At 57.0% G+C, this 70,224-nt stretch overlaps 1 long non-coding RNA gene, 1 other non-coding gene and 1 pseudogene across 3 annotated transcripts; 2 read left to right on the top strand and 1 right to left on the bottom strand.

The window, feature by feature from the left end:
* The first annotated feature begins 17,118 nt into the window (after positions 1-17,118).
* LOC123378762 lies at positions 17,119-37,569 on the top strand. Of its 2 annotated transcripts, XR_006582723.1 has the most exons (4): positions 17,119-17,323; positions 24,386-24,476; positions 32,904-33,018; positions 37,524-37,569. It is a non-coding gene; the product is annotated as an uncharacterized LOC123378762 (long non-coding RNA). The 2 variants fall into 2 exon arrangements; XR_006582722.1 differs by lacking the exon at positions 37,524-37,569 and having other exon boundaries at positions 32,904-33,051.
* LOC123378761 lies at positions 22,134-27,640 on the bottom strand (annotated as a pseudogene).
* On the top strand, positions 33,685-33,766 carry TRNAL-CAA. The gene has a single exon. It is a non-coding gene; the product is annotated as a tRNA-Leu (tRNA).
* Positions 37,570-70,224: the final 32,655 nt, after the last annotated feature.

Genomic DNA, 70,224 nt, shown 5'->3' with positions numbered 1-70,224 from the left:
CACAGTAGAAGGGATTTAATCAAATCTTTATAGAAAGAATTTATTAAAAGAAAAACAAGAAAATACAGAATCTCTATGAGTCCAAGCTGGACACTCATAGGGTATAACCTTGCTACGTTCTGGAGAGAATCCTCTCTCTTTCTCAGTACAACCAGTAGAAGCAGAATTAAGAATAATCAACAACAATCACACAGAATTGCAAACATAGGATTATTAGATAAGGACACAAAGTATCTTTCTAATACTCACTACCTTGACTAGAAGAAATTAGTTCAGAAAGGTGGAAGCTGGTAGACTTGATTAAAACATCAGGACTCTTGTAATTCCAAACGGCCAAAGACCCCCCCCAAACAAAGGGAAAAGTTCCCTCCTAGGAGTTTCAAATTCTCTTCCCTGATTGGTCCTCAGGTCACGTGCCCACCAGGTACTATACTTTAACCCTTTACTAACTATTCATGACAGCTCCCCTCCGCCAGCCACCCTGCTATCCGCTCCTCTCCATCTGCCAGTCTGCTATCCGCTCCTGTGTCAGCCAATCTACTATCCGCTCCTCTCCGTCAGCCAATCTGCTATCAGCCCCTCTTTGCCAGCCACCCTGGTATCCTCTCCTCTTTGTCAGCCAATCTGCTATCCGCTCCTGCGTCAGTCAATCTGCTATCCGCTCCTCTCCGCCAGCCAATCTGCTATCAGCTCCTCTCTGCCAGCCAATCTGCCATCCGCTCCTGCTTTTGTCAATCTGCTATCCCCTCCTCTCCGCCAGTCAATCTGCTATCCGCTCCTCTCCGACAGCCACCCTGCTATACGCTCCTCTCCGCCAGCCACCCTGCTATCCGCTCCTCTCCGTCAGCCAATCTGCTATCCGCTCTTCTCTGCCTGCCACCCTGCTATCCGCTCCTCTCCGTCAGCCAATCTGCTATCCGCTCCCCTCCGCCAGCCACCCTGCTATCCGCTCTTCTCCGTCAGCCACCCTGCTATCCGCTCCTCTCCGTCAGCCACCCTGCTATCCGCTCCTGTGTCATCCAATCTGCTATCCGCTCCTGTGTCAACCAATCTGATATACGCTCCTCTCCACCAGCCACCCTGTTATCCGCTCCTCTCCGTCAGCCAATCTGCTATCCGATACTCTCCATCAGCCAATGTGCTATGCGCTCCTGTGTCAGCCAATCTGCTATCCACTCCTCTTTGCCAGACAAACTGCTGTCCCCTCCTATTTGCCAGCCAATCTGCTATCTGCTCCGGTGTCAGCCAATCTGCTATCCGCTCCTCTCCGTCAGCCAATCTGCTATCCGCTCCTCTCCATGAGTTACCCTGCTATCCACTCTTCTCCATCAGCCAATCTGCTATCCGCTCCTGCGTCAGTCAATCTGCTATCCGCTCCTCTCCGCCAACCACCCTGCTATCCGCTCCTCTCAGCCAGCCAATCTGCTATCCGCTCCTGTGTCAGCCAATCTGCTATCCGCTCCTCTGTCACCCAATCTGCTATCTGCTCCTCTCCGTCTGCCAATGTGCTATCCGCTCCTTTCCGTCAGGCACCGTACTATCCGATCCTCTCCGTCAGGCAATCTGCTATCCGCTCCTTTCCGTCAGGCACCGTACTATCCGATCCTCTCCGTCAGGCAATCTGCTATCCGCTCCTGTGTCAGCCAATCTGCTATCCGCTCCTCTCCGACAACCACCCTACTATCCGCTCCTCTCCGCTAGCCACCCTGCTATCCCCTCCTCTGTGCCAGCCACCTTGCTATCCGCTCCTGATAGCAGATTGGCTGACACAGGAGAGGATAGCAGGGTGGCTGGCGGAGAGGATCGGATATCAAGGTGGTTGGCGGAGAGGAGCGGATAGCAGGGTGGTTGTCGGACAGGACCGGATAGCGGCGGGGCTGGCGGACAGGAGCGGATAGCAGATTGGTTGGCGGAGAGGAGCGGATAGGAGATTGGCTGCCGGAGAGGAGCGGATAGCAGGGTGGTTGGGGGAGAGGAGGGGATAGCAGGGTGGATGGAGGAGAGGAGCGGATAGCAGGGTGGATGGAGGAGAGGAGGAGATAGCAGGGTGGAGGGAGGAGAGGAGCAGATGGCAGATTGGCTGGCGGACAGGAGCGGATAGCAGATTGGCTGGCGGAGAGGAGCGGATACCAGGGTGGTTGGCGGAGAGGCGCGGATAGCCGGGTGGCTGGCGGAGAGGAGCAGATAGCAGATTCACTGGCGGAGAGGAGCGGATAGCAGGGTGGCTAGCGGAGAGGAGCGGATAGCAGGGTGGCTAGCGAAGGGGAGCGGATAGCAGGGTGGTTGGCGGAGAGGAGCGAATAGCAGGGTGGGTGGCGGAGAGGAGCGGATAGCAGATCGGCTGGCGGACAGGGGCGGATACCAGGGTGGTTTTCGGAGAGGAGCGGATAGCAGATTGGCTGGCGGAGAGGAGCGGATAGGAGATTGGCTGACTGAGAGGAGCGGATAGCAAATTGGCTTGCGGAGAGGAGCGGATAGCAGATTGGCTGGCGGAGAGGAGCGGATAGCAGATTGGCTGACACAGGAGCGGATAGCAGATTGACTGACACAGGAGCGGATAGCAGATTGCCTGAGGAGAGGATCAGAGAGCATGGTGGCTGGCAGGGGAGCGTATAGCAGGGTGGCTGGCGGAGAGGAGCGGATAGCAGGGTGGCTGGCAGAGAGGAGCGGATAGCAGATTGACTGACACAGGAGCGTATAGCAGATTGGCTGGTGGAGAGGAGCGTATAGCAGGGTGGATGGTGCACAGGAGCGGATAGCAGGGTGTTGGCAGACAGGAGCGGATAGAAGGGTGGTTGGCGGAGAGGAGCGGATAGCAGTGTGGCTGGCGGAGAGGAGCGGATAGCAGATTGGATGGCAAAGAGGAGCGGATAGCAGATTGGGTGACACAGGAGCGGATAGCAGATTGGCTGACACAGGAGGGGATAGCAGATTGGCTGAAACAGTAGCGGATAGCAGATTGGCTGACACAGGAGGGGATAGCAGATTAGCTGACACAGGAGCTGATAGCAGGGTGGCTGGCGGAGAGGAGCGGATAGGAGGGTGGTTGGAGGAGGGAGAGGAGCGGATAGCAGATTGGCTGACACAGGAGCGGATAGCACATTGGCTGGCGGAGACGAGCGGATAGCAGGGTTACTGACACAGGAGTGGATAGCAGATTGGCTGGCGGAGAGGAGACGATAGCAGATTGGCTGACACCGGAGAGGATAGCAGGGTGATTGACAGAGAGGAGCTGATAGCAGACTGGCTGGCAAAGAGGAGCGGATAGCAGATTGGCTGACACACGAGCGGATAGCAGGATGGCTGGTGGAGAGGAGCGGATTGGCTGCCTTAGAGGAACGGATAGCAGATTGGCTGACACAGGATCGGATAGCAGATTGACTGTCACAGGAGCGGATAGCAGATTGGCTGGCGTACACGAGCGGATAGCAGATTGGCTGGCGGAGACGAACAGATAGCAGATTGGCTGGCGGAGAGGAGCGGATAGCAGGGAGGCTGACACAGGAGCGATTAGCAGAATGACTGGTGGAGAGGAGCGGATAGCAGGGTGGCTGGTGGAGAGGAGCGGATAGCAGGGTGGTTGGCACAGTGGAACGGATAGCAGTGTGGCTGATGGAGAGGAGCGGATAGCAGACTGGCTGGCAAAGAGGAGCGGATAGCAGGGTGGCTGGCAGAGAGGAGCGGATATTGGATTGGCTGGCAAAGAGTAGCGGATAGCGGATTGGCTGACACACTAGCGGATAGCAGATTGGCTGGCGGAGAGGAGCGGATATCAGATTGGCTGACGAAGAGGAGAGGATAGCAGATTGGCGGGCGGAGAGGAGCGGATAGCATATTGGCTGGCGGAGAGGAGCGGATAGCAGGGTGGCTGACACAGGAGCGGATAGCAGGGTGGCTGACTGAGAGGAGCGGATAGCAGGATGGTTGGCGGAGAGGTTCGGATAGCAGGTTGGCTGGTGGAGAGGAGCGGATAGCAGATTGGCTGGCAGAGAGGTACGGATAGCAGGTTGGCTGGCGGAGAGGAGCGGATTGCAGGGTGGCTGGCGGAGAGGAGCGGATAGCAGATTGCCTGACTGAGAGGAGCGGATGGGAAATTGGGTGGCGGAGAGGAGCGGATAGCAGGGTGGCTGGCGAAGATTAGCGGATAGCAGGGTGGCTGGCGGAGAGGAGCGGATAGCAGATTGGGTGACACAGGAGCGGATAACAGGTTGGCTGGCGGAGAGAAGCGGATAGCAGATTGGCTAGCGGAGAGAAGAGGATAGCAGGGTGGCTGACACACGAGTGGATAGCAGATTGGCTGACAAAGGAGCGGATAGCAGATTGGCTGGCGGAGAGGAGAGGATAGCAGGTTAGTTGGAGGAGAGGAGCGGATAGCAGATTGCCTGGCGGAGAGGAGCGGATAGCAGGTTGGTTGGAGGAGAGGAGCGGATAGCAGATTGGCTGGCGGAGAGGAGCGGATAGCAGATTGGCTCGCGGAGAGGAGAGGAAAGAAAATTGGCTGGCAAAGAGGAGCGGATAGCAGATTGGCTGGCGGAGAGGAGCGGATAGCAGTGTGGCTGGCGGAGAGGAGCGGATAGCAGATTGGATGGCAAAGAGGAGCGGATAGCAGATTGGGTGACACAGGAGCGGATAGCAGATTGGCTGACACAGGAGGGGATAGCAGATTGGCTGAAACAGTAGCGGATAGCAGATTGGCTGACACAGGAGGGGATAGCAGATTAGCTGACACAGGAGCTGATAGCAGGGTGGCTGGCGGAGAGGAGCGGATAGGAGGGTGGTTGGAGGAGGGAGAGGAGCGGATAGCAGGGTTACTGACACAGGAGTGGATAGCAGATTGGCTGGCGGAGAGGAGACGATAGCAGATTGGCTGACACCGGAGAGGATAGCAGGGTGATTGACAGAGAGGAGCTGATAGCAGACTGGCTGGCAAAGAGGAGCGGATAGCAGATTGGCTGACACACGAGCGGATAGCAGGATGGCTGGTGGAGAGGAGCGGATTGGCTGCCTTAGAGGAACGGATAGCAGATTGGCTGACACAGGATCGGATAGCAGATTGACTGTCACAGGAGCGGATAGCAGATTGGCTGGCGTACACGAGCGGATAGCAGATTGGCTGGCGGAGACGAACAGATAGCAGATTGGCTGGCGGAGAGCAGCGGATAGCAGGGAGGCTGACACAGGAGCGATTAGCAGAATGACTGGTGGAGAGGAGCGGATAGCAGGGTGGCTGGTGGAGAGGAGCGGATAGCAGGGTGGTTGGCACAGTGGAACGGATAGCAGTGTGGCTGATGGAGAGGAGCGGATAGCAGACTGGCTGGCAAAGAGGAGCGGATAGCAGGGTGGCTGGCAGAGAGGAGCGGATATTGGATTGGCTGGCAAAGAGTAGCGGATAGCGGATTGGCTGACACACTAGCGGATAGCAGATTGGCTGGCGGAGAGGAGCGGATATCAGATTGGCTGACGAAGAGGAGAGGATAGCAGATTGGCGGGCGGAGAGGAGCGGATAGCATATTGGCTGGCGGAGAGGAGCGGATAGCAGGGTGGCTGACACAGGAGCGGATAGCAGGGTGGCTGACTGAGAGGAGCGGATAGCAGGATGGTTGGCGGAGAGGTTCGGATAGCAGGTTGGCTGGTGGAGAGGAGCGGATAGCAGATTGGCTGGCAGAGAGGTACGGATAGCAGGTTGGCTGGCGGAGAGGAGCGGATTGCAGGGTGGCTGGCGGAGAGGAGCGGATAGCAGATTGCCTGACTGAGAGGAGCGGATGGGAAATTGGGTGGCGGAGAGGAGCGGATAGCAGGGTGGCTGGCGAAGATTAGCGGATAGCAGGGTGGCTGGCGGAGAGGAGCGGATAGCAGATTGGGTGACACAGGAGCGGATAACAGGTTGGCTGGCGGAGAGAAGCGGATAGCAGATTGGCTAGCGGAGAGAAGAGGATAGCAGGGTGGCTGACACACGAGTGGATAGCAGATTGGCTGACAAAGGAGCGGATAGCAGATTGGCTGGCGGAGAGGAGAGGATAGCAGGTTAGTTGGAGGAGAGGAGCGGATAGCAGATTGCCTGGCGGAGAGGAGCGGATAGCAGGTTGGTTGGAGGAGAGGAGCGGATAGCAGATTGGCTGGCGGAGAGGAGCGGATAGCAGATTGGCTCGCGGAGAGGAGAGGAAAGAAAATTGGCTGGCAAAGAGGAGCGGATAGCAGATTGGCTGGCGGAGAGGAGCGGATAGCAGTGTGGCTGGCGGAGAGGAGCGGATAGCAGATTGGATGGCAAAGAGGAGCGGATAGCAGATTGGGTGACACAGGAGCGGATAGCAGATTGGCTGACACAGGAGGGGATAGCAGATTGGCTGAAACAGTAGCGGATAGCAGATTGGCTGACACAGGAGGGGATAGCAGATTAGCTGACACAGGAGCTGATAGCAGGGTGGCTGGCGGAGAGGAGCGGATAGGAGGGTGGTTGGAGGAGGGAGAGGAGCGGATAGCAGATTGGCTGACACAGGAGCGGATAGCACATTGGCTGGCGGAGACGAGCGGATAGCAGGGTTACTGACACAGGAGTGGATAGCAGATTGGCTGGCGGAGAGGAGACGATAGCAGATTGGCTGACACCGGAGAGGATAGCAGGGTGATTGACAGAGAGGAGCTGATAGCAGACTGGCTGGCAAAGAGGAGCGGATAGCAGATTGGCTGACACACAAGCGGATAGCAGGATGGCTGGTGGAGAGGAGCGGATTGGCTGCCTTAGAGGAACGGATAGCAGATTGGCTGACACAGGATCGGATAGCAGATTGACTGTCACAGGAGCGGATAGCAGATTGGCTGGCGTACACGAGCGGATAGCAGATTGGCTGGCGGAGACGAACAGATAGCAGATTGGCTGGCGGAGAGGAGCGGATAGCAGGGAGGCTGACACAGGAGCGATTAGCAGAATGACTGGTGGAGAGGAGCGGATAGCAGGGTGGCTGGTGGAGAGGAGCGGATAGCAGGGTGGTTGGCACAGTGGAACGGATAGCAGTGTGGCTGATGGAGAGGAGCGGATAGCAGACTGGCTGGCAAAGAGGAGCGGATAGCAGGGTGGCTGGCAGAGAGGAGCGGATATTGGATTGGCTGGCAAAGAGTAGCGGATAGCGGATTGGCTGACACACTAGCGGATAGCAGATTGGCTGGCGGAGAGGAGCGGATATCAGATTGGCTGACGAAGAGGAGAGGATAGCAGATTGGCGGGCGGAGAGGAGCGGATAGCATATTGGCTGGCGGAGAGGAGCGGATAGCAGGGTGGCTGACACAGGAGCGGATAGCAGGGTGGCTGACTGAGAGGAGCGGATAGCAGGATGGTTGGCGGAGAGGTTCGGATAGCAGGTTGGCTGGTGGAGAGGAGCGGATAGCAGATTGGCTGGCAGAGAGGTACGGATAGCAGGTTGGCTGGCGGAGAGGAGCGGATTGCAGGGTGGCTGGCGGAGAGGAGCGGATAGCAGATTGCCTGACTGAGAGGAACGGATGGGAAATTGGGTGGCGGAGAGGAGCGGATAGCAGGGTGGCTGGCGAAGATTAGCGGATAGCAGGGTGGCTGGCGGAGAGGAGCGGATAGCAGATTGGGTGACACAGGAGCGGATAACAGGTTGGCTGGCGGAGAGAAGCGGATAGCAGATTGGCTAGCGGAGAGAAGAGGATAGCAGGGTGGCTGACACACGAGTGGATAGCAGATTGGCTGACAAAGGAGCGGATAGCAGATTGGCTGGCGGAGAGGAGAGGATAGCAGGTTAGTTGGAGGAGAGGAGCGGATAGCAGATTGCCTGGCGGAGAGGAGCGGATAGCAGGTTGGTTGGAGGAGAGGAGCGGATAGCAGATTGGCTGGCGGAGAGGAGCGGATAGCAGATTGGCTCGCGGAGAGGAGAGGAAAGAAAATTGGCTGGCAAAGAGGAGCGGATAGCAGATTGGCTGGCGGAGAGGAGCGGATAGCAGGGTGGCTGGCGGAGAGGAGCGGATAGCAGGGTGGTTGGCGGAGAGGAGCGGATAGCAGGGTGGCTGGCGGAGAGGAGCGGATTGCAGGGTGGCTGGCGGAGAGGAGCGGATAGCAAATTGGGTGACGGAGAGGAGCGGATAGAAAATTGGGTGGCGGAGAGGAGCGGATAGCAGATTTTCTGACACAGGAGCGGATAGCAGATTGGCTGGCGGAAAGGAAAGGATAGCAGGGTGGCTGGCGGAAAGGAAAGGATAGCAGGGTGGCTGGCGGAGAGGAGCGGCTAGCAGGGTGGCTGGCGGAGAGGAGCGGATAGCAGATTGGCTGGCGAAGGGGAGCGGATAGCAGGGTGGCTGACACAGGAGCGGATAGCAGATTGGCTGGCAAAGAGGAGAGAATAGCAGGTTGGTTTGCGGAGAGGAGCTGATAGCAGGGTGGCTGACACAGGAGCGGATAGCAGGGTGGCTGACACAGGAGCGGATAGCAAGGTGGCTGGCGGAGACGAGCGGATAGCAGGGTGGTTGGCGGAGAGAAGCGGATAGCGGATTGGCTGACACAGGAGCGGATAGCAGATTGGCTGGCGGAGAGGAGCGGATAGCAGGGTGGCTGGCGGAGAGGAGCGGATAGCAGGTTGGCTGGTGGAGAGGAGCGGATAGCAGGGTGGCTGGTGGAGAGGAACGGATAGCAGGGTGTTGGCAGACAGGATCGGATAGCAGGTGGTTGGCGGAGAGGAGCGGATAGCAGGGCGGCTGGCGGAGAGGAGAGGATAGCAGATTGGCTGACGGAGAGGAGGGGATAGAAGATTGGTTGGCGGAGAGGAGCGGATAGCAGGGTGGCTGGCGGAGAGGAGCGGATAGCAGGGTGGCTGGCGGACAGGAGCGGATAGCAGATTGGATGGCAAAGAGGAGCGGATAGCAGGTTGGCTGACAGAGAGGAGCGGATAGCAGATTGGCTGACGGAGAGGAGCGGATAGCAGGTTGGCTGACGGAGAGGAGCGGATAGCAGATTGGCTGGCGGAGAGGAGCGGATAACAGGGTGGCTGGCGGAGAGGAGTGGATAGCAGATTGGCTGACACAGTAGCGGATAGCAGATTGGCTGACACAGGAGCGGATAGCAGGTTGGCTGACGGAGAGGAGCGGATAGAAGATTGTCTGACGGAGAGGAATAGCAGGCTGGCTGAGGGAGAGGAGCGGATAGCAGGGTGGCTGGCGGAGACGAGCGGACAGCAGGGTGGCTGGCGGAGTGGAGCGGATAGCAGATTGACTGACGCAGGAGCGAATAGCACATTGGCTGACGGAAAGGAGCGGATAGCAGATTGGCTGGCGGAGAGGAGCAGGGTGGCTGGCGGAGAGGAGCGGATAGCAAGGAGGCTGGCAAAGAGGAGAGGATAGCAGATTGTCTGGCAAAGAGGGGCGGATAGAAGGGTGGCTGGCAAAGAGGAGCGGACAGCAATTTGGCTGACGGAGAGGAGCGGATAGCAGATTGGCTGACGGAGAGGAGCAGATAGCAGATTGGCTGTCAGAGAGGAGCGGATAGCAGGGTGGCTGACGGAGAGGAGCGGATAGCAGATTGGCTGACACAGGAGCGGATAGCAGATTGGCTGGCAAAGAGGAGCGGATAGCAGATTGGCTGGCGGAGAGGAGCGGATTGCAGATTCGCTGGCAAAGAGGAGCGGATAGCAGTTGGCTGACATAGGAGCTGATAGCAGATTGGCTGACACAGGAGCGGATAGCAGGGTGGCTGACGGAGAGGAGCAGATAGGCTGACGGAGAGGAAAGGATAGCAGGGTGTATGATGGAGAGGAGCGGATAGCATATTGTCTGGTGGAGAGGAGCGGATAGCAGGGTGGCTGGCGGAGAGGAGCGGATAACAGGGTGGCTGACGGAGAGGAGCGGATGGCAGATTGGCTGGCAAAGAGGAGCGGATGGCAGATTGGCTGGCAAAGAGGAGCGGATCGCAGATTGGCTGGCAAAGAGGAGCGGATAGCAGATTGGTTGGCGGAGAGGAGCGGATAGCAGAGTGGCTGACGGAGAGGAGCGGATAGCAGGGTGGCTGACACAGGAGCGCATAGCAGATTGGCTGACGGAGAGGAGCGGATAGCAGATTGGCTGACAAGGGGGGAAAGCAAGGTGGCAGACGGAGAGGAGCGGATAGCAGGGTGGCTGTCAGAGAGGAGGGTATAGCAATTTGGCTGACGGAGAGGAGCGGATAGCAGATTGGCTGACACAGGAGCGGATATCAGGGTGGCTGACAGAGAGGAGCGGATAGCAGATTGGCTGACACAGGAGCGGATAGCAGGGTGGCTGACGGAAAGGAGCGGATAGCAGATTGGCTGTCGCAGGAGCGGATAGCAGATTGGCTGACGGAAAGGAGCGGATAGCAGATTGGCTGCCGGAGAGGAGCGGATAGCAAGGTGGCTGGCAAAGAGGAGCGGATAGCAGATTGGCTGGCGGAGAGGAGCGGATAGCAGGGTGGCTGACGGAGAGGAGTGGATAGCAGGGTGGCTGGCTGAGAGGAGCGGTTAGCAGATTGGCTGACACAGGAGCGGATAGCAGTGTGGCAGGCGGAGAGGAGCGGATAGCAGATTGGCTGGCGGAGAGGAGCGGATAGCAGGGTTGCTGACGGAGAGGAGCGGATAGCAGGGTGGCTGACACAGGAGCGCATAGCAGATTGGCTGACGGAGAGGAGCGGATAGCAGATTGGCTGACAAGGGGGGAAAGCAAGGTGGCAGACGGAGAGGAGCGGATAGCAGGGTGGCTGTCAGAGAGGAGGGTATAGCAGATTGGCTGACGGAGAGGAGCGGATAGCAGATTGGCTGACACAGGAGCGGATATCAGGGTGGCTGACAGAGAGGAGCGGATAGCAGATTGGCTGACACAGGAGCAGATAGCAGGGTGGCTGACGGAAAGGAGCGGATAGCAGATTGGCTGTCACAGGAGCGGATAGCAGATTGGCTGACGGAAAGGAGCGGATAGCAGATTGGCTGCCGGAGAGGAGCGGATAGCAAGGTGGCTGGCAAAGAGGAGCGGATAGCAGATTGGCTGGCGGAGAGGAGCGGATAGCAGGGTGGCTGACGGAGAGGAGTGGATAGCAGGGTGGCTGGCTGAGAGGAGCGGTTAGCAGATTGGCTGACACAGGAGCGGATAGCAGGGTGGCAGGCGGAGAGGAGCGGATAGCAGATTGGCTGACATAGGAGCGGATAGCAGGTTGGCTGACAGAGAGGAGCGGATAGCAGATTGGCTGACGGAGAGGAGAGGATAGCAGGGTGGCTGACAGAGAGGAGCGGATAGCAGGGTGGCTGGCGGAGAGGAGCGGATAGCAGGGTGGCTGGCGGAGAAGAGCGGATAGCAGGGTGGCTGGCGGAGAAGAGCGGATAGCAGGGTGGCTGGCGGAGTGGAGCGGATAGCAGATTGACTGATGCAGGAGCGGATAGCAGATTGGCTGACGGAAAGGAGCGGATAGCAGATTGGCTGGCGGAGAGGAGCAGGGTGGCTGGCGGAGAGGAGCAGTGTGGCTGGCGGAGAGGAGCGGATAGCAAGGTGGCTGGCAAAGAGGAGAGGATAGCAGATTGGCTGGCAAAGAGGGGCGGATAGAAGGGTGGCTGACGGAGAGGAGAGGATAGCAGGGTGGCTGACGGAGAGGAGCGGATAACAGGGTGGCTGACACAGGAGCGCATAACAGATTTGCTGACGGAGAGGAGCGGATAGCAGATTGGCTGACAAGGGGGGAAAGCAGGGTGGCAGACGGAGAGGAGCGGACAGCAGGGTGGCTGACAGAGAGGAGGGGATAGCAGATTGGCTGAAGGAGAGGAGCGGATAGCAGGGCGGCTGACACAGGAGCGGATAGCAGATTGGCTGACACAGGAGCGGATAGCAGGGTGGCTGACAGAGAGGAGCGGATGGCAGATTGGCTGACACAGGAGCGGATAGCAGGGTGGCTGACGGAGAGGAGCGGATAGCAGGGTGGCTGGCGGAGAGAAGCGGATAGTAGGGTGGCTGGCGGAGAAGAGCGGATAGCAGGGTGGCTGGCGGAGAGGAGCGGATAGCAGATTGACTGTCGCAGGAGCGGATAGCAGATTGGCTGACGGAAAGGAGCGGAGAGCAGATTGGCTGGCGGAGAGGAGCGGATAGCAAGGTGGCTGGCAAAGAGGAGCGGATTGCAGATTGGCTGGCGGAGAGGAGCGGATAGCAGGGTGGCTGACGGACAGGAGTGGATAGCAGGGTGGCTGGCTGAGAGGAGCGGATAGCAGATTGGCTGACACAGGAGCGGATAGCAGTGTGGCAGGCGGAGAGGAGCGGATAGCAGAGTGGCTGGCGGAGAGGAGCGGATAGCAGATTGGCTGGCGGAGAGGAGCGGATAGCAGGGTGGCTGACACAGGAGCGGATAGCACATTGGCTGACACAGGAGCGGATAGCAGATTGGCAGGCAGAGAGGAGCGGATAGCAGATTGGCTGGTGGCGAGGAGCGGATAGATGATTGCCTGGCAAAGAGGAGCGGATAGCAGATTGGCTGGCTGTCATAAACAGTTAGTTAAGGGTTAAAGTTTTTTTCTACCTGTAAAGGGTTAACAAGCAGTACCTGTAGGTTTTTTTCTACCTGTAAAGGGTTAACAAGCAGTACCTGTGAACACCTGACCAGAGGACCAATCAGGGACAAGAGATTTTCTAATCTTTGTGGAGGGAAGTTTTCTTTTCTTTTCTTTGTGTTAGAGAGTCTCTTTTGGGAGTTAAGGGAGTCCAGACATCTTAATCAAGTCCTCCCAGGTTTCTGCAATAAATTCTTCTATTCAAGCCAGTGAGTATTAGCAAGGAACTAGTATTCTTATACTTTTATTTCTGCATTTGCAATTCTGTGTTTTGCTATAGAATTTCTTTAATTCTGTACTGTTATTGCTTTTACTGAGAAAGAAAGGAGGGGGGATTCTCTCCAGAGATTGATAAGTTTAGACCCTGTGTATTGTTCCATCTTGGTATTACAGAGACTGTTTACTTTCTTTTATTCTTTAATAAATCTTTTCTGTTAAGGACTTGTTTGATCTTTCCTTGGGTGAATTCTCAGGGAAAGGGGAGGAGGGAGGAGGAAGGCATCCCTCTGTAGTTGGATCCCGGTATCTCTCCTAGGAAAAGGGAGGGGGGAGGAAGCAGGGGGGTATGGTTTATTTCTCCTAGGTGTAAGAACTCCATGGATTTGGGGCTCTTGGGATCCCCAAGGATTTTGGGGAAGGACTGTGTCCCAGTAAACGTACATTATTGGGTGGTGGCAGCTTTTACCAGATCTAAACTAGTATTTTAGTTTAGGGGTGTCCATGCAGGTCCCCATATTGGAACCCAACAGCTCTAAGTGGGGGAGAAACCTATGACAGGGGTGCTGGAGGCAGTTGATGAGGGCTCAATAGAATCTATCTTAAGGTCATCCACTGAGTACCTGTGTAAGTGCAAAATGCGTGGGCGCATGTTTGTGAGGGAGGAGGGGGCTTTTGCTGTACTGTGTGAGCTGCCCTCGGCTGTGGACCCTCTACAGGTTCCAGGCTCGATAGCAGTGGAAGATGGTGAGTGGAATGTAAGAACCACTGGGAGCCAGCCCTCACAGAATGCAGAGCAGTGCTTGACATGGGATCCCAGGTGACCATCGTATTCCAGTCTTTCTACCAGCAGATGCTTGGGCATCTGCCTATACAGCCCCTGACAGGACTTGGCCTGTGTGGCCTTAGCATGGATGAATACCCCTACCAGGGCTATGTCATAGTACACCTGGAATTCCCAGAAGAGATTGCTGGGGTAAGATAGGAGGTGGACACTGCTGCTTTAATATGCCCTGACCCCAAAGGAGCCTCTGATGTGTCTGTGCTAATAGGGACCAACTCCAGCCTCTTTAGGATACTTGCCGATTACAGCAGAGAGCAAGCAGGAGACCAATATCTGAATACCTTGGTGATACACACACGCTGTGCCGCGGCCTACAGAAAAATTGAGGACACAAGGAAAGTGATACCTGATTTGCCAGTGGGAGCACTGAGGTATGCGGGCCCGGTCCCTTTGGTGGTGGCAGCAATGTCAGAAAAGGAGGTGAATGTCAGGAGTACCTGCCTAAATAAAAAAAAAATTATTGCAAGTGTTAGTTTACTTGGACGACCTGATTGTGTTTGGAAGAACCTTGGAGGAACATGAAGAAAGACTTCTTAAAATGCTCGATAGGTTGGAGGCATATGGTTTGAAGCTTTCAATTGACAAATGCCAGTTCTGCCAAACCTCAGTAAAGTATGTCGGTCACATCGTGTCCCAAGAGGGTGTGAGTACTGATCCCGATAAAATAGAAGCACTCACTACCTGGCCACGTCCCACTAACTACAGAGAACTCAAGACCTTTCTTGGATTTAGTGGCTACTACCGCAGATTTGTGAAGAACTATGCCACAATTGTAAAACCTCTGAATGATCTTACCAGGGGATACCAGTGCAACAAGTACAAATCTAAGACCCGGAATAAGAGGAGGCCTCCAAAGCCTCCTGTGCAGAGACACTATGGCCCCTTCGAACCGTTTGGGTCACGGTGGGATGAGAGATGTGAGAGGGCTTTTCGGGAAATCATTACTCGCCTAACTCATGCTCCCATCCTAGTCTTTGCTGATCCAAGCAAACCATTTATCCTGCATACTGATGCCAGTTTGGAGGGTCTGGGAGCAGTACTGTACCAGGAGGTGGAAGGCAACCACAAACCTGTAGCCTTGGCCAGCCGAGGACTGTCTGACAGTGAAACTCGATATCCCATCCACAAGCTGGTGTTCTTGGCCTTCAAATGGGCCATCACTGAGAAATTTTGAGACTACTTGTATGGTGCTCAGTTCCAGGTGTGGACAGACAACAACCCACTGACTTATGTGTTAACGAGTGCTAAGTTGGATGCTACAGGGCAGAGATGGGTGGCAGCCTTGGCTAGCTATGAGTTCAGCATTCAATACCGATCCAGGAGAAGCAATGTAGATGCAGATGCATTGTCCAGACGTCCGCAGACACCTGAGGTTGCTGTGATACCCACAGATGGAGTGAGAGCTATTTGCAGCGTGAGTCGCAGAGAGCCGGAGGCCCATGAGAGCCTTCATGGATGTGTTGCTGAAGCTTTGGGCCTGCCCCCTGAATGCGTGCCTTCTGCTTCAGTGAACTATATTGCATTGGACCAATCTCCCTTGCCCATGCTCAATGCGGCTGACTGGCAGGAAGCCCAGCTGCAAGATACTGACATCCGTGATACACTACTTGCCAAAAGGGAGGGGCGAAGCCCGGCTGCGGTTGTCCCGCCCAACCCAGAAGGTAAGCTGCTATTGAGAGAATGGACCAAACTAAAACTGATTCAGGGAGTGCTACACCGTGTGACCACAGATCCTTTACAAAAACAACGGACCCAACTAGTGCTGCCGAAAGAGTACAGAGCCCTGGCTATGAGGGCCCTGCATGATGACTTTGGACATTTAGGAATGGAGAGGACCCTGGAACTTATTCGCAGTAGGTTCTATTGGCCCTGGATGGGCGAAGATCCAGAATGATGTTGGGACAGGAATGTCTCCATGCTGATTCTGTAAGTGAGCAGTCTGTGCTTAGGGTGCTTTCCTGGCTAAATGCCAAGATTCCTGTACTATGAACAACATCAATATCTACATGGGTTTAAGGTTAATTGGGTTCCAAACATTGGCCAGAGCTGGTATGGATAAAGTAGCTGTTTTCTTTAGCTCTTGGCAAGATCACATGAGACATACAGGAACCATGCTGCAAAAGCTAACCAAGTTATACCTTGAGTTTGTAAAGAGATTCATTCATGTTATTGAACATGACTTTGATAAACCATTTCTGTTATACACTGGTACGGCCTCTAGCCCAACACTAGCTGTAGTGAGACAGACCCAAGGATGGGGGGCTCTTGGGATGCAGTCAGCGATGTTTGTGACATCCCTTCCTGCATCAATTTTGCGTTGGGGGTGTGACGTTATTGATATAAACTGGGACCATATAGAACATGGGTTGCAACCAAGGTCCTGTAGTGGCACCAAATCTTAGGTAAAGGGGGTCATATAAGGTGTCTAAGACCAGATTATGGGTTGCTGGTTATAATTATGCTGTCTGTATGTCTGTATCATTTTTAGTTGAAGTTATAAATGTTGGCTCTGTGCTGTCTGTATTTCAAGTTGGGGCAGTGCTTCTGGGGGAAGCATCCCAGACAAGCTGGTGTTAGCTCTGCATAGCCTGCTTGATGGCCCATTAAGGACCATCAGCTACACAACTGACTCATGGAGAGAAGGCAGACACACCTTGTGACTCAGCAAGGTATGCAGAGACTTGTCCATGTGACTGCAGACTCCATTTTGCGGTGATTTTCCACAGTAAGAAGAAAGAGGTTCTTACACCTGGAAAAGCCTATATAAGGCTGATGCATCATCTCCATCTGGTCTTCAATCCTGCTTTTTACCTCTGGAGGGACTTTGCTACAAACTGAAGCTCTACACAAGGGACTGAGGACCCGTCCCGGCGGGGGATGTTTTCCAGAGACTTGATTTGAACCTGCAGTTTATGCCATCACTGCTGCAAGCCTGAACTAAGAACTTTGCCATTACTGTATGTAATTGATTCCATTTAACCAATTCTACCTCTCATCTCTACCTTTTTCCCTTTGTAAATAAACCTTTAGATTTTAGATTCTAAAGGATTGGCAACAGCGTGATTTGTGGGTAAGATCTGATGTGTATATTGACCTTGGTCTGGGGCTTGGTCCTTTGGGATCGAGAGAACCTTTTCCTTTTATTGGGGTGTTGGTTTTCATAACCATTTATCCCCAGGATGAGTGCACTGGTGGTGATACTGGGAGACTGGAGTGTCTAAGGAAATTGCTTGTGTGACTTGTGGTTAGCCAGTGGGGTGAGACCAAAGTCCTTTTTGTCTGGCTGGTTTGGTTTGCCCTAGAGGTGGAAAAACCCCAGCCTAGGGCTGTGACTGCCCTGTTTGAGCAATTGGTCCTGATTTGGCACTCTCAGTTGGGTCCCGCCAGAACCGCATCGTCACACCTTGACGTCTACGTCCTTCTGTTGCTGGGGCAGAACAGAGATCCCACCCTCGTCGCCACGTTGTTATATCCTTGAGGGCAGCAGTTTAGGAAGAAATCACTGGAGACACAGAGAGCTGTAAACCTTGGAGCAGCCATTTATTGCCACACACTGAACTAACCAAACCAGCCAAAACTGGCTGGGCTATCCCCTAATAGTCTAACTCAGTTGCCAGAGCAACAACAAGATTCTGTTACCACGACAACCAAATACACAACACCCCACTATCCCAGTATTTGTCTGTAACCAGCCCTGGGTGCTGGGACAAGGGAGAGGAAGGTAAGGAAAGTTTCGATGAGCCTAGGCAGCCGTGTGAGCTGATGGCTTTGTCTAACCAGTTGGGGAAGGCAAAGTTAGTGGAAAATGAGTGTCCCTATATCTCCCCTGTTCCCTGTGTGGAGGATTGTGACAGTGAAGGAAATGTGCCTGTGTCTGTCAGGGGTAATGACTTGCCTATGGAGGAAGCTACCCCAGTCTCCAAGCAGTTGTCTGTGAACAGTCCTGTGTGCTGGGACAAGGGAAAGGATATCCCAAGCTGTGTGTCTGGTGAAGGGGAAGGTTTCTCCAGCTCTTCTTTGTCTGTGGAGCAGAGAGAAGGTGCCTCTCAGCCTGTGATGGTTGAGAGCAGTGCAGTTGTCTCAGAGTTGGTTCTGGTTACAACTAACGCCCAGAAAGGGAATGGTCCTAAATTTGTGTCTGCTAGGGAGAGTGACACTGTAACTAACAAGATCCCAGAGGACAAATGACTCTGGTACTGTTGCTGGGAAAGGGTGTAGCAACTTTATCTAATCAAGTTGATACCCTAGCAAGGGCACAAAGAAACCATAAAACTGATTTGATTTTGTTGCCCACTGACAGTGTGGAAACTTGTAACCAGAAGGAAATGATTCCTGAACTTGTGTGTTTTGAGACTGACAACTTGTATGTTGCCTAGTCAAGGCACCGAGAGAATTTCTCTCCTGTGTGGAGGAGTCTCTGATGTCCAATCTGGTGTTAGCTCCAACTGAAGCATTTTCTAGGCTAAGGACATCTGAGAGGCTCTTCCCTGTATGGACTTGCTGACGCTTGATGCTGTGTGAGCACCAAATGAAGGTACCCCTTCAAGCTCTTTCTTGTGTAAATTATCCGATGGGGAATAATTTGTGAGCTCAGACTGAATCTTTTCCTGCAGTTATTGAAGCTTTTCTTGCATTCCAAGTATTTATCGGTTCTCTCTCTGATGTGAAGCAAGGTTTGATCATCAATGAAACTTTTTCCAGTCGAGGCATTTATAGATACAGTGCCATGTGGATTCTGAAATGTTTAGGAAGGTATGAGCTAGAACTGAAGCTTTTCCCACCATCCAAGCATTTATGGGGTCCCTCTCTTGTGTGGATTGTCTGATGTATATTAAGATTTGAACCCTCATGGAGGCTTTCCCACAGTGCAGGGTGGGCAGAAAAGTTTTGCTACTCTGCAACATGGTCAAAGGGCCACAGCGGCCACCTTTCAGGTCGGAATCTGGGATAGGGTTGGTTGGACTGAGGTCTACATGCTGCAGTGTGGACACTAGAGCCCCAGATTTGAGCCTAGGTTAGTGTAGATGCTCAAGCCCAGGGTTCTCCGACATGTGCCAGCTGCAGAGGTGAAAGTAAGCTGGTACGGTCTGGTATGGTGTACCGGCAAGAACTGGTATGCTGTGCCAGACTAGACTGGCTTCCCTGGGCCCTCTAAATCACCGCTGGAGCCCTGCCGCCCTGGGGTAGCGGTGGCAGGGCTCCGGCGGTGATTTAAAGGGCCTGGAGCTCCGCGGAGGCCAGAGCCCCGGGCCCTTTAATTTGCCCCTGAGCCCCGGGGCTCCCAGCCACCTCTGCAGCTGGTAGCTCCGGGGTGATTTGAAGGCCCTGGGACCAGGGCCGGTGCAACCATTTCGGCAACCTAGGTAGTCGCCTAGGGCACTGGGATTTGGGGGGTGCCATTTTCTTCGACAGTGACCGCAGCGGCCAGATCTTTGGGGGGAGGGCTGCCTGCAGCAAGTAAGGGGGGGGCAACATGCAGGGGAACTCCCCACCCCAGCTCACCCCTGCCCTGCCTCCTCCCCGAGCATGCCATAGCTGCGTCACTTCTCCTGCCTCCCAAGCTTGCGGCGCCAATCAGCTTAGGCACCGCAAGCCTGGGAGGCGGGAGAAGTGAAGCAGCGACGGCGTGCTCAGGGTGCTGGTGCTCGTGCTTGTGCGCAGAGCAGGGGTGAGCTGGGGCAGGGGGCGCCTCAGGGCAGAGGGGGGGAGCTGCCGCGGGGGGGGGGGCGGACCTCAGGGCGGAGGTGCGGGGGGCAAAGTGGAAGTTTCGCTTAGGGCCCGAAACATCCTTGCACTGGCCCTGCCAGGACTCCCAGCCACAGCCAGAGCCTCAGGGTCTCTAAATATGGAAAGGCCCTGCCTCTTCTGGCTGAGGCCACACCCCCGCTCAGGACTCCGTCAAGTACTTTACGTTACTGTCACCCCTGGCCAGCTGACTCCAGACCCAATGACCCTGGGCTTACATTGCAGTGTAGACAAACCCAGAGTGACATACAGGCATATCCTCATTAGAGTGCAGTGACACAACCAGTTCAGGAGAAAAAAAATTCCATGACTCTCTTCAAAACTCACATCTGGAAAATGAAAGGGAAATAAACAAGGAAACACTTTTATATGCTTTATATACATAAAGTAAATGACAGGCTTAAAGGGAACTGGAAGGGAACTTTCATAACAAGACCATGTGGGAAAAACATCAAAAAAATTGAAGTATTGTTCTGAAAGGCATTAAAGTGGAAATATTGCAAATGCACTCGGGGGTGGAATTAATGAGCAGAGGTGAAAATGGTGCAGTGCACCAATGAGAACTGGCTGCCGGTACCGGCCCGCACACGGCCGATGTTAAAGCGCTGCTGAGTTGCTTTAACGTCGCTGCCCTTTTTTTTCCTGGCAGGGCCACTGATGTGGGTAGCAAAAGGGGCAGCAGCTCTAGGGGGACCCTTCAAATCGCTGCCACGGGCCCAGGATTCCTGGCTACTGCTGCTGCAGCACCAGGGCTCCTGGTCCCCAGCCCCGCCCCTTCCACCAGAGGCCCCGCCCCTTCCAGTGACCAGAGGCCCCCCCCCCACCTTGCCCAGGAGGGACCTGGGGTAGCAGTAAGTCCCTCTGCTTACTTTCACTCCGTTAGCGAGTTACAGTCACACATCAGAAAGATTTTATAGCTCTCCCTCTCGTGTTTTCTTTCCTTCTCCCTTTTCTTTTATTTCATCCAGTGCTGCACATCAGTTTAGCTAGCGCTGTTCTCCATCCATTTATTTCTCTGTCTGCCCCAAATCTCTTTCATTCCCTATCACAGATCGTTCGAGCTCAGGTTCCCAGTTCTCTCCCCTTCCTCCCCCTCTGCCCCAAGGGTCTCCACTGGCTTTCACTCTTTTCGCATTAGTTCGCTGCCCACCTCACCTTTCCCCAGGTTTCTCGATTTACTCTTGTTTTACTTTATTTCCTGCCCCCCCCCTTGATTTCTTCTCTCCCTTCTGATGAAACCTGCCTCTCCCCTCCCCGCAGCCAGCTCACCGTCATCCAAATGACATGCCCTCCCCCGCCTCCCGCCCCCTCACCACAGCATCCCTTCCCCAGGGGCCTGGAGGTCACACCTGCCAGTCCCTGGGACCGGGTCTCGATCTCCCAGGCTCCCTGCTGGTGCAGAGTATCCCCCTTCTCCCCACACCTCCCAAATCACAAGTAATTTGGTGTCTTTGCCACCCCCACAGCTGCCTGTCCCCGAGCCCACCTAGCAGTTACAGCCCCAACCCCCACATCACCTCTGTCCCTGACCCTCCATCAGTTCTCATCCTGCAGCCCCACACATGACCCTCAGGAACCCTATGCACCTGCAGCAGCTCCAGGAGTTATTCACCCCCCCCCAGCCCTTCCCATTCCTGGGGCTGCAGGGAGGGAGGGGGAGTGTCATAGAGATTAGATATTGGGGTTGGGTAGACAGGTGTCCTCCAAGGTCATGAAGATGAGCCAGAGGCTAGGTAGATGAGAGGCCTCCAGTATCACAGACTAGGATGACTGTGATTAGAGACACCCATTTTTTCATGCCCATTGGCCTATTCCCACCATGTCTCAGTAGCACTGTCTGAGCCAGAATTCCCAGAGTCCTCCTGTGCCAGAGGACAGTGACATACGGCGGCGAAAGCCTTGGGTGGATGAGATTGGCGGAGGTAGAGAAGCCACCCCCTGTTTTCCATACTTTGGCAGGGCAGACACCTAGCAGGGCCGCCAGGGTCGTGGGCACTGCATGGCAGAAAGCCTGAAGGAAACAGGAAACTTCCAATGTCATAGAATCATAGAATCATAGAATCTCAGGGTTGGAAGGGACCTCAGGAGGTCATCTAGTCCAACCCCCTGCTCAAAGCAGGACCAAACCCAACTAAATCATCCCAGCCAGGGCTTTGTCAAGCCTGACCTTAAAAACCTCTAAGGAAGGAGATTCCACTACCTCCCTAGGTAACCCATTCCAGTGCTTCACCACCCTACTAGTGAAAAAGTTTTTCCTAATATCCAACCTAAACCTCCCCCTCTGCAACTTGAGACCATTGCTCCTTGTTCTGTCATCTTCTACCACTGAGAACAGTCGAGATCCATCCTCTTTGGAACCCCCTTTCAGGTAGTTGAAAGCAGCTATCAAATCCCCCCTCATTCTTCTCTTCTGCAGACTAAACAATCCCAGTTCCCTCAGCCTCTCCTCATAAGTCATGTGCTCCAGCCCCCTAATCATTTTTGTTGCCCTCCGCTGGACTCTCTCCAATTTATCCACATCCTTCTTGTAGTGTGGGGCCCAAAACTGGACACAGTACTCCAAATGAGGCCTCACCAGTGCTGAGTAGAGGGGGATGATCACATCCCTTGATCTGCTGGAAATGCCCCTACTTATACAACCCAAAATGCCATTAGCCTTCTTGGCAACAAGGGCACACTGTTGACTCATATTCAGCTTTTCGTCCACCGAAAAGACAAGTGTGTGTGAGACTCTTGTCACAAAGACAAGGCTGTGTGAGACTCCAGGGCGATATCCCCCCCATGTCTCAGCAACACTGTCTGAGCCAGGATCCTGTCCAGACCCAGAACCAGGGACGGATTCACTGCCCGGTGAAAGAGGCTGGCAGGAAAGTGAAGATCGGGGCCTCGTTATCAGCATCAAAAAATGCCACCTGCCCCCATTCACAGTCCAGAGAAACCCGGATCCTTCTGGGGACCCGGCTCAGGGGCAGGGGGGTCTCAGGGAAGGTGAGAGCCTGGAACTGACACCCCCACCACTGCACAGCCCAGATCCCCCCCTCAGGGTTATGACCGATCCAGCCCTTCCTCCTCACAGACTCTCTGGCCACCCCCACAGCCCAGCATTCCCCATCCCCCACCTCCACCCCCCAGCAATGTCTCCCCAGGGTGAATCCCTCACAGCCCAGCACACAGAGCTCAGTGTCAAATCGCTCAGGGTTGTCGGGCAGATCCTGCCGGGCGTGTCCCCATCTCACATGTCTCCGATCCTCAGACAGGGCGAGCTGGGGATGAGCCGTGTCTGGATCCAGAGTCACCGTCACTGGGGACAGAGAGAATCAGAGCGTGAGGGGCAGAGCTCAGCCCTGGGGGAGGCGGGGACCATTTCTCACACTCCCCAGCAGCCCTGGGACAGGCCTGGATCCCAGGGAGCTGCCTCGGCCCTGGGCGCCTGACACCGAGCAGAGACGTCACTGCAGTTCTCAGCCTGGGCAATGGGACCCACTTTTGTACATTCACATTTGGTGACAGAGGCTGCAGCCCCCTGCTCCTCAGCTGGCTCTAGCTCAGATGGCAGAGGCTGGAGCATAGGGGCCGACTCCATGGGCGCTCTGAAAAATTGGGCAGCTCCCCACCCCCCTGCCCAGCTCACCTCCACCTCCGCTCCGCCTCCTCCCCTGAGCGCACCGCGTGCCCGCTTCCCCCCCAGCTCCCAGCACTTGCACCTGTTTCGCTCGGCCGGGAGGGAGGGGGCAGGAGGGGGAAGGCAGCACGCTCGGGGAAGAGGTGGGGCCGGGACGGGGATTTGGAGAAGGGGTCCAATAGGGGCAGGGAGGGGCTGAGACTTTGGGGAAGGAGTTGGAATGGGGGTGGGGTGGGGGTGGGGAAAGGGTGAAGTCAGGGTGGGGCCCGGGGGCGCGAGCACCCACCGGCACTGGGGGAAGTTGGCGCCTATGGTCTGGAGAGGAAAAGGGTCACAGAGATGAGAGCACCTGGTCTCTGATTTACAACGCCAGCCTGGGGAGCTGCTCCTCTGCCCTGAGTGCCTGGGACCCAGCAGAGATGCCCTGGCAGCTCCTCCCCCCGCTGCTGGGACCTGCTGTGAGGGCTGCAGAAACTGCCTCTCTCCCCCCTCCCCTGCTGGGGCTGCTCCTCGGAGGGTGAGAGAGGAGGAACCTGACGTTGTGCAGAGGGGAGTGAGAGGAGGGAGGCACCAGATATAAACCCAGGGGGAAGCTGCACGCTGAGCCCATCCTCCTGTCCCTGGCCTGGGCGAAGAGGAGGGGACAGGGCGTAGGGGCAGAACCACTCCAGCCCAGAGAGTGGTCAGTAGGGGCTGGCCTTGGGAAGAGAGAAGGGAGGAGGTGGCAGCGTCAGAGGGACACTGTATCTCTAGCGGAGGAAGAACTGGTGGCAGGATTGTTTGTGTGACTTCTGCGCGGGATCTCCTCTGCATTTCAGGGGGAGGGGGGGTGTCACAGTCGGTGTTGGTTTGGTTTGTGTCTTTAGCTATTTGTTTATAAAACTGTTTTCATGCATTTTTTTCTCTGAAGTGAAAGTTAATCTCTCCTGAAATCTCTCACCTGGTCTGCATGAGCCTAGGGATTGCCCTCTTTTTGTCTGAATTTCGGAGCACAATCCATGAAGCAATGCGTGGGAGAGCCCAGCCCTGGCCTAAGGAAAGGTCGGATGTTGGAGAAGAGCAATGAGGGAGACCCCCCTCTGCCAGGGTAAAGGAGAGGGATGTGTCTGCCCTAAGGGGAGAGTGCTCTCTACGCATTCCTCTCAATTTAATATTGAAAGGGCCTATGAATGTCTATGAAAACCCCAGGGTCAGAGTTAAGGGGGTTTGGATGTTGGTCACTATCTGTTTCTATTCACTGGCGTGGGCATGAACTGACCACTAAGGTTGGTGTCAGGACTGTTTGTGCGACTTCAGCTTGGGATCTCCTTAGCAGTGAATGTTTTCTTTTTAAGTCTGGTCGGTGTTGGTTTGGTTGGAAACTTTAGCTTCAAATTAATGGAAATGTTTTCATGGAAATTTTCTCCTTTTTTAAAGATAACCTGCACCTGCAATCTTACCCTGTCTGTGTGCTCCTGTCTCTGGTTCAGATAGCAGAGTGTCTGGAGATGGAAAGGATAAAAGAGAGGTGAGATTTCATGCTGTCATATTTATAACATCCCCACTCTCAACTGACATAATTATGTCTTACTAATGAGAGCGAAGCAGGGCCACACCCACCTCTTTAATAATAACTAATCTGAAACCTTCTATTTCAGGGGTCACAAACCTTTGGCACGAGGCCCATCAGGGTAATCTGCTGGTGGGCAGCAAGAGAGTTTGTTTGCACGGCCCCCTGCAGCTCCCAGCTGCTGTGGGTTTCACACAAGAGGCTCCTGTGCTGGAGGGACTCACCAGGATTTACGCCTTCCCTTTTGGCCCACACCAGCTGCCGTATGGGGCCAGAGCACAATGAAGGGCTGGGTCCACATTTCAGAAGTGGCCAGAAATGTTGGGTTCTAAACTGCTCTCGAGCACATGCCCTGTGCTCGAGTTGTTAGTTGGGAGAGAGAAAGTGAGATCCCCCAAGCTGTGCTATATTTTTACCTTAATGATTTTGCCAAAGCTCTCTAAATGGATCAACGTGAGATATCCTGGGGCCTGGGCCCCTGCTACATCTGCTCAATTTGACGACTTTCCATTTTGTATTAAATAGATACATAACCTAATTATTAACCAATTGGCTAGAGTCTAACTCCTCCCACAGTCTCAGAGACACACCATGATTTCCCATCCTAGATCCCAACTCTCAGTACCTTTGAATTTCCTCAAAATCTCCATTAAAACAATATTTTCTTGGGAGAAATCACTGAGTCTCTTCTGTAGCTCCAGAGAAATCTCCATGGGCTGCTGGAACTTCCCCGCCTCACACCTGGGGAGAGAGAATTTCATTGTTACATTTCAGTCACTAACTCGCCATCATTCCTGGCTAGCGGAAGTCCCTGCTCTGCGGGGCCTGCAGCACAAACCATGGCTGTGCCACCTTCCCCCAAAAGCCCAATTCATGTTCTTCCGCTCTGGCCTGCACACAGCAGAGGAGGAGCCAAGTCTCCAGGGCCAATTCTCTCCATGTTTCTTGTGTGCATCGTGCTATGAGATCTTTCTTTCAGGTAGTAGACTGAGACCTCAGCTGCACCCAAACCAGCTCATTCCACACAGGTCTCCAGACAGATTTCCAGTGGAAAAGACACTTGATCCCTGCTGAGCAGGGTCTGATCATTACCAGTATGTCAGGGATGAAGGGCTCGTATTGCATCTCCAGAACCCTGAGGCAGCCAGTCCCCCAGGATGACACATCTCATGGGAATACTTTAGGTCAGTCTTTCCCACTGAATGGATATTCCAGAGTCTTCTATAAAAGACTGAGACCCTCTGGGTTAAGTTGATCAGAGAAATGTGTATCCAAAAAGTGACCCTGCCCCACCCATTTTGCTGTAGAGCCCTGTGGAGATGTGTTGTTAATGTTCTCTCCAAGCCCTTTCACAGCACCGTGAAGTACAAGGGGGGTGAGAGAGACACGTACCCGCTCACGGTGCTTCTGAAGTCCTAGAGAGGAAAGAAACAGAAAAACAACCTTAGTCCCACGTGCTATGACGCCATCCACTGGGCATCCCAGGGAAGGGAATTTGCAAAATATGAGGAAAAGTAGCTTGGCCTGGGACCCAGGCCATGGATCTGCTGACTCAATGTCACCTTTATATCTACGAGTGACACTGAGATCTCCCACTGCTGCACCCCAATGCCCATGATTCAGGAGCTGTCCTGTCCCTGCGGTGGGATCTGGGATCTTTCTAACTTAGTCTCACCTGCAGGAGTTCACTCGCTGGCTTCTGACCCTTCCCCTCCAGCTCACTGATCAGCTCACTGAGGCGGGAAATCTCCTCAGAGAGTTTACTGGCATTGTCATTCTGTATCTTTACAACCTTCCTGTCCAGCTTCTCCAGCTGGGCCAGCAGGAGTTGCTCTTGTTCCTCCAGGAACTGCCACAGTTGCTGAAATTCAGACACAATCTTCTGCCTCTCATCTTGTGTCTGGTCTATTAAAAAAAAATGGCAGGCCAGGGACATAGAATCTAGGGTCCTTTCATGGAGTGCAAAATGTGCAGGAGACACAATTTCTTTGCAAACTCTAAGGTGTCTGACACTTGACTTTACCCTGTGGTTAACAGGGAGAGGATTTTCTAACACGTTCCCACTAGGGTGACCAGACCGCAAGTGTGAAAAATCGGGATGGGGGTGGGGGTTAATAGAAGCCTATACAAGACAAAGTCCCAAATATCAGGACTGTCCCTATAAAATCAGGACTTCTGTTCACCCTAGTTCTCACCAGCCCTAATATCTCTCAATGGGAAGTTTCTATGACTAACATGGGCGGGACACTGTGTTATCAGAGGTCTATGTTAATCCAGACCCAGAGCAGAGGAGGCAGGACTCAGCACTACATTGACAGAGATGCCAGGGGAGAAAAAAGAATTGAACAATTAAACAAGGCAAGAAATGCCTGCAGACTCAGGCAGACGGCGCTGCCTGGGATATAGGTCAGTTCACCTTGGGAGGAGTTTTGTGAAAGCCGCAAGGGCTAGAAATGAACTGGAATGGAAGTTTAGATTCTGCAGAACATGTTGTCCTGATCCAGGCAGAGGATTTCGCAGGGCCAGTGTATGTGTGTGCAGACATGAATCTAACATAGCAATCCCTGGTCATGGAGAAACACACACAAGTCCACTTTCTCCAAGGCCACAGAGGAGTCTGTTTCACAACAGACCTCCCACTGCAAGTCTCTGCAGGTTAATAGCACTGGGCACCTACCAGATATTCCCAGGTTTTTCCCTCTCCAATCACTTTAAATCCCAGCAGCTTTTCTCTCTCTTCCCGCAGAGTCTCCAAATAGGCCTGAACCTTTTCCTGAAGAAACATAAATGATTTGAGTGAGTTTATGTTGAGAGTTCAGAGTGTGTTTGTGGAGAGGGGTGTTTTTCCATCGCAACCCAAGATTCTGTAGGTGACTGTCAGCTCTACAGGGTCCATGATATCAGGAACCACAAGAAAATCAAACCTCATTAACAGAGACTAGGATTGTTTTCTATTCAGACAGTTTAGAATTATTTGTCCTCTTTCTACACTGAGTAAAACCAGCAAGAAGCTGGAGTCACATGGTGGTGTCATAACTATAAAGGAAAGGGAACAGCCCTCCTGTGTACAATACTATAAAATCCCTCCTGGCCAGAGACACCAAAATCCTTTTGCCTGGAAAGGGTTAAGAAGCTCAGGAAACCTGGCTGAGACCTGACCCAAAAGGACCAATAAGGGGACAAGATACTTTCAAATCTTGGTGGGGGGAGACTTTTGTTTGTGCTTTTTGTTTTGGGGGTGGTTCGCTCTTGGGACTAAGAGGGACCGGACATCAATCCAGGCTCTCCAAATCTTTCTGAACTAGTCTCTCATATTTTAGACTTGTAAGTAACAGCCAGGCAAGGCATGTTAGTTTATCTTTGTTTTCTCAACTTGTAAATGTTTGTTTTTGCTAAGAGGATTTACCTCTGTTTGCTGTAACTTTGAACCTAAGGCTAGAGGGGGTTCCTCTGGGCTCCTTGAATCTGATGACCCTGTAAAGTTATTTTCCATCTTGATTTTACAGAGATGATTTTTACCTTTCTTTCTTTAATTAAAAGGCTTCTTTTTAAGAACCCGATTGATTTTTCCTTGTTTTAAGATTCAAGGGGGTTGGATCTGCACTCACCAGGAATTGGTGGGGGGAAAGGAGGGGGAATGGTTACTTTCTCCTTGTTTTAAGATCCAGGGGTTTGGAACTGTGTCCACCAGGAACTGGGTGGAGAAGTCTCTCAAGGCTACTGGGAGGGAGATAGTCTGGGGGGAAGGTAGACAGAGTTTCCCAAATAACTCTTAAAGGATTTGGGTGGTGGCAGTAAAACCAGATCTAAGCTGCTAATTAAGCTTAGAGGTTCTCATGCAGGTCCCCACATCTGTACCCTAGAGTTCAGAGTGGGGAAGGAACCTTGACAGGTGGTGAATCAATAAACCTACATTTGACAGTTTCCGCTAACACCTTTGGCTGGTGCTTGGCCACATACACAATAACACAGTTCAGACTGCAACCCGGTCTAATCCCAATGGTATCCGCGCTCTGGGGCCCTTCTGTCTTTGGATTCCAGGTGCTGGGGGTCCGCACAGCGTTTGGCTCAGGGACCCCCCTAGTGCTGGTCGACCTCTGAGTATTAACCCCTCAGGGAGCAATACGGGAATTCAGAACCCCCGTGGGAAACCTCAGCTCCCTGCTGGGCCTGGGATTGTCATCAAGGCCTCGGCCTTGAAATGGCCACACTTCATTACAAGCAGGATCTGTCGGGGAGGCAACATGGCCCAGTGGCTGGAGCTTTGGCCTAGGCCTTAGAAGAACCGGTTTCTGTTCCCAACCACTCATTCTTCTTTGAGTGCTTGCTCATGTCCATTCCATGTAGGGTGTGCGCGCGCTGCGTGCACGTTCGTCGGAGACTTTTTACCCTAGCAACTCAGTGGGTCGGCTGGGCGCCTCCTGGAGTGGCGCCACCATGGCCGCGGATATATACCCCAGCCGACCCACCCACTCCTCAGTTCCTTCTTACCACCCGTGTCGGTCGTTGGAACTGTGGAGTGCAGCGTAGCTGACCTCCACCTCCCTAGCATTCTCTGATAGTTCTTATTCTTGTTGTGTAAATAGTTCTCAAATTCGTTAAATTTAGATAAGATAGTTAGCTTTTAGTGGTTTAGTTACAGTTTAGTTACAGTTTAGTGAGTTAGTCGGGCTCGGGGCTTAGGCCCTACCCGCACCGGAGCCGGAGCTCATGCCCGGCTCCCCAGGATTCAAGCTGTGCTCGGCTTGCCATCGCCCGATGCTACAGGGGATCCACATTCCTCCTGTTTGAAGTGCCTCGGGGAGTCACACTTATCGGCTAAGTGCTCAATTTGTAAGTCGTTCAAGCCTCGTACAAAGAAAGAGAGAGAGACATTAGACTTAAGCAGCTCCTCATGGAGGCAGCTCTTACCCCTCCGTCTTCTGCACCGAGCGCAACCCCTTCGGAATCAAAGAGCGCCTCTTCGGCACAGGGCCGCACCGGTGCGGCCACTACACCTCGGCACTGGACGCCTGCTTCCAAGTCAGGCCAGAACCGCTCGCTTTCACCTCAAGCGAGAAAGTCTAAGACCCCTGCCGCCCCGGCACCGCCCGCGGTGCGGCACGAGGGCACGGCTCCACCGCACCGGCCGGTCCCTGCAGCCATGGCACTGCCCGCTGAGCCGTTGCCGTCGACTCCGGTCCACCAAGGGCCATCGAGTCCGGCACCTATCTCCCCGGCACCTGCCGCGGTGGAGTTGATCGTCCCATCCACGCCGGAGGTCTGTGAAGTGGCGAGGGACTTGATCGCGATCTCGGATGCGGCACCGCCGCCACCCCCGGCACCGCCGGTGCGGGTCATCCGATCAATTGGGAAACCGGCCCTGATCCATCGACCTTCAGTCAGTGCCCCCGACCGGCACCGCTCCCGATCACGGTCCCATCGGCGTTCCAGATCCCGGCACCGGTCGCGTTCGTCCCGCCGCTCGCAGTACCGGCACCGCTCCTTGACAAGATGCCGGTCGGACTCGCGGCACCATTCCCGTTCCCGCTCGCCGTCTTATTACTCTCGACGTCGTTCGAGCTCCCGGCACTGATACCGGCACCGCTCCACCAGGAGCCGCTCTCGACGCCGATGCTCTCGGTCACGGTCGACCTCCCGGCACCGTCCCGGTCGCAGGTCCCGGAGCCGCTCTCGGTACCCGAGTCCCTCACGGCACCGCTCCCCGGTGCGGAAGAGCACCAGGTCGGTGGGGACGTCGGCCCACGGCCTATCTGCTCCACCATGGCCTTCTCGACACCCCTCGGCTTCGTCTCAGGCGGGTAGCCACTACTCCCAAGACCCAGAAGCAGATGTGCCGGAGGGTTTATTTCAGGACTCCCGCTCTGAATCGCAAAGAGTCCAGCAGTGGCCCTTTTGGACAGCTTGGGCTTATCACCAGGCCAAGGTGCTCCCATAGCTCTGTCGCAGACCGTCCCTTCCGACCGTCGGGCCCCTGAGGCAACCGTAAGTCGCCCTCCACCAGCTGGATGCACAGCTGGATGCACAGCTGCCTCCTACCACCACCTCACCCGAGCAGCTGGCGCAAGAGCCTCAGCAGGAGGAGCTCCTCCAGGAGGTCCTCGCCCCCGGTGTTTCATCCTCTTCCTCACCGGATGAGGCGGTGGCGGGTGCATCGTCAACGAGCCCACCCCCAGTGGACCTCGCTGCGCATCAGGACCTCCTCAGGCGAGTTGCGCTTAACATTAACCTCCAGGTGGAGGAGGTCGAGGACCCGGTCTACAGCATTCTGTCGGCAGATGCGCCCACCAGAGTAGCTCTGCCCTTTATCAAGACTATCCAGGCGAAGGCTGATACGCTGTGGCAAACGCCGGCTCCCAGCCTGTCTTTTTCCTTCCTGATCTATTTTTATAAGAACATTAAAATGGCCGAACTGGGTCAGACCAAAGCTCCATCTAGCCCAGTATCCTGTCTACCAACAGTGGCCAATGCCAGGTGCCCCAGAGGGAGTGAACCTAACAGGTAATGATCAAGTGATCTCTCTCCTGCCATCCATCTCCATCCTCTGACGAACAGAGGCTAGGGACACCATTCTTACCCATCCTGGCTAATAGCCATTAATGGACTTAGCCACCATGAATTTATCCAGTTCTCTTTTAAACGCTGTTCTAGTCCTATAGTTTCTTTTTCCTGTCCCTCTCCTTCTGCTTCTGTTCAATCAAAATCTGACTTAGCTGGCCAAGGCTGTGTGTTCTGAACACTGCTGTAAACCTGTGAGCAGAAAGCAGCTAAATGCCGTGCCCCAAGCAGCCCGATGGGGGTACAAGCTTGCTAGGTCTCGGAGCGGCTGGCAAGGCCTTGTGCTAGGCCAGAGCCAGAAGCTGCATCTTCTATCTTTGCTGTTCTCTTCTTTCCCCGTTTGTGTGCGTTCGCCTTATCTTGGACTTTATGGGATTGGACTTTAACAAGAGACACCACAACAGTGACAGCTCCAGCCCATCTCAGCTGATCTCTCTGATTTCCCCAGGACAGCTGTTACCTTCTTCAAAACCATCCAAGAGACCGTCACAGAAGGAACTTTCCTTCTAAAAACTCTCCCAGCTAAAGAGACAGGGCACAGGGGATGCTGTTAAAGACAAGCCTTACTGACTACTTTACATTTCCATTGCTTTAACTCTGTCTCTGTTTCTCTCTGTGTTTCAGTAACACACTAGCAGGGATGTGAGAGGTGTGTTTGCCATGGCACTAAGCGGGCTGAAGTCTCTCTACCAAACCCCCAGCTTTGTTTCACCCGTTCAGTGTTGGACGGTGACAGGGGCACGTTAACACCTTTCACTCTTTCGGGGCCCTTGAGCCTGTTTAAATGACCACAGAAGTTCCCGCCCCCTGTGTGAGTGGCATGGGGGACTGAGCGTCTTTTCTCCTTTCTCCCCTCGAGGATGCCAGAAGCCCCATAGACGGGGCGTGGCTCCTCCCCCTGCACACGCCATTAGCCTGGCCACAGGCTGAGACAACACAACTGTCCCAGGGCACAACTGCAACGTGGTGAAGGTGACACCTGGGTCGGAATCTCCTTTGGTTTATTACAAACCCGGGTTTCTGCATTTCCTACAAAACTAAATCTGTTTTCTAAATCGCTTCTCTGCTCAGGCTGCGTCTACGCCCCCTTGTGTCGGTAGAACGTATGTCGCTCAGGGGTGTGAATGAGCCACCCCCAAGGGACACAGTTACACTGACCCAAGCGCCGGTGTGGGCAGGGCTATGTCGCTGGGAGAGCTTCTCCTGCCAACATGGCTACGGCTCTCGCTGGGGGTGGGGAGTCTCAGCGGCTACACTAGGGAGCTAACGGCGGGGCCACTGCACCGGTGCCAGCATGAGCTCCCCAGAGCAGCCACCACCTCAGGGCAGGGACGATGGCCCTGACTGGGGACACAGTACGGGCCTGTCACCTCCAGGTCACTGGGTTCTCTTCTGCCCCCGGCAGGAGTGAACAAACGTCTGTATGACGTGGTGACCATTCACAGACCAGTGAGGAATGAGCTGGTGTGAGGGGAGCTGATCTCAGTCCAGTGGCAGGTGGGCAGATGGCCACAGAACAATGACCAGCAGGAACATTGGAATCTATTGGCCATCAAAGCATGGAGGCCGAGGAGTGAATTGCCCACGGGACCGAACTCATCCTGTCCCCAGAGCTAGTCTCGGTAAATCGGGGTGAAGCACATTGACGGGACACCTCGGGGAAGCTTGCACAGCCATTGCTAGGGCTGCAGCTAGTCTGTGGCTGGATACACAGAGACTCATTCTCCAGTCCCTCAATTCAGCATTTGTCACGGGCAAGAAATTCAGAGTAAAATACGACACTAAAATATGATAATGATTAATGGGGAAAAACCTGTTTCTTTCTAGGTGTGAAACAGGGAAGTTCCAGCAGCTGGAGGACACGTCTCCTGATCTGGAAATCAGTCTTGGTTATTGGTGCCAAGAAAACCGGTGCTCTGAAGGAGACTGAGGAAAATCAAAGGTACCGAGAAGGGAGCTAGGGGGGAAACGTTTCGGACTTCTGGAAGTGACGGGCTCTGACCAATTAGTGGCAATAGATGCTAACATAAAACTGAAACAAATCAGAATGAACCAATAAATTATCATTCCTGACTCAGGGGAAAAGGCTGGGTGGGGCCATGTGCCAAGGCAACAGCAAACGGTTCATAATCTGCAGTCATTTGAATGTGATTCATTTTTCCACTAACAAGTTTCTCTGAAGTGGTGAGAAATCCAGGGTCCGGGGAAGGGAGCCGTGGCCCATTCTCCTGTCGGACAGTCCAGTTGTGGCTTAGTCCTGTTTATACATAGAGAAAAGAGTCCAATACAAACAGTTTAATCCAGCGAGAAAGTCAGTCCATTGGCGGATAGAGCCGGGAGCTGGTGGGGGGCAGAGCTGGATTCTACCTCACTGTCTGACCTTGGTCAGGTCAGGTCACCTCTCCCTGTCTCGATCGTTACAGTGTGGAGAGGAACAATGACAGACCCCACAGGCGGGTGCTGGTTTGGTGCTTAACCACACGGCGAAGGACCAAGAGCCCCAAATTCCCCCTGGTGTTTTGGGAGCCAAGTTTGCTGTTTGAATTCTGCAGTTCAGATGACGTCAGGCCTGGGCATTTCTCTGGCCTTAGGGGGTGCTTTGGTCACAGCTCTGATGGCCGAGTGGCGAAGGTGTTGGACTCAAAATTCAAGAGGGTTTCCCTGTGCAGGTTCAAATCCTGCTCACAGCAAGGCCTGTGTTTTAGCCACAGCCCGTCTAAGAGGCCGGGGTGGCTGAGCCTCCCCCAAATGGCCGCCCATGCAGGGGGGAACACTGGGGATGTGGGGCGAGTCAATCCTCCGTGGGCCCATTGTCATCTTTCGAGTGCTGGACGCGAAGCTCCAGAGAAGTGGGGGCCCAGCCTGCACCCCTTTCCGCTCTGCCTCTTAACCCGATGGCCTGCTCTGCCTCCTCCCATCCCCCCTCCGCCTCTTCCCCCAAGGCCTGCGCCCCACCCCCGCTGGGCCTTTTCCCCCGAGCCCCCTCCCTCTCTCTGCCTCTTCCTGCCCCTGCTCCGCCTCCTTCCCCAAGGACCCTCCCCACCCCCCGCTCACCTAAGGCAGGAAACAGTGATGGGTGCTTGGCCCCATGGCCCCCTGGCAGCCCCCCTTAGCGGAAAGGGGCAGAGAGGAGCAAGCAGCAGGTGAGTGGCGTCTTGGGGGAAGAGTGAGGGGCAGGCAGGGGGTCTGGGGGGAGGGGGCGGAGGGCAGTGAACAGCAAGTGGGCGGGGCCTTTCAGGAAGGTGCTTTAGTCAAAAAGAAGCTATTGTGATACACAGATGGGCTGGGATATGCAGGGAGTCAGATTAGATGCTCTAATGGTCCCTTCTGGTCTTAAGGCTACTAATTTATGAAAAACTAATGTTTTATTGTGTAGCGGCTCCATCCACAGACTGAACAGTCATTGTCAACGAGGCTGGCCAGGGGCAGGACATCAGCTTTGAGGGGAGGGGTGGGTGTGGCAGTGACATCACAAAGGCCTTTTGCAGGAACTCGGCCTATTGGGCAAAGGTGGTGGGGAGGGGGTGACCTCACAGAGAGAGAGACCCTGACATCAGCCGGGCAGGACCGAGGTGCAGGGCCAGGTCAGTCTCTGAGACCCCCCCCTGTCTTTGCTGCCGCAAGTCTCCTTCGCGAGGTCTCTCCTCGAGGGCTGAGAGAGAATTAGGATTCACGGCTGTGAGCATGAGGAGGAACCTCTGTGGAGTTTTCTCCTTCCCTGCCACTGACTGTGCCGAAAACAAACTTCCCTTTGACAAGGTGAGAGGCTGAGAGAGGTTTGGAACCTGTTCAGTCTGATCCACCTGGCGCAGGCAGCACTCTAGGCCCAGGAAACACTGGCTTCAGGTGCCAGAAGTTGATTTCCTACCTAGGATTTGATGGTTGGAATCCCTGGGGACATTGGGGTTTGTCCTTTTTGGTTTCCCTTTTCCTCTTTCCTCCCTCCTTTCGCCTCTTCTCTTGCTTCTTTTCCTGCTTTCCCGTGCTTCCCTCCCTCTACCAAGGAGGGGTGTGTGGAGTGCGGGCAGGGGAGGGGGTTGCTCTCATTGCGGGAGGTCCTCACCAAGAGGTGGGGCTGGATCTGAGAGTGATCCCCTCTGATGGTGACCTGGGCCGTCCTTTGGGACATCCGGTGAGACCCCTCAGCCTCCCGCCCCTCAGAGGGGCTCAGGGCTGATTGGCCGAGCAGGGGCCTATCGACAGCGAGGAGACTCCAATGTACAACCAATCCAATGTACGGGATTAATCTGGCTACTTCTCTCCATTAATTGCCTCTTGGCAGGTCATGATTTCCCCTAATGTTCTAGGTCTTGTAAAATACTTGCTGAATAGTTACTATGAACCACTGTTGGTCTGTAGCTCACTTGAGAGCCTGCACCCGGCTCCGCTCTGCCTCTTAACCCGATGCCCTGCTCTGCCTCCTCCCATCCCCCATCTGCCTCTTCCCCCAAGGCCTGCGCCCCACCCCCGCTGGGCCTTTTCTCCCGAGCCCCCTCCCTCTTCCTGCCCCTGCTCTGCCTCCTTCCCCAGGGACTCCCCGCCCCTCGCTCACCTAAGGCAGGAAAAAGTGATGGGTGCCTGGCCCCATGGCCCCTGGCAGCCCCCCTTAGGGGAGGAGCAAGCAGCAGGTGAGTGGCGTCTTGGGGTAAGAGTGAGGGTCAGGTAGGAGGTCTGGGGGGAGGGGGCGGAGGGCAGTGAACAGCAAGTGGGCGGGGCCTCGGGGGACGAGGATGAGCAGGGGCGGGGCCTCTGTGGCCGGTCCATGATCTGGGCACCAGTGGCCCCCCAACTTCTAAGGGTCACTCATCTGAAACCCAGGATGAAAGTGACATGGGCCTGAGTCTTGTTGGGGCTGAGGCTACCTCACACCTTTACCTTCGGGGCTCTACCGGGGCATAAAGCCCCCGGACACAGCCAGAGACAGGGCAAGGGGCCTCAGCACGGGAGAGAGTCAGGCCCAGAGTTAGACGAGGGGGGCAGAGAATATTCTTCATTCTGGTTAGTTACACGGCGCCCTTGCTAGAAATCCTTCCTGTATTTGCTCCAGTTGGCTCCCTGCAGAAGTGAGAGTAAGCTCGGCCGTGCCCGTAGCCCTGGGCCCTTTAAATCACCCCTGGAGACCCCGGCCGCAGCCACTGCCCCGGGGGCTCCAGCAGCAGGGCTCGGGCGGCGATTTAAAGGGTGCAGGGCTCTGCTGTGGTAGCAGCCGCCAGAGTCCTGGGCCCTTTGAATGGCCCCAAGCTCTGGGGCTCCCAGCAGCCTCCGCAGCTGGTAGCTCTGGCGGTGATTTAAAGGGCCCAGGGCTCCCAGCCGCTTCTACTGCAGTCGGAGCCCTGGGCCCTTTAAATCTCGATTCAGAGGGCCTGGGGCTCTAACAGCCCCGCCTCTTCCACCCGAGGCCCCGCCCTTTCCGGTCCAGGCCCCGCCCCCCGGCTCAGGACTCCCGCGTACCGGTAAGTCCTTGAAGTGACTTTCACCCCTGACTCCCTGACTCTGTAGCGCTGCCCCGTCCCCCTGTTTGTTCCTCAGAATTAGCCGGTTCTGTCACTTCCTAGCAGCAATCCCGCCATAACACGACAGCCTGAAATCGCAGCTCTCCCCTCCCCTCGCGCTGGACTTGCTGCCAGCCGAACTGGAGAAAACGTGGGGAACGGCTCTGGCAGAGGGTGTGAAAAAGACACAGGGAAAGGGGGAGTTTCACAGGGATTTCCTCAAGTGAGGAGAAACGTGGGGTCCCAGTTAGTGCCCAGAAACCCCTTCCGGGATCAAACCAAGCAGAGGCCCAGCTCACCCCGCTCGGGGCTCCACGGGGGAGTGAGCAGGGGGCTGCTGTGACACACACAGACTGTGGCTGAGGAGGGGGCTGCCAGGCCTCCCCCCCCCAGTCTGACACTGAGGGAGGAGGGGGGTGTTATATCCTTGGGGGCAGCCGGTTTAGGAAGAAATCACTTGAGGCCAGAGAGCAGACAGCTAACTAAACTGCCATTTTATTTACAGACACAGAGCTCACCCAACCGGCTGAAACCGGCTGGGCTATCCCCTAATAATCTAACTCAGTTGCCATAGGAACAAAAACCATGACAACCAAATACACAACATATTCCTCCCCCCCCAATAAGAACATCCCTTAAATACAACACACACTAGACTAGAGAAGGAGGGTAGACTGCCTCCATTCCCGGCTAAACCCTGGGGATTATTTTGCCCCATAACCGTGGGTTCACCCTAGCTAAAGATCCAGCAGATGAGGAGGCCTTCTGTCTCTAGGTGGATTACGGTGAACTTCTGGTGTTGTTGCACCCGAAAGTACCATGGGCTCAGGGTCCGCAGCACAAACGGGTGAGGAGGTGGTATCAGCTCGTGCTGGGCAAAGGGGCATCTCAGCCGCCGGCACTAATGGAGGAGAACAGTCAGGAACAGGTGATTCATGATTCGGTTTCTCACCAGAAGAGGTGAAGTCAGACCCGTCAACTGCAGATGTGTCCTGAGGACTGGCATGACCTGGCAACAGCTGATCTACATGTCGCCGCCAGGTAAGATTCTCTGCAGTCCGGACTGTGTAGGAAACAGGTCCTGTTTGAGTGATGACTGTGTCCGGGACCCATTTAGCTCTGGAAGTATAATTCTGAGCCAAAACTGGCTGCCCTGGGCTAAAGGTTCGGTCTTTTAGATATTTTGGTGGACTGTCAGGTTTAATGTTCAGTGTCACAGTGATTCCCTTCATACTTCCCAAATCATCTCCAAAAACAGCAGCATGTTTCCTTAGTATAGGGGTTAGACTGGTTTCTTCTTTAGTCATCCGGTGCACTTTTGCCCAGTTCAGTTGAATCTTTCCATGCCAAGACCTACCCCTTAAGGCTGGGTAGTTACCTCTCACCACAAACAGTGGCAATTTAGCCGCCTGTCCATTGAGCTCCACCTTAACATCAATACTGCTCAACAGGGGCACAGCTTCTCCCGTATACGTCTTCAGAACAGTTTTTGTTGCCTTAAGCGGAAGATGCTGTAGCTTTTCTTTAGACACAGTCTCGGAGACCAGCGAGACGGCTGCACCGGTGTCCAGTTCCATGCGTATAGGTTTGCCATCCAACAACGGGGTTACCCAGTATTCATGTGAGCCCCCTGCCAAAGACAAAACATGCAGTGGCACTTCCTCTTGCGCTGAGGTGTCACCTTGATCATCCTGGGTCTGCTCTAGGGTATGCAGGGTTCTGACTCTGCACAGTTTTGTGGGTCGGTTCTTGTGACACTTTTTGCACCCTAGGGGATGCACCGATGGATTGTGCCTCCCTTGTAGCCAGTTCCATGGAGGCAGCAATATCAACAGCCTTCTGTAAGGTAAGCTGAGCCTCTGTCAGTAGGCGCTTCCCACAGTATAGCTTCACTGTAGAGGCCACACACTAACCTGTCACGCAGGGCCTCATTTAACATCTCTTTAAATTCACAGTGTTCTGCTAGCTTTTTTAAAATGGCTACAAATTGTACAACGGTTTCATCTTCCTTTTGGTCTCTTTGGTGGAACCTAGATCTTTCAGCAATTACCAGTGGTTTGGGGAAAAAATGGGACCCCAGGATTTCCACAATGTCACTGTAAGATTTAGTCTCAGGCTTAACAGGGTGTAGTAAGCTGCGTAGCAGGGAGTAGGTTTTAGCCCCTACAACACTTAAGAATAGTGGCACCTTCTTCGCTTCTGTAATGTCATTTGCAATAACAAAAAGCTCAAAACGCTCAGTATACACATGCCACTGCTCTATATTCTCATCAAAAGGTTCCAGTGGCCTGGTCAGAGTAGCCATGATTTTTAGTTTCACTTTCACAGTCAGTGTAAACAAGCAGTATTTTTCTTTGTTTGTTCTTTACCTTGACTTCTACTTCCTTCTGTTACTGGAGCAGCACCGGAATCCCATCCATCGTCGCCACTTGTTATATCCTTGGGGGCAGCCGGTTTAGGAAGAAATCACTTGAGGCCAGAGAGCAGACAGCTAACAAAACTACCATTTTATTTACAGACACAGAGAGCTCACTCAGCCGGCCGAAGCTGGCCGAGCTATCCCCTAATAATCTAACTCAGTTGCCATAGGAACAAAAACCATGACAACCAAATACACAACAGGGGGCAGCTGGACAGACCTGCAGTAACCACATGGATTGTGAGGTTTGCTCCACTCCTGTCGTCAGTGGTGCCGATGTTACTCCCTGAGCCTGCTGGGCTCCACCTCGAACTCTCTGCTTCTCTCTCATCCCTGCAGCGACTGTGACCAGGGGTCGGCAGCCTTTGGCTCCGGCCCATCAGGGTTAGCCGCTGGCAGGCCGGGGCGGTTTGTTTACCTGGAGTGTCCGCAGGCACAGAGCCCTGCCGCTCCCAGTGGCCGCAGTTCCCTATTCCCAGTCAATGGGAGCTGCAGGAAGCAGCAGCCAGCACATCCCTCGGCCTATGCTGCTTCCCGCAGCCCCCATTGGCCTGGAACAGTGAACGGCTCCAGGCCTGCGGATGCTCCAGGTAAACACACCGTCTCGGCCCGCCAGCGGCTTACCCTGAGCGACCCCTGATTGGGGCTCTGGATCCAGACACGGCTCCTCCCCAACTGGGCCTGTCCGAGGATCGGAAAAGTGTCAGATGGGGACACACCTGGCAGAATCGGTCCAACAAGCCCGAGAGATTTGTCTCTAGGCCTGTGTGCTGGGTGATCTGCCGGTCCCGCACCTTCGGCATCCACCGCCGAATTGCCGCCGAAACCGCGGGACTGGCGGAGCTCCCGCAGAAACGCCGCCGAAGGCAGCCTGACTGCCGCCCTCACGGCGACCGCCAGGCCACCCCTCCTCCCCCGCCCCGGCTTGCCGCCCCAGGCACGCGATTGCTGCTCTGATCCCTGGAGCCGCCCCTGCATGGGGACAATCCGCTGGTCTTCTGCAGTCTCTGGTGTTCACCTCACTGGGGCCTGGGAAGACTCCCATCTGTCACTCTAGCAGAACCTCTTCTACCCCCTGAGCTCCTGGCCTCTATGAGCCTGGAGGGTCAATTTCTCAGGGGGTCACTCAGGCCATGGTGAAGCCAGGTGCCTGTGGGAGCAAACAGGACTGGGTCAATGTGTTAGGAGGCCATTGACCCTCCACACAGAGCTGTGGGAAATATAAAAATAAAGACAAAACCTCGCTTCTTAACTCTGCATAAAACAGATTCCAGTTAGGTCACATTTACACTCATGAGCGTATTTCTGGAAAGCGTTATGGGTGCAACGTCGCAGCACTAATGAAATTTAGCCTTCGAAAGGTGTGGTGGGGGAGAAGGATGCTCCAGCCTCTCAGAATGTTTGTCGAAGTGGTTAGAGGCTCACCCAGAAAAAGGGTGTTTGAGTTGCAGACTAAATGCACCTTGTCATAGGTCTCACCCCCACTTGGAGCTGTTGGGTTCACAAGATGGGGACCTATGGATGGATCCTTCTAAACTTAAATCCTAGTTTAGATCTACTACGCTGCCACCAGTCAGTTTTCTAAGTGTCTGACACACTGCCTGTTCCCCCAACTTTCCCTGGGGAACACAGATTCAATCTCCCTGAATCTTTACACACAGGAAAGCAGCCCACTTCCCCCCTCCCTCTCTCCTAGCCACTCTGGAGAGATATACACCGAGTCAAATCCTTGACTCAACACAAAGAGGGACTTACCTCTCCCTCCCCTTCCCTAGTCCTGGAGAGAGATACCTTGATTCAAACTCCTTGAATCAAGCCCAGGAGGAACTCACTCTTCCCCCCTCCCCTTCCCCTGAATTTCCACAAGAGAAGGAATTAACCAAGTCCAAAGAAAAGAAAAGAATTTATTAAAGAAAAAGCAAAGTAACTGTCTCTGTAACCAAGATAGAACAATACACAAAGTTTAACCTGTAAACCTGGAGAGAATTCCCCCGCCCCCTTTCCTTCTCAGTAAAAGCAAAGTAACGGCAAACAGGAATAAAGCATTTCCTTCAGCAACACACAATTGCAAATGTAGAAATCAAATTATAAGACTAATCCGCCTTTCTAATTAATACTCACTATTAGATAGTAGAAACTACTCCAGGAGAACTTGGAGACATGACTGGCCTCTCTTAGATCCAAAGAGAGAACTCTAACAAAGAACACAGACAAGGGCTTCCCTCCACAGAGATTTGAAAATCTCTTGTCCCTGATTGGTCCTCTGGTCAGGTGTTCACAGGTACTGCATGTTAACCCTTTACAGGTAGAAAAAAACCTTAACCCTTAACTAACTGTTTATGACACACCTTTTTTTCCTGTGCTCCACCAATGGCACCTTATGATGGGATGCTCTGTTCACCACGGGCTGGTGCTGCCTCCTGACTATCCTGAGGATGAGCTGTGTGTGGCCAATGCCCCTGCTTGTGGTCACACGCTGTATCTCTGCCTGTCACTCTCAGGCTGCAGCCCCTCTCTCACTCCAGAAGCTGCCGCTACCTCTTCGTGGACCTGGCCCTTTGGACAGGGCACTCTATTGTTTTCCCCTTCTGGGGCAGAGTCCTTCAAACTCTCTCCCATTCGAGAGGGATCCTGTGCCCTGATCCTTTGACTCCTGCCGTTGCCCAGGCAGGCTTCCAGCTCTCTGTCCCTCTCATGCCACTTCCCCAGTGGTGGGAGAGGAACCCAGGCCGGCCGTGTACTCCAGGGGCCAGCCCAGCGACTCTAGAACACACAGCCAAGGCCTGTTCAGTCTCCAGGGTGTGCAGGATTCACAGTGCCTGGAGGGGAGCTGGCTGAATACAGCGCACAGCTGTGTGTGAGGCACAGGTCCTGGGGGTGGCTCCAGATTGTCTGTTGTTCTTCCTAATGAAACTCTTCTGCCCATCTGAGTGGGCAGCAACAAGGGCCGGGTTCAGTCTGTAGGGGTTCTATTTCAATAACACAAACCAGCTCGAGCCCCCACCCAGAGACCTGGGACAATTACATATCACCCCCCTAAGGGGCAAGACTTCCCCGCTCACAAGCACAGAGTCTGAGTGTAGCAAAATCCTTTTAATAAAGGAGGGACACAATGTGGCATCATGTTGGGGAAACACCACAAACAGGATTCATAACACAAACCATGAGCAAAAGACGCACCACCAAGTAAGTTTGGCAGTGTCCTTTCCCCCTCAGGGTCTAAAAGTCCAGCAACCCAACAGTCTCCCCCAACCGCAGTTTCTGTCCTTGGTCAGTGCAGCCTCCAGAGTTCAGAAGTTCCTCTGCAGAGTTTACCTCCCAGCCTGGGTGGAAGCAGGAGAAGGTATGGGGGGGGAGGGGGTTGTGCATATTACCTGGTCCACTGCTCAGGTTGACAGCTGATTGTCACGCCTCTCCATGGCGTTCTCCTGCAATCTTCACCACCAGCTGCGCCTCTCCATCAGCCACCCTGCTATCCGCTCCTCTCCGCCAGCCACCCTACTATCGGCTCCTCTCCGCCAGCCACCCTGCTATCCGTTCCTCTCCGCCAGCCACCCTGCTATCCGCTCCTCTCTGCCAGCCACCCTGCTATCCGCTCCTCTCCGCCAGCCAATCTGCTATCCGCTCCTCTCCGCCAGCCAATCTGCTATCCGCTCCTCTCTGCCAGCCACCCTGCTATCCGCTCCTCTCCGCCAGCCACCCTGCTATCCGCTCCCCTCCGCCAGCCACCCTGCTATCCGCTCCTCTGAAACAGCCAATCTGCTATCCGCTCCTCCCCACCAGCCAATCTGCCATCCGCTCCTCTCCACCAGCCGCTCTGCTATCCGCTCCGTTCCGCCAGCCACCCTGCTATCCGCTCCTTTCCGCCAGCCACCCTGCTATCCGTTCCTCTCCGCCAGCCACCCTGCTATCCGCTCATCTCCACCAGCCACCCTGCTATCGTCTCCTCTCTGCCAGCAACCCTGCTATCCGCTCCTCTTTGACAGCCACCCTGCTATCCTCTTCTCTCCACCAGGCACCTTGCTATCCGAACCTCTCCTCCAAACACCCTGCTATCCGCTCCTTTCTGCCAACCACCCTGCTATCCGCTCCTCTCCACCAGCCACCCTGCTATCCGCCCCTCTCCACCAGCCAATCTGCTATCCGCTCCTGTGTCACCTAATCTGCTATCCGCCCCTCCCCGCCAGCCAATCTGCTATCCGCTCCTCTCTGCCAGCCATCCTGCTATCCGCTCCTCTCCCCCAGCCAATCTGCTATCCGCTCCTGTGTCAGCCACCCTGCTAACCACTCCTCTCCGCCAACCACCCTGCTATCCGCTCCTCTCCGCCAGCCACCCTGCTATCCGCTACTCTCCGCCTACCACCCTGCTATCCGCTCCCCTCCGCCAGCCAATCTGCTATCCGCTCCTGTGTCAGCCAATCTGCTATCCGCTCCTCTCCGCCAGCCACCCTGCTATCCGCTCCCCTCTGCCAGCCAATCTGCTATCAGCTCCTGTGTCTGCCAATCTGCTATCCGCTCCTCTCCGCCAGCCATCCTGCTATCCGCTCCTGTGTCAGCCAATCTGCTATCCTTTCCTCTCCGCCAACCACCCTGCTATCCGCTCCTCTCTGCCAACCACCCTGCTATCCGCTCCTCTCCGCCAGCCACCCTGCTATCCGCTCCTCTCCACCAGCCAATCTGCTATCCGCTCCTGTGTCAGCCACCCTGCTATCCGCTCCTCTCCCCCAGCCACCCTGCTATCCACTCCTCTCCGCCAGCCAATCTGCTATCCGCTCCTGTGTCAGCCAATCTGCTATCTGCTCCTCTCCGCCAGCCACCCTGCTATCCGCACCTCTCCGCCAACCACCCTGCTATCCGCTCCTGTGTCAGCCAATGTGCTATCCGCTCCTGTGTCAGCCAATCTGCTCTCCGCTCCTCTTTGCCATCCAATCTGCTATCTGCTACTCTCCGCCAGCCACCCTGCAATCCGCTCCCCTCCTGCCAGTCACCCTGCTATCTGCTTCTCTCATCAGACAATCTGCCATCCGCCCCTGTGTCAGCCACCCTCCTATCCGCTCCTCTCCGCCATCCAATCTGCTATCCACTCATGTGTCAGCCAATCTGCTATCCGCTCCTGTGTCAGCCAATCTGCTATCCGCTCCTCTTTGCCAACCACCCTGCTATCCGCTCCTCTCCGCCAACTACCCTGCTATCCGCTCCTCTCCGCAAGCCACCCTGCTATCCGCTCCTCTCCGCCAACCACCCTGCTATCCGCTCCTCTCCGCCAGCCACCCTGCTATCCGGTCCTCTCCAAAAGCCAATCTGCTATCCGCTCCTGTGTCTGCCACCCTGCTATCCGCTCCTCTCTGCCAGCCATCCTGCTATCCGCTCCTGTGTCAGCCAATCTGCTATCCGCTCTTCTCCGTCAGCCACCCTGCTATCCGCTCCTCTCTGCCAGCAACCCTGCTATCCGCTCCTCTTTGACAGCCACCCTGCTATCCTCTTCTCTCCACCAGGCACCTTGCTATCCGAACCTCTCCTCCAAACACCCTGCTATACGCTCCTTTCTGCCAACCACCCTGCTATCCGCTCCTCTCCGCCAGCCACCCTGCTATCCGCTCCCCTCCGCCAGCCACCCTGCTATCCGCTCCTCTGAAACAGCCAATCTGCTATCCGCTCCTCCCCACCAGCCAATCTGCCATCCGCTCCTCTCCACCAGCCGCTCTGCTATCAGCTCCGTTCCGCCAGCCACCCTGCTATCCGCTTCTTTCCGCCAGCCACCCTGCTATCCATTCCTCTCCGCCAGCCACCCTGCTATCCGCTCCCCTCCGCCAGCCACCCTGCTATCCGCTCCTCTGAAACAGCCAATCTGCTATCCGCTCCTCCCCACCAGCCAATCTGCCATCCGCTCCTCTCCACCAGCCGCTCTGCTATCAGCTCCGTTCCGCCAGCCACCCTGCTATCCGCTCCTTTCCGCCAGCCACCCTGCTATCCATTCCTCTCCGCCAGCCACCCTGCTATCCGCTCATCTCCGCCAGCCACCCTGCTATCGTCTCCTCTCTGCCAGCAACCCTGCTATCCGCTCCTCTTTGACAGCCACCCTGCTATCCTCTTCTCTCCACCAGGCACCTTGCTATCCGAACCTCTCCTCCAAACACCCTGCTATCCGCTCCTTTCTGCCAACCACCCTGCTATCCGCTCCTCTCCACCAGCCACCCTGCTATCCGCCCCTCTCCACCAGCCAATCTGCTATCCGCTCCTGTGTCACCTAATCTGCTATCCGCCCCTCCCCGCCAGCCAATCTGCTATCCGCTCCTCTCTGCCAGCCATCCTGCTATCCGCTCCTCTCCCCCAGCCAATCTGCTATCCGCTCCTGTGTCAGCCACCCTGCTAACCACTCCTCTCCGCCAACCACCCTGCTATCCACTCCTCTCCGCCAACCACGCTGCTATCCGCTCCTCTCCGTCAGCCAATCTGCTATCCGCTCCCCTTTGCCAGCCATCCTGCTATCCGCTCCTCTCCGCCAGCCACCCTGCTATCCGCTACTCTCCGCCTACCACCCTGCTATCCGCTCCCCTCCGCCAGCCAATCTGCTATCCGCTCCTGTGTCAGCCAATCTGCTATCCGCTCCTCTCCGCCAGCCACCCTGCTATCCGCTCCCCTCTGCCAGCCAATCTGCTATCAGCTCCTGTGTCTGCCAATCTGCTATCCGCTCCTCTCCGCCAGCCATCCTGCTATCCGCTCCTGTGTCAGCCAATCTGCTATCCTTTCCTCTCCGCCAACCACCCTGCTATCCGCTCCTCTCTGCCAACCACCCTGCTATCCGCTCCTCTCCGCCAGCCACCCTGCTATCCGCTCCTCTCCACCAGCCAATCTGCTATCCGCTCCTGTGTCAGCCACCCTGCTATCCGCTCCTCTCCCCCAGCCACCCTGCTATCCACTCCTCTCCGCCAGCCAATCTGCTATCCGCTCCTGTGTCAGCCAATCTGCTATCTGCTCCTCTCCGCCAGCCACACTGCTATCCGCACCTCTCCGCCAACCACCCTGCTATCCGCTCCTGTGTCAGCCAATGTGCTATCCGCTCCTGTGTCAGCCAATCTGCTATCCGCTCCTCTTTGCCATCCAATCTGCTATCTGCTACTCTCCGCCAGCCACCCTGCAATCCGCTCCCCTCCTGCCAGTCACCCTGCTATCTGCTTCTCTCATCAGACAATCTGCCATCCGCCCCTGTGTCAGCCACCCTCCTATCCGCTCCTCTCCGCCATCCAATCTGCTATCCACTCCTGTGTCAGCCAATCTGCTATCCGCTCCTGTGTCAGCCAATCTGCTATCCGCTCCTCTTTGCCAACCACCCTGCTATCCGCTCCTCTCCGCCAACTACCCTGCTATCCGCTCCTCTCCGCAAGCCACCCTGCTATCCGCTCCTCTCCGCCAACCACCCTGCTATCCGCTCCTCTCCGCCAGCCACCCTGCTATCCGGTCCTCTCCAAAAGCCAATCTGCTATCCGCTCCTGTGTCTGCCACCCTGCTATCCGCTCCTCTCTGCCAGCCATCCTGCTATCCGCTCCTGTGTCAGCCAATCTGCTATCCGCTCTTCTCCGTCAGCCACCCTGCTATCCGCTCCTCTCTGCCAACCACCCTGCTGTCCGCTCCTCTCTGCCAACCACCCTGTTATCCGCTCCTCTCCACCAGCCAATGTGCTATCCGCTCCTGTGTCAGCAACCCTGCTATCCGCTACTCACCGTCAGCCACCCTGCTATCCGCTCCTCTCAGTCAGCCACTCTGCTATCCGCTCCTTTCTGTCAGTCACCCTGCTATCCGCTCCCCTGTGTCAGGCACCCTACTATCCGCTCCTCTCCGTCAGCCACCCTGCTATCCGCTCCTCTCCGTCAGCCACCCTGCTATCCGCTCCTCTCCGCCAGCCACCCTGCTATCCGCTCCTCTCTGCCAGCCACTCTGCTATCTGCTCCTCTGTGTCAGCCTCTCTGCTATCCGCTCCTCTCCGCCAGCCACCCTACTGTTTGCTCCTCTGTGTCAGCCACCCTACTATTTGCTCCTCTGTGTCAGCCACCCTACTATTTGCTCCTTTGTTTCAGCCACCCTGCTATCCGCTCCTATGTGTCAGCCACCCTGCTATCCGCTCCTCTGTGTCAGCCACTCTGCTATCCGCTCCTCTCCGCCAGCCACCCTGCTATCCGCTCCACTCCGTCAGCCACCCTGCTATCCGCTCCTCTGCGTCAGCCACCCTGCTATCCGCTCCTCTGCGTCAGCCACTCTGCTATCCGTTCCTCTCCGCCAGCCACCCTGCTGTCCACCCCTCTCCGTCAGCCACCCTGCTATCTGCTCCTCTCCGTCAGCCACCCTGCTATCCGCTCCTCTCCGCCAGCCACCCTGCTATCCGCTCTTCTCCGTCAGCCACCCTGCTATCCGCTCCTCTCTGCCAGCCACCCTGCTATCCGCTCCTCTCTGCCAGCCACCCAGCTATCCGCTCCTCTGTGTCAGCCTCTCTGCTATCCGCTCCTCTCTGCCAGCCACCCTGCTATCCGCTCCTCTCCGCCAGCCACCCTGCTATCCGCTCCTTTGTGTCAGCCACCCTGCTATCCGCTCCTCTCTGCCAGCCACCCTGCTATCCGCTCCTCTGTGTCAGCCACTCTGCTATCCGCTCCTCTCCGCCAGCCACTCTGCTATCCGCTCCTCTTTGCCAGCCACCCTGCTATCCTCTCCTCTCCACCAGGCACCCTGCTATCCGAAACTCTCCTCCAACCACCATGCTATCTGCTCCTTTCTGCCAACCACCCTGCTATCCGTCCCTCTCCCCCAGCCAATCTGCTATCCGCTCCTGTGTCAGCCACCCTGCTATCCGCTCCTCTCCGTCAGCCACCCTGCTATCCGCTCCTCTCCGCCAGCCAATCTGCTATCCGCTCCTGTGTCAGCAAATCTGCTATCCGCTCCTCTCCGCCAGCCACCCTGCTATCCGCTCTTCTCCGCCATCCACCCTGCTATCCGCTCCCCTTCGCCAGCCAATCTGCTATCCGCTCCTGTGTCAGCCAATCTGCTATCCGTTCCTCTCCGCCAGCCATCCCGCTATCCGTTCCTGTGTCAGCCAATCTGCTATCCGTTCCTCTCCGCCAACCACCCTGCTATCCGCTCCTCCCTGCCAACCACCCTGCTATCCGCTCCTCTCCGCCAGCCACCCTGCTATCTGCTCCTCTCCACCAGCCAATCTGATATACGCTCCTGTGTCAACCACCCTGCTATCCGCTCCACTCCGCCAGCCACCCTGCTATCCCCTCCTCTCCGCCAGCCCATCTGCTACCCGCTCCTGTGTCAGCCAATTTGCAATCTGCTCCTCTCCGTCAGCCACCCTGCTATCCGCTCCTCTCCGCCAACCACCCTTCTATCCGCTCCTGTGTCAGCCAATCTGCTATCCGCTCCTCTCCGCCAGCCACCCTGCTATCCTCTCCTCTCAACCAACCAATCTGCTATCCGCTCCTCTCCACTAGCCACCCTGCTATCCGCTCCTCTGTGTCAGCCACCCTGCTATCCGCTCCTCTTTGCCAGCCAATCTTCTATCCGCTCCTCTCCGCCAGCCACCCTGCAATCCGCTCCTCTCCGCCAGCCATCCTGCTATCCGCTACTCTCCGCCAACCACCCTGCTATCCGTTCCACTCCGCCAACCACCCTGCTATGCGCTCCTATGTCAGCCAATCTGCTATCCGCTCCTCTCCGCCAGCCTCCCTGCTATCCACTCCTGTGTCAGCCAATCTGCTATCCGCTCCTCTCCGCCAGCCAATCTGCTATCTGCTCCTCCCCACCAGCCACCCTGCTATCCGCTCCTCTCCACCAGCCAATCTGCTATCCGCTCCTGTGTCACCCAATCCGCTATCCGCTCCTGTGTCAGCCAATCTGCTATCCGCTCCTCTCCGCCAACCACCCTGCTATCCGCTCCTTTCATCGAACCACGCTGCTATCCGCTCCTCTCCGTCAGCCAATCTGCTATCCGCTCCTGTGTCAGCCACCCTGCTATCCGCTCCTCTCCGCCAGCCACCCTGCTATCCGCTCCTCTCCGCCAGCCACCCTGCTATCCGCTCCTCTCCACCAGGTACCCTGCTATCCGAACCTCTCCTCCAACCACCCTGCTATCCGCTCCTTTCTGCCAACCACCCTGCTATCCGCCCCTCTCCACCAGCCAATCTGCTATCTGCTCCTGTGTCACCCAATCTGCTATCCGCCCCTCCCCGCCAGCCAATCTGCTATCCGCTCCTCTCTGCCAGCCATCCTGCTATCCGCTACTCTCCCCCAGCCAATCTGCTATGCGCTCCTGTGTCAGCCACCCTGCTATCCGCTCCTCTCCGCCAGCCACCCTGCTATCCGCTCCTCTCCGCCAGCCAATCTGCTATCCGCTCCTGTGTCAGCCAATCTGCTATCCGCTCCTGTGTCAGCCAATCTGCTATCCGCTCCTCTTTGCCAGCCACCCTGCTATCCGCTCCTGTCCGCTAGCCACCCTGTTATCCGCTCCCCTCCGCCAGCCAATCTGCTATCCGCTCCTGTGTCAGCCAATCTTCTATCCGCTCCTCTCCGCCAGCCATCCTGCTATCCGCTCCTGTGTCAGCCAATCTGCTATCCATTCCTCTCCGCCAACCACCCTGCTATCCGCTCCTCTCTGCCAACCACCCCTACTATCCGCTCCTCTCTGCCACCCATCCTGCTATCCTCTCCTGTGTCAGCCAATCTGCTATCCGCTCCTCTGCGCCAACCACCCTGCTATCCGCTCCTCTCCACAAGCCAATGTGCTATCCGCTCCTGTGTCAGCCACCATGCTATCCGCTCCTCACCGTGAGCCACCCTGCTATCCGCTCCTCTCAGTCAGCCACCCTGCTTTCCGCTCCTCTGTGTCAGGCACCCTGCTATCCGCTCCTCTGCGTCAGCCTCTCTGCTATCCGCTCCTCTCCGTCAGCCACTCTGCTATCCGCTCCTCTCTGCCAGCCACCCTGCTACCCGCTCCTCTGTGTTAGCCTCTCTGCTATCCGCTCCTGTCCGCCAGCCACTCTGCTATCCGCTCCTGTCAGCCAGCCACCCTACTATCCGCTCCTCTGTGTCAGCCACCCTGCTATCCGCTCCTCTGTGTCAGCCACCCTGCTATCCGCTCCTCTGTGTCAGCCACCCTGCTATCCTCTCCTCTGTGTCAGCCACTCTGCTATCCGATCCTCTCCGCCAGCCACTCTGCTATCCGTTCCTCTCCGTCAGCCACCCTGCTATCCGCTCCTCTCCGCCAGCAACCCTACTATCCGCTCATATCAGTCATCCACTCTGGTATCCGCTCCTCTGTGTCAGCCAATCTGCTATCCGCTCCTCTTTCCCAGCCACCCTGCTATCCGCTCCTCTCCGCCAGCCACCCTGTTAACCGCTCCTCTCCGCCAACCACCCTGCTATCCGCTCCCCTCCGCCAGCCAATCTGCTATCCGCTCCTGTGTCAGCCAATCTGCTATCCGCTCCTCTCCGCCAACCACCCTGCTATCCGCTCCTATCTGCCAACCACCCTGCTATCCGCTCCTCTCCACCAGCCAATCTGATATCCGCTCCTGTGTCTGCCACCCTGCTATCCGCTCCTCTCCGCCAGCCGCCCTACTATCCGCTCCTCTCTGCCACCCATCCTGCTATCCGCTGCTGTGTCAGCCACTCTGCTATCCGTTCCTCTCCGCCAGCCATTCTGCTATTCGCTCCTCTAGGTCAGCCACCCTGCTATTCGCTCCTCTCCGCCAGCCACCCTGCTATCCGCTCCTCTCCGTCATCCACTCTGGTATCCGCTCCTCTGTTTCAGCCACCGTGCTATCCGCTCCTCTCCGCCAGCCACTCTGCTATCCGCTCCTCTCCGTCACCCACACTGCTATCCGCTCCTCTCCGTCAGCCACCCTGCTATCCGCTCCTCTCCGCCAGCCACTCTGCTATCCGCTCCTCTCCGCCAGCCACCCTGCTATCCGCTCCTCTGCGTCAGCCTCTCTGCTTTCCTCTCCTCTGTGTCAGCCACTCTGCTATCCACTCCTCTGTGTCAGCCACCCTGCTATCCACTCCTCTGCGTCAGCCTCCCTGCTATCCGCTCCTCTCCGTCAGCCACCCTGCTATCCGCTCCTCTCCGTCAGCCACTCTGCTATGCGCTCCACTCCGTCAGCCACCCTGCTATCCGCTCCTCTCCGCCAGCCACCCTGCTATTCGCTCCTCTTTGACAGCCACCCTGCTATGCTCTCCTCTCCGCCAGGCACCCTGCTATACGAACCTCTCCTCCAACCACCCTGCTATCCGCTCCTTTCTGCCAACCACCCTGCTATCCGCTCCTCTCCACCAGCCACCCTGCTATCCGCCCCTCTCCACCAGCCAATCTGCTATCCGCTCCTGTGTCACCCAATCTGCTATCCACCCCTCACCGCCAGCCAATCTGCTATCCGCTACTCTCTGCCAGCCATCCTGCTATCCGCTTCTCTCCCCCAGCCAATCTGCTATCCGCTCCTGTGTCAGCCACCCTGCTATCCGCTCCTCTCCGCCAGCCACCCTGCTATCCGCTCCTCTCCGCCAGCCACCCTACTATCCGCTCCTCTGTGTCAGCCACCCTGCTATCCGCTCCTCTGTGTCAGCCACTCTGCTATCCGCTCCTCTCCTCCAGCCACTCTGCTATCCGCTCCTCTCCGTTAGCCACCCTGCTATCCGCTCCTCTCCGTCATCGACTCTGGTATCCGCTCCTCTGTGTCAGCCACTCTGCTATCCTCTCCTCTGCGTCAGCCACTCTGCTGTCCGCTCCTCTCCGCTAGCCACTCTGCTATCCACTCCTCTCCGTCAGCCACTCTGCTATCCGCTCCTCTCCGCTAGCCACTCTGCTATCCATTCCTCTCCGTCAGCCACCCTGCTATCCGCTCCTCCGCGTCAGCCACTCTGCTATCCGCTCCTCTCCGTCATCGACTCTGGTATCCGCTCCTCTGTGTCAGCCACTCTGCTATCCTCTCCTCTGCGTCAGCCACTCTGCTATAAGCTCCTCTGTGTCAGCCACTCTGCTATCCTCTCATCTGTGTCAGCCACCGTGCAATCCGCTCCTCTCCGCCAGCCACCCTGCTATCCGCTCCTCTCCGCCAGCCACCCTGCTATTCGCTCCTCTCCACCAGCCAATCTGCTATCCGCTCCTGTGTCTGACACCCTGCTATCCATTCCTCTCCGCCACCCGCCCTACTATCCGCTCCTCTCTGCCACCCATCCTGCTATCCTCTCCTGTGTCAGCCAATCTGCTATCCGCTGCTCTGTGCCAACCACCCTGCTATCCGCTCCTCTCCACAAGCCAATGTGCTATCCGCTCCTGTGTCAGCCACCCTGCTATCCGCTCCTCACCGTGAGCCACCCTGCTATCCGCTCCTCTTTACAGCCACCCTGCTATCCGATCCTCTGTGTCAGGCACCCTGCTATCCGCTCCTCTGCGTCAGCCTCTCTGCTATCCGCTCCTCTCCGTCAGCCACTCTGCTATCCGCTCCTCTCTGCCAGCCACCCTGCTACCCGCTCCTCTGTGTTAGCCTCTCTGCTATCCGCTCCTGTCCGCCAGCCACTCTGCTATCCGCTCCTGTCCGGTAGCCACCCTACTATCCGCTCCTCTGTGTCAGCCACCCTGCTATCCGCTCCTCTGTGTCAGCCACCCTGCTATCCGCTCCTCTGTGTCAGCCACCCTGCTATCCTCTCCTCTGTGTCAGCCACTCTGCTATCCGATCCTCTCCGCCAGCCACTCTGCTATCCTCTCCTCTCCGTCAGCCACCCTGCTATCCGCTCCTCTCCGCCAGCAACCCTACTATCCGCTCCTCTCATTCATCCACTCTGGTATCCGGTCCTCTGTGTCAGCCAATCTGCTATCCGCTCCTCTTTGCCAGCCACCCTGCTATCCGCTCCTCTCCGCCAGCCACCCTGTTAACCGCTCCTCTCCGCCAACCACCCTGCTATCCGCTCCCCTCAGCCAGCCAATCTGCTATCCGCTCCTGTGTCAGCCAATCTGCTATCCGCTCCTCTCCGCCAACCACCCTGCTATCCGCTCCTATCTGCCAACCACCCTGCTATCCGCTCCTCTCCACCAGCCAATCTGCTGTCCGCACCTGTGTCTGCCACCCTGCTATCCGCTCCTCTCCGCCAGCCGCCCTACTATCCGCTCCTCTCTGCCACCCATCCTGCTATCCGCTGCTGTGTCAGCCACTCTGCTATCCGTTCCTCTCCGCCAGCCACTCTGCTATCCGCTCCTCTAGGTCAGCCACCCTGCTATTCGCTCCTCTCCGCCAGCCACCCTGCTATCCGCTCCTCTCCGTCATCCACTCTGGTATCCGCTCCTCTGTTTCAGACACCGTGCTATCCGCTCCTCTCCGCCAGCCACTCTGCTATCCACTCCTCTCCGTCACCCACACTGCTATCCGCTCCTCTCCGTCAGCCACCCTGCTATCCGCTCCTCTCCGCCAGCCACTCTGCTATCCGCTCCTCTCCGCCAGCCACCCTGCTATCCGCTCTTATCCATCAGCCACCCTGCTATCCGCTTCTCTGTGTCAGCCACTCTGCTATCCACTCCTCTGTGTCAGCCACCCTGCTATCCGCTCCTCTGCGTCAGCCACCCTGCTATCCGCTCCTCTCCGTCAGCCACCCTGCTATCCGCTCCTCTCCGTCAGCCACTCTGCTATGCGCTCCACTCCGTCAGCCACCCTGCTATCCGCTCCTTTCCGCCAGCCACCCTGCTATCCTCTCCTCTCCGCCAGGCACCCTGCTATACGAACCTCTCCTTCAACCACCCTGCTATCCGCTCCTTTCTGCCAACCACCCTGCTATCCGCTCCTCTCCACCAGCCACCCTGCTATCCGCCCCTCTCCACCAGCCAATCTGCTATCCGCTCCTGTGTCACCCAATCTGCTATCCACCCCTCTCCGCCAGCCAATCTGCTATCCGCTACTCTCTGCCAGCCATCCTGCTATCCGCTTCTCTCCCCCAGCCAATCTGCTATCCGCTCCTGTGTCAGCCACCCTGCTATCCGCTCCTCTCCGCCAGCCACCCTGCTATCCGCTCCTCTCCGCCAGCCTATCTGCTATCCGCTCCTGTGTCAGCCAATCTGCTATCCGCTCCTCTTTACAGCCACCCTGCTATCCGCTCCTCTCCGCCAGCCACCCTGTTATCCGCTCCTCTCCGCCAACCACCCTGCTATCCGCTCCCATCCGCCAGCCAATCTGCTGTCCGCTCCTGTGTCAGCCAATCTGCTATCCGCTCCTCTCTGCCAGCCATCCTGCTATCCGCTCCTGTGTCAGCCAATCTGCTATCCGTTCCTCTCCGCCAACCACCCTGCTATCCGCTCCTCTCCGCCAGCCACCCTGCTATCCGCTCTTATCCATCAGCCACCCTGCTATCCGCTTCTCTCTGCAAGCCACCCTGCTATCCGCTCCTCTGTGTCAGCCACTCTGCTATCCGCTCCTCTCCGCCAGCCACCCTACTATCCGCTCCTCTGTGTCAGCCACCCTGCTATCCGCTCCTCTGTGTCAGCCACTCTGTTATCCACTCCTCTCCGCCAGCCACTCTGCTATCCGCTCCTCTCCGTTAGCCACCCTGCTATCCGCTCCTCTCCGTCATCGACTCTGGTATCCGCTCCTCTGTGTCAGCCACTCTGCTATCCTCTCCTCTGCGTCAGCCACTCTGCTATCCGCTCCTCTCCGCTAGCCACTCTGCTATCCACTCCTCTCCGTCAGCCACTCTGCTATCCGCTCCTCTCCGCTAGCCACTCTGCTATCCATTCCTCTCCGTCAGCCACCCTGCTATCCGCTCCTCTGCGTCAGCCACTCTGCTATCCGCTCCTCTCCGTCATCGACTCTGGTATCCGCTCCTCTGTGTCAGCCACTCTGCTATCCTCTCCTCTGCGTCAGCCACTCTGCTATAAGCTCCTCTCCGCTAGCCACTCTGCTATCCACTCCTCTCCGTCAGCCACTCTGCTATCCGCTCCTCTCCGCCAGCCAGCCACTCTGCTATCCGCTCCTCTGCATCAGCCACTCTGCTATCCGCTCCTCTCCGCTAGCCACTCTGCTATCCACTCCTCTCCGTCAGCCACCCTGCTATCCGCTCCTCTCCGCAAGCCACTCTGCTATCCGCTCCTCTGCGTCAGCCTCTCTGCTATCTGCTCCTCTCCGTCAGCCACTCTGCTATCCGCTCATATGTGTCAGCCACCCTGATATCCGCTCCTCTGTGTCAGCCACCCTGCTATCCGCTCCTCTCCTCCAGCCACCCTTCTATCCACTCCTCTTTGCCAGACAATCTTCTATCCACTCCTCTGCAAAAGCCACCCTGCAATCCGCTCCTGTGTCACCCAATCTGCTATCCGCCCCTCCCCGCCAGCCAATCTGCTATCCGCTCCTCTCTGCCAGCCACCATGCTATCCGCTCCTCTCCCCCAGCCAATCTGCTATCCGCTCCTGTGTCAGCCACCCTGCTATCCGCTACTCTCCGCCAGCCACCCTGCTATCCGCTCCTCTCCGCCAGCCAATCTGCTATCAGCTCCTCTTTGCCAGCCACCCTGCTATCTGCTCCTCTCCGCCAGGCACCCTGCTATCCGCTCCTCTCCGCCAACCACCCTGCTATCCGCTCCCCTCCGCCAGTCAATCTGAAATCCGCTACTGTGTCAGCCAATCTGCTATCCGCTCCTCTCCGCCAGCCATCCTGCTATCCGCTCCTGTGTCAGCCAATCTGCTATCCGTTCCTCTCCGCCAACCTCCCTATTATCCGCTCCTCTCTGCCAACCACCCTGCTATCCGCTCCTCTCCACCAGCCAATCTTCTATCCGCTCCTCTGTCTGCCACCCTGCTATCCGCTCCTCTCTGCCAGCAATCCTGCTATCCGCTCCTGTGTCAGCCAATCTGCTATCCGCTCCTCTCCACCAGCCAATGTGCTATCCGCTCCTCTCAGTCAGCCAACCTGCTATCCGCTCCTCTGTGTCAGGCACCCTGCGCTGCGCTCCTCCCCCAGCCACCCTGCTATCCGCTCTTATCCGTCAGCCACCCTGCTATCCGCTTCTCTCTGCCAGCCACCCTGCTATCCCTTCCTCTGTGTCAGCCTCTCTGCTATCCGCTCCTCTCCGCCAGCCACTCTGCTATCCGCTCCTCTCCGCCAGCCACCATACTATCCGCTCGTCTGTGTCAGCCAACCTGCTATCCGCTCCTCTTTGTCAGCCACCCTCCTATCCGCTCCTCTGTGTCAGCCACTCTTCTATCCGCTCCTCTCCGCCAGCCACTCTGCTATCCGCTCCTCTCCGTCAGTCACCCTGCTCTACGCTCCTCTCCGCCAACCACCCTGCTATCCGCTCCTCTCCGCCAGCCACCCTACTATCCGCTCCTCTTTGTCAGCCACCCTGCTATCCGCTCCTCTGTGTCAGCCACTCTGCTATCCTCTCATCTGTGTCAGCCACCGTGCAATCCGCTCCTCTCCGCCAGCCACTCTGCTATCCGCTCCTCTGCGTCAGCCACTCTGCTATCCGCTCCTCTCCGCCAGCCACTCTGCTATCCGCTCCTCTCCGCTAGCCACTCTGCTATTCGCTCCTCTCCGTCAGCCACCCTGCTGTCCGCTCCTCTCCGCCAGCCACTCTGCCATCCGCTCCTCTCCGCCAGCCACCCTGCTATCCGCTCCTCTGCGTCAGCCACTCTGCTATCCGCTCCTCTCCGCTAGCCACTCTGCTATCCATTCCTCTCCGTCAGCCACCCTGCTATCCGCTCCTCCGCGTCAGCCACTCTGCTATCCGCTCCTCTCCGTCATCGACTCTGGTATCCGCTCCTCTGTGTCAGCCACTCTGCTATCCTCTACTCTGCGTCAGCCACTCTGCTATAAGCTCCTCTGTGTCAGCCACTCTGCTATCCTCTCATCTGTGTCAGCCACCGTGCAATCCGCTCCTCTCCGCCAGCCACCCTGCTATCCGCTCCTCTCCGCCAGCCACCCTGCTATTCGCTCCTCTCCACCAGCCAATCTGCTATCCGCTCCTGTGTCTGACACCCTGCTATCCATTCCTCTCCGCCACCCGCCCTACTATCCGCTCCTCTCTGCCACCCATCCTGCTATCCTCTCCTGTGTCAGCCAATCTGCTATCCGCTGCTCTGTGCCAACCACCCTGCTATCCGCTCCTCTCCACAAGCCAATGTGCTATCCGCTCCTGTGTCAGCCACCCTGCTATCCGCTCCTCACCGTGAGCCACCCTGCTATCCGCTCCTCTTTACAGCCACCCTGCTATCCGATCCTCTGTGTCAGGCACCCTGCTATCCGCTCCTCTGCGTCAGCCTCTCTGCTATCCGCTCCTCTCCGTCAGCCACTCTGCTATCCGCTCCTCTCTGCCAGCCACCCTGCTACCCGCTCCTCTGTGTTAGCCTCTCTGCTATCCGCTCCTGTCCGCCAGCCACTCTGCTATCCGCTCCTGTCCGGTAGCCACCCTACTATCCGCTCCTCTGTGTCAGCCACCCTGCTATCCGCTCCTCTGTGTCAGCCACCCTGCTATCCGCTCCTCTGTGTCAGCCACCCTGCTATCCTCTCCTCTGTGTCAGCCACTCTGCTATCCGATCCTCTCCGCCAGCCACTCTGCTATCCTCTCCTCTCCGTCAGCCACCCTGCTATCCGCTCCTCTCCGCCAGCAACCCTACTATCCGCTCCTCTCATTCATCCACTCTGGTATCCGGTCCTCTGTGTCAGCCAATCTGCTATCCGCTCCTCTTTGCCAGCCACCCTGCTATCCGCTCCTCTCCGCCAGCCACCCTGTTAACCGCTCCTCTCCGCCAACCACCCTGCTATCCGCTCCCCTCAGCCAGCCAATCTGCTATCCGCTCCTGTGTCAGCCAATCTGCTATCCGCTCCTCTCCGCCAACCACCCTGCTATCCGCTCCTATCTGCCAACCACCCTGCTATCCGCTCCTCTCCACCAGCCAATCTGCTGTCCGCACCTGTGTCTGCCACCCTGCTATCAGCTCCTCTCCGCCAGCCGCCCTACTATCCGCTCCTCTCTGCCACCCATCCTGCTATCCGCTGCTGTGTCAGCCACTCTGCTATCCGTTCCTCTCCGCCAGCCACTCTGCTATCCGCTCCTCTAGGTCAGCCACCCTGCTATTCGCTCCTCTCCGCCAGCCACCCTGCTATCCGCTCCTCTCCGTCATCCACTCTGGTATCCGCTCCTCTGTTTCAGACACCGTGCTATCCGCTCCTCTCCGCCAGCCACTCTGCTATCCACTCCTCTCCGTCACCCACACTGCTATCCGCTCCTCTCCGTCAGCCACCCTGCTATCCGCTCCTCTCCGCCAGCCACTCTGCTATCCGCTCCTCTCCGCCAGCCACCCTGCTATCCGCTCTTATCCATCAGCCACCCTGCTATCCGCTTCTCTGTGTCAGCCACTCTGCTATCCACTCCTCTGTGTCAGCCACCCTGCTATCCGCTCCTCTGCGTCAGCCACCCTGCTATCCGCTCCTCTCCGTCAGCCACCCTGCTATCCGCTCCTCTCCGTCAGCCACTCTGCTATGCGCTCCACTCCGTCAGCCACCCTGCTATCCGCTCCTCTCCGCCAGCCACCCTGCTATCCTCTCCTCTCCGCCAGGCACCCTGCTATACGAACCTCTCCTTCAACCACCCTGCTATCCGCTCCTTTCTGCCAACCACCCTGCTATCCGCTCCTCTCCACCAGCCACCCTGCTATCCGCCCCTCTCCACCAGCCAATCTGCTATCCGCTCCTGTGTCACCCAATCTGCTATCCACCCCTCTCCGCCAGCCAATCTGCTATCCGCTACTCTCTGCCAGCCATCCTGCTATCCGCTTCTCTCCCCAGCCAATCTGCTATCCGCTCCTGTGTCAGCCACCCTGCTATCCGCTCCTCTCCGCCAGCCACCCTGCTATCCGCTCCTCTCCGCCAGCCTATCTGCTATCCGCTCCTGTGTCAGCCAATCTGCTATCCGCTCCTCTTTACAGCCACCCTGCTATCCGCTCCTCTCCGCCATCCACCCTGTTATCCGCTCCTCTCCGCCAACCACCCTGCTATCCGCTCCCATCCGCCAGCCAATCTGCTGTCCGCTCCTGTGTCAGCCAATCTGCTATCCGCTCCTCTCTGCCAGCCATCCTGCTATCCGCTCCTGTGTCAGCCAATCTGCTATCCGTTCCTCTCCGCCAACCACCCTGCTATCCGCTCCTCTCCGCCAGCCACCCTGCTATCCGCTCTTATCCATCAGCCACCCTGCTATCCGCTTCTCTCTGCAAGCCACCCTGCTATCCGCTCCTCTGTGTCAGCCACTCTGCTATCCGCTCCTCTCCGCCAGCCACCCTACTATCCGCTCCTCTGTGTCAGCCACCCTGCTATCCGCTCCTCTGTGTCAGCCACTCTGTTATCCACTCCTCTCCGCCAGCCACTCTGCTATCCGCTCCTCTCCGTTAGCCACCCTGCTATCCGCTCCTCTCCGTCATCGACTCTGGTATCCGCTCCTCTGTGTCAGCCACTCTGCTATCCTCTCCTCTGCGTCAGCCACTCTGCTATCCGCTCCTCTCCGCTAGCCACTCTGCTATCCACTCCTCTCCGTCAGCCACTCTGCTATCCGCTCCTCTCCGCTAGCCACTCTGCTATCCATTCCTCTCCGTCAGCCACCCTGCTATCCGCTCCTCTGCGTCAGCCACTCTGCTATCCGCTCCTCTCCGTCATCGACTCTGGTATCCGCTCCTCTGTGTCAGCCACTCTGCTATCCTCTCCTCTGCGTCAGCCACTCTGCTATAAGCTCCTCTCCGCTAGCCACTCTGCTATCCACTCCTCTCCGTCAGCCACTCTGCTATCCGCTCCTCTCCGCCAGCCACTCTGCTATCCGCTCCTCTGCATCAGCCACTCTGCTATCCGCTCCTCTCCGCTAGCCACTCTGCTATCCACTCCTCTCCGTCAGCCACCCTGCTATCCGCTCCTCTCCGCAAGCCACTCTGCTATCCGCTCCTCTGCGTCAGCCTCTCTGCTATCTGCTCCTCTCCGTCAGCCACTCTGCTATCCGCTCATATGTGTCAGCCACCCTGATATCCGCTCCTCTGTGTCAGCCACCCTGCTATCCGCTCCTCTCCTCCAGCCACCCTTCTATCCACTCCTCTTTGCCAGACAATCTTCTATCCACTCCTCTGCAAAAGCCACCCTGCAATCCGCTCCTGTGTCACCCAATCTGCTATCCGCCCCTCCCCGCCAGCCAATCTGCTATCCGCTCCTCTCTGCCAGCCACCATGCTATCCGCTCCTCTCCCCCAGCCAATCTGCTATCCGCTCCTGTGTCAGCCACCCTGCTATCCGCTACTCTCCGCCAGCCACCCTGCTATCCGCTCCTCTCCGCCAGCCAATCTGCTATCAGCTCCTCTTTGCCAGCCACCCTGCTATCTGCTCCTCTCCGCCAGGCACCCTGCTATCCGCTCCTCTCCGCCAACCACCCTGCTATCCGCTCCCCTCCGCCAGTCAATCTGAAATCCGCTACTGTGTCAGCCAATCTGCTATCCGCTCCTCTCCGCCAGCCATCCTGCTATCCGCTCCTGTGTCAGCCAATCTGCTATCCGTTCCTCTCCGCCAACCTCCCTATTATCCGCTCCTCTCTGCCAACCACCCTGCTATCCGCTCCTCTCCACCAGCCAATCTTCTATCCGCTCCTCTGTCTGCCACCCTGCTATCCGCTCCTCTCTGCCAGCAATCCTGCTATCCGCTCCTGTGTCAGCCAATCTGCTATCCGCTCCTCTCCACCAGCCAATGTGCTATCCGCTCCTCTCAGTCAGCCAACCTGCTATCCGCTCCTCTGTGTCAGGCACCCTGCTATCCGCTCCTCTCCCCCAGCCACCCTGCTATCCGCTCTTATCCGTCAGCCACCCTGCTATCCGCTTCTCTCTGCCAGCCACCCTGCTATCCCTTCCTCTGTGTCAGCCTCTCTGCTATCCGCTCCTCTCCGCCAGCCACTCTGCTATCCGCTCCTCTCCGCCAGCCACCATACTATCCGCTCGTCTGTGTCAGCCAACCTGCTATCCGCTCCTCTTTGTCAGCCACCCTCCTATCCGCTCCTCTGTGTCAGCCACTCTTCTATCCGCTCCTCTCCGCCAGCCACTCTGCTATCCGCTCCTCTCCGTCAGTCACCCTGCTCTACGCTCCTCTCCGCCAACCACCCTGCTATCCGCTCCTCTCCGCCAGCCACCCTACTATCCGCTCCTCTTTGTCAGCCACCCTGCTATCCGCTCCTCTGTGTCAGCCACTCTGCTATCCTCTCATCTGTGTCAGACACCGTGCAATCCGCTCCTCTCCGCCAGCCACTCTGCTATCCGCTCCTCTGCGTCAGCCACTCTGCTATCCGCTCCTCTCCGCCAGCCACTCTGCTATCCGCTCCTCTCCGCTAGCCACTCTGCTATTCGCTCCTCTCCGTCAGCCACCCTGCTGTCCGCTCCTCTCCGCCAGCCACTCTGCCATCCGCTCCTCTCCGCCAGCCACCCTGCTATCCGCTCCTCTGCGTCAGCCTCTCTGCTATGTGCTCCTCTCCGTCAGCCACTCTGCTATCCGCTCCTGTGTATCAGCCACCCTGCTATCCGCTCCTCTGCGTCAGCCACCCTGCTATCCGCTCCTCTCCGCCAGCCACCCTGCTATCCGCTCCTCTGTCAGCCACTCTGCTATGCGCTCCACTCCGTCAGCCACCCTGCTATCCGCTCCTCTGCGTCAGCCACCCTGCTATCCGCTCCTCTGCGTCAGCCAATCTTCTATCCGCTCCTCTCCGCCAGCCACCCTGGAATCCGCTCCTCTCCGCCCACCACCCTGCTATCCGCTCCTCTCCGCCCACCACCCTGCTATCCGTTCCACTCCGCCAACCACCCTGCTATGCGCTCCTGTGTCAGCCAATCTGCTATCCGCTCCTCTCCGCCAGCCAATCTGCTATCCGCACCTCTCCGCCAGCCACCCTGCTATCCGCTCCTGTGTCAGCCAATCTGCTATCCGCTCCTCTTTGCCAGCCAATCTGCTATCTGCTCCTCTCCACCAGCCACCCTGCTATCCGCTCCTCTCCACCAGCCAATCTGCTATCCGCTCCTGTGTCAGCCACCCTGCTATCCGCTCCTCTCCCCCAGCCACCCTGCTATCCGCTCCTCTCCCACAGCCAATGTGTTATCCGCTCCTCTCCGTCAGCCAATGTGCTATCCGCTCCTCTCCGCCAGCCAATCTGCTATCCGCTCCTCTCTTCCAGCCAATCTGCTATCCGCTCCTGTGTCAGCCAATCTTCTATCCGCTCCTCTTTGCCAGCCACCCTGCTATCCGCTCCTCTCCGCCAGCCACCCTGCTATCCTCTCCTCTCCGCCAGCCAATGTGCTATCCGCTCCTGTGTCAGCCAATCTGCTATCCGGTCCTGTGTAACCCAATCTGCTATCCACTCCTCTTTGCCATCCAATCTGCTATCTGCTTCTCTCCACCAGCCACCCTTCAATCCGCTCCTCTCCGCCAGCCACCCTGCTATTTGCTTCTCTCCTCAGCCAATCTGCCATCCGCCCCTGTGTCAGCCACCCTGCTATCCGCTCCTCTCCGCCAGCCAATCTGCTATCCGCTCCTGTGTCATCCAATCTGCTATCCGCTCCTGTGTCAGCCAATCTGCTATACGCTCCTCTCCGCCAGCCACCCTGCTATCCGCTCCTCTCCGCCAACCACCCTGCTATCAGCTCCTCTCCGCCAGCCACCCTGCTATCCGCTCCTCTCCACCAGCCAATCTGCTATCCGCTCCTGTGTCAGCCAACCTGCTATCCGCTCCTCACCGTCAGCCACCCTGCTATCCTCTTCTCTCAGTCAGCCACCCTGCTATCCCCTTCTCTCAGTCAGCCACTCTGCTATTCGCTCCTCTCAGTCAGCCACCCTGCTATCCGCTCCTCTGTGTCAGGCAACCTGGTATACGCTCCTCTGCGTCAGCCACTCTGATATCCGCTCCGCTGTGTCAGCCACCCTGCTATCCGCTCCTCTCTGTCAGCCACCCAGCTATCCGCTCCTCTCCGCCAGCCACCCTGCTATCCGCTCTTCTCCGTTATCCACCCTGCTATCCGCTCCACTCTGCCAGCCACCCTGCTATCCGCTCCTCTGTGTCAGCCTCTCTGCTATCCGCTCCTCTCCGCCAGCCACTCTGCTATCCGCTCCTCTCCGCCATCCACCATGCTATCCGCTCCTCTCCGCCAGCTACCCTGCAATCCGCTCCTCTCCGTCATCCACTCTGGTATCCTCTCCTCTGTGTCAGCCACTCTGCTATCCTCTCCTCTGTGTCAGCCACCCTACTATCCTCTCCTCTCCGCCAGCCACTCTGCTATCCTCTCCTCTGCGTCAGCCACTCTGCCATCCGCTCCTCTTCGCTAGCCACTCTGCTATCCGTTCCTCTTCATCAGCCACCCTGCTATCCGCTCCTCTCCGTCAGCCACCCTGCTATCCGCTCCTCTTCGCCAGCCACCCTGCTATCCGCTCCTCTGCGTCAGCCTCTCTGATATCCGCTCCTCTCCGTCAGTCACTCTGCTATCCGCTCCTCTGTGTCAGCCACCCTTCTATCCGCTCCTCTCCGCCAGCTACTCTTCTATCCGCTCCTCTCCGCCAGCCACCCTGCTATCCGCTCCGCTCAACGGACCAATCTGCTATCCGCTCCTCTCCACTAGCCACCCTGCTATCCGCTCCTCTGTGTCAGCCACCCTGCTATCCGCTCCTCTTTGCCAGACAATCTTCTATCCGCTCCTCTCCGCCAGCCACCCTGCAATCCGCTCCTCTCCGCCAGCCATCCTGCTATCCGCTCCTCTCCGCCAACCACCCTGCTATCCGTTCCACTCCGACAACCACCCTGCTATGCGCTCCTGTGTCAGCCACCCTGCTATCTGCTCCTCTCCGCCAGCCAATCTGCTATCCGCTCCTGTGTCAGCCAATCTGCTATCCGCTCCTCTTTGCCAGCCACCCTGCTATCCGCTCCTCTCCGCCAGCCACCTTGCTATCCGCTCCTCTCCGCCAACCACCCTGCTATCCGCTCCCCTCTGCCAGCCAATCTGCTATCCGCTCCTGTGTCTGCCAATCTGCTATCAGCTCCTCTCCGCAAGCCACCCTGCTATCCGCTCCTCTCCGCCAGCCAATGTGCTATCTGCTCCTCTCCGTCAGCCACCCTGCAATCCGATCCTCTCTACTAGCCACCCTGCTATCCGCTCCTGTGTCAATCAATCTGCTATCCACTCCAGTGTCAGCCAATCTTCTATCCGCTCCTCTCCGCCAGCCAATCTGCTATCCGCTCCTGTATCAGCCACCCTGCTATCCGCTCATCTCCTCCAGCCAATCTGCTATCCGCTCCTGTGTCAGCCACCCTGCTATCCGCTCCTCTCCACCAGCCACCCTGCTATCCGCTCCTCTCCACCAGCCAATCTGCTATCCGCTCCTGTGTCAGCCAATCTGCTATACGCTCCTCTTCGCCAGCCACCCTGCTATCCGCTCCTCTCCTCCAGCCAATCTGCTATCCGCTCCTGTGTCAGCCAATCTGCTATACAAGACGGTTACTCACCATAGTAACTGTTGTTCTTCGAGATGTGTTGCTCCTATCCATTCCAGTCAGGTGTGCGCGCCGCGCGTGCACGGCTCTTCGGAACTTTTTTACCCTAGCAACTCCGGCGGGCCGGCTGGCGCCCCTTGGAGTGGCGCCGCTATGGCGCCTGTTATATACCCCAGCCGGCCCGTCCACTCCTCAGTTCCTTCTTGCCGGCTACTCCGACAGAGGGGAAGGAGGGCGGGTCTGGAATGGATAGGAGCAACACATCTCGAAGAACAACATTTACTATGGTGAGTCACCATCTTTTCTTCTTTGAGTGATTGCTCCTATGCATTCCAGTCAGGTTATTCCCAAGCCTTACCTAGGCGTTGGGGTCGGAGAGAGACGTGGCAGAGTGTAATACCGCAGAGCCGAAGGCTGCGTCGTCTCGTGACTGCTGCACCAACGCGTAGTGGGAGGCAAAGGTGTGGACCGAAGACCAGGTGGCCGCTCGACAGATGTCCTGGATGGGGACATGGGCCAGGAAGGCGGCTGACGAGGCGTGCGCTCTTGTCGAATCAGCGGTGAGGCGGCATGGTGGCACGCGAGCCAACTCGTAGCAGGTCCGGATACATGCTGTGACCCATGAGGAAATCCGTTGGGAGGAGATCGGCTCGCCTTTCATGCAGTCAGCAACCGCTTTGAACAGCTGGGTCGAACGGCGGAAGGGCTTCGTCCGCGCGATGTAAAAAGTGAGCGCCCTGCGGACGTCCAGGGTGTGAAGCTGCTGCTCCCTAGGCGAGGAATGCGGCTTCGGGAAGAAGACCGGGAGGAAGATCTCCCGGTTGAGGTGGAAGGCCGATACCACCTTGGGGAGGAAGGCCGGATGCGGTCGAAGCTGTACCTTGTCTCCGTGGAAGACGGTGTATGGTGGACCCACCGTTAGAGCACGGAGCTCAGAGACTCGTCTTGCCGATGTAATGGCGACGAGAAAGGCTGTCTTCCAGGAGAGGTAGAGCAGGGAGCACGTGGCCAAGGGCTCGAAGGGGGGACCCATCAGCTTGGCCAGGACGAGGTTCAAATCCCAGGTCAGAGCAGGACGCCGCACTGGTGGGTAGAAACGGTCCAGGCCTTTAAGGAAGCAGGAAACCATCTGGTTGGAGAAGATGGATTGACCTTCCACAGACGGACGAAAGGCGGACACTGCTGCCAGGTGAACTGTTAGGGAGGAGACCGCAAGACCTTGCTCCTTAAGGTACCAGAGGTAGTCCAGGACGGTCGGGACAGGTACTACAAAGGGATTGAGGCCCCGCTGGTCACACCAGAGCGCGAACCGCTTCCATTTCACCAGATAGGTGGAGCGAGTGGAAGGCTTCCTGCTTTCTAGGAGGACTTGCTGAACCGCCGCTGAACAGCCCCTCTCTGCGTGGGTCAACCACTCTGGTACCAAGCTGTAAGATGAAGGGACTGGAGGCTCGGATGGTGGAGCCTTCCGAAGTTCTGAGTAATGAGGTCCGGCCACAACGGGAGGGGGATGGGATCCCAAACAGAGAGCTCGAGCAGCAGGGAGTACCAATGCTGCCTCGGCCAGGCCGGGGCTACGAGGATGACGGTGGCTCTGTCCCTCCGAAGCTTTTGTAAAACTCGATGGACGAGCGGGAACGGATGGAAGGCATAGAGGAGGTGATCCTTCCAGGAATACAGGAAGGCGTCCGACAGGGAGCCCGGCGCGTGACCCCAGAACGAGCAGAACAGGTGGCACTTCCTGTTTGCCTTGGAGGCGAATAGGTCTATCCGGGGAAACCCCCACCTGCGGAAGATTGTGTGCACCACGTCGGGACGGAGAGACCACTCGTGGGAGAAGAAAGACCTGCTGAGATGGTCGGCCAGTGTGTTCTGTACTCCCGGAAGAAAGGACGCTTCTAAGTGAATAGAGTGGGCCACGCAGAAGTCCCACAGGAGCATCGCTTCCTTGCAGAGGAGGGAGGAGCGGGCTCCGCCCTGCTTGTTCACGTAGAACATTGCTGTTGTATTGTCCGTGAACACTGTCACACAGCGGCCTTGCAGGTGGGTGCAGAAGGTGAGACAGGCCAGACGGATCGCTCGCAGCTCGCGGACATTGATATGTCCCTGGGTGTGAAGGTCGCCCAGGTGAGCTCCCCAACCGAGCGCTGAGCCATCTGTGGTCAGAGTGGCGGACGGGTGAGGAGGATGGAACGGGACTCCCGCACAGACAATCTCCGGGTCGAGCCACCAGGTGAGGGACTCGAGAGTTGGCCTGGAGACTGTGACCACCATATCGATGGGATCTCGATGCGGCCGGTACACCGACGCGAGCCAAGTCTGGAATGGGCGGAGATGAAGCCGCGCGTACGCGGTGACGTAGGTGCATGATGCCATGTGGCCCAGGAGGCGGAGGCAGGAGCGCACCATCGTGGTCGGGAAGGAGACAAGGTCCCGGATGAGGGAGACCATCGTCTGGTGTCGAGATCGAGGTAGGCAAGCCCGGGCTAGTGAGGAGTCGAGGACCGCCCCAATGAACTCTACCCGCTGCTACGGGGTCAAGGTGGACTTCTCGGCGTTGATGAGAAGACTGAGTTGTCGGAAGAGGTACAGTATGCCCGTCAACTGGCCCCTCACCAGTTGTTGAGACTGTCCGCGAACTAGCCAGTTGTCGAGATACGGGTAGACATGTATCCGACGACGGCGGAGGGCTGCGGCCACCACCGCCATGCATTTGGTAAATACCCTCGGCGCGGTGGAGAGCCCGAATGGCAACACGGCGAACTGGTAGTGTGTGTTGTTGACCACAAACCGGAGGTAACGTCGATGGGGAGGATAAATCGCGACATGGAAGTAGGCGTCCTTCATGTCGAGGGCGGCGAACCAGTCTCCCGGATCCAGAGAGGGAATGATGGTCCCCAAGGTGACCATGCGAAACTTGGGCTTGAGCAGGTACTTGTTCAGCTCGCGAAGGTCCAGGATAGGACGTAGCCCCCCTTTCGCTTTGGGGATGAGAAAATAACGGGAGTAGAATCCCCTGCCCCGCCTGTCTTGAGGCACTGATTCTATGGCACCCACGCTCAACAGAGTCTGAACCTCTTGTAAGAGGACTTGCTCGTGAGAGGGGTCGCTGAAGAGGGACAGGGAGGGTGGGTGGGAAGGTGGGGGCGAGACAAATTGAAGGCGGTATCCCGACTGGACTGTTTGGAGCACCCAGTTGTCTGTTGTTAATTGGGACCACGCCGAAAAGAAATGGGAAAGGCGGTTGTAAAATAGAGGGGAAGGATCCGGTAGGGAGAGTGATGGGCCGTCCTCGAGCGTCCCATCAAAAGGCCTGCTTGGCCCCCTGAGGGGCTTTGGAAGAGGCCTGGCCCTGGTTCCGCCGATTGCCGGACGGACGACGGCAATTTTGAGGCGGTCACCGGCTGCTGTACGGACGATAGCGCTGCTGGTAGAAGGGCCGGGCGGGTTGCTGCCGGAAGGGCCTACGTTGTGTCGCCGGCGTGTGCATCCCTAAGGTGCGGATGGCGACACGACCGTCCTTTAGGGTCTGGATCCGAGAATCCGTCTTTTCGGAAAAGAGGCCCCTTGTGTCAAAGGGCAGGTCCTGCAGAGTATACTGCACCTCCGTTGGCAGGTTGGAGGACTGCAGCCAAGCGATGCGCCGCATCGACACGCCGGAGGCTAAGGTCCGAGCTCCGGAGTCCGCAGCGTCGAGGGCGGCCGTGATGGAGGACCTAGATGATTTCCTTCCCTCCTCTAACTTCGCCACGAACTCCTGGTGGGAAGCTGATGGCAGAAGCTCCGTGAACTTCGCCAGGGACATCAGGATGTCAAAGACGTACCTGGCGAGGAGAACCATTTGGTTCGCGATGCGCATCTGTAGGCCGCCTGCCGAGTAGACCTTGCGGCCTAGCGGGTCCATTCGTCGGGCGTCCTTGGACTTAGGCGCAGGTGCAGGTTGACTGTGCCTCTCGCAGTTGTTAACCGATTGCACGACCAATGAGTCCGGGGTCAGGTGGGTATAAAGATACTCATAGCCCGTCGGGGGAACTGAGTATTTACGCTCAACCCCGCGGGCCGTGGGAGGGATGGATGTGGGTGTTTGCCAGAGCGTGGTGGCGTTTTTCTGAATTGTCTTTAAAAATGGTAACGCTACGCGCACGGGAGCGTCCGCGCCAACCAAGTTGGTAATGGGGTCCTCGTCCTCCTGGACCTCCGCTACTGGGAGATCCATGGCCGTCGCCACCCTGCGAAGCAAGTCCTGGAGGGCCTTTAGGTCAATGGGCGGCGGGTCCTTGGCTGAAGCGCCGGCCACTGCCTCATCCGGGGAGGACGATGAGGACAAGCCCTGCACGACGGGTTCCGCCGCAGGGGCCGCTGACTGCTCCTCGGCTGGGTCGTCCTGCATGTAGGACTGGTGGTCCGGCGGAACGGAGGGCTCACGTCGAGGTGAGGGGGCCGGCCGGCTAACCATTGCCTCGGGGACCCTGCGCTCGGAGGCCGAGTGTCTCGGGGGAAACGGCACACCTTGCGTTTCGTACTGGGCCCAGGGAACCCAGAAGCCCCACTGTTGAGCCCCCTGATGCTCGCCGTGTGGGGTCGGTAGCAGGTGCGCGTTGCTGTCAGCACCGGAGGCCACCGATGCTGGGCGGGATGGCCAAGGAGGCGCTGAGGCGCTAATGGATTGTACCGCCGACGGCGGTAGTATGTCCGCAGACGGTGCCGAGGCATGGTGTCTGTCCATCCGGTACCGGGACGGTGACCGGGACCGTCGGCCACCGCGGTGCCGGGAGCTCGACCGGTGCCGGGAGCTCGACCGGGAGCGGGATTCGCGGTGCCGGGAGTGGCTGCGCGATTCGCGGTGCCGGGAACGGTGCCGGGACGGAGACCTCCTGTGGTACCGACGCGACGGTGATCGTGACCTGGACTGGTGCCGGGAGTGCGACCGGTACCGGGATGACGAACGGTACCAGGACTCCGACCGGCGTCGGGATGGCGACCGGTACCGAGACGGCGAGTGGTGCCGAGGCCGGGAGCGACGGGATGGAGACTTCCGTTGGGACCGGGAGCGTGACCGGGAACGGGAGCGTCGCTTGCGTCGGCGTTCCGTGGAGGGCGGCCGGATCATCATCGCCGGCTTTCCGATGGACTGGACAGCCTGCACCGGCGGTGCCGGGGGCCGGAGGCTCGGTGCCTCTACGAGCTGTATCAGCTCATGCGCCGCGGAGAATGTCTCCGGCGTCGACGGCAGTCGTGGCTCAACCGCGGACGGTGCCGGGGAGTGTGGCTGTGCCGGACTCAACGGCCCTTGCGGCGCCGGAGTCAACGGGCCGATGCCCGCCTGGTGTACGGCCACCGCGGGTGGCGCCGGTGGCGCAACAGTTTTGGCTGAGTCCTCAACGCGGGACTGAGCGATCGCCTTTGCCAGCCTGCGCTTCCTAGCAGGCGAAAGGGAGCGGTGCCGGGGCTTTGCAGTCGCTGGCTGAGGCCGCGGTGCCGCGGTGCCGGAGCGGCTCGAGGCAGCCGGTGCGCTCTGCACCGATGAGGCTCGAGGTGCCGGCGCGGCCGGTGCCGGGGGCTGCAGCGACGCCTCCATGAGGAGCTGCTTAAGTCTATAGTCCCGCTACTTTGCGTTCTGGGCTTGAAGGCGGAACAGATCTGACACTTGTCTGTCCGGTGACCTTCGCCGAGACAACGAAGACAGGCGTCGTGCGGGTCCCCTATCGGCATAGGCCTCTGGCAGATTGCGC

The sequence above is a fragment of the Mauremys mutica genome, chromosome 10 (genome assembly GCF_020497125.1).
Source record: "Mauremys mutica isolate MM-2020 ecotype Southern chromosome 10, ASM2049712v1, whole genome shotgun sequence".
NCBI lineage: Eukaryota > Metazoa > Chordata > Testudines > Geoemydidae > Mauremys > Mauremys mutica.
Note: the sequence above shows the minus strand (reverse complement) of the source record. Positions and strands in the feature narration are given on the sequence as shown.